The 72,089-nt window shown below is 33.5% G+C and overlaps 2 protein-coding genes across 2 annotated transcripts; one reads left to right on the forward strand and one right to left on the reverse strand.

Moving 5' to 3' along the window:
* The first annotated feature begins 1,247 nt into the window (after positions 1-1,247).
* On the forward strand, positions 1,248-51,085 carry LOC124359109 (26S proteasome non-ATPase regulatory subunit 2). The gene is made up of 15 exons (XM_046811563.1): positions 1,248-1,455; positions 7,618-7,674; positions 13,514-13,806; positions 16,022-16,243; positions 19,952-20,110; positions 20,507-20,651; positions 24,237-24,456; positions 28,094-28,200; positions 31,161-31,287; positions 35,499-35,756; positions 41,022-41,362; positions 42,812-42,996; positions 45,081-45,286; positions 46,128-46,246; positions 50,853-51,085. The coding sequence occupies exons 1-15, from the start codon at positions 1,420-1,422 to the stop codon at positions 51,033-51,035; spliced, it is 2,658 nt and encodes an 885-aa protein (XP_046667519.1). The 5' UTR covers positions 1,248-1,419; the 3' UTR covers positions 51,036-51,085.
* A 3,798-nt stretch (positions 51,086-54,883) lies between these two features.
* Positions 54,884-55,840, reverse strand: LOC124360982. Its single transcript, XM_046815017.1, has one exon. It carries the CDS (start codon positions 55,838-55,840, stop codon positions 54,884-54,886), a length of 957 nt encoding a protein of 318 aa, XP_046670973.1.
* Between the last annotated feature and the right edge of the window lie 16,249 nt (positions 55,841-72,089).

A 72,089-nucleotide genomic window follows, 5' to 3' on the forward strand; every position in this document is an offset into this window, starting at 1 on the left:
CACTTTTGCCTGCCAATGTCTGAGGTCCATAACTATGCAACTAGAAACAAAAAAATAAACTTATAAGTGAAACGATGCAGATACTCTGCAACTCAGAAGAGTTTTCTATACCAAGGCATAAAAATGTTTAATGTTTTGCCGGAAGGTATTAAAGAGCTGCCACTCACTAGATTTAGACAAAAACTAAAGAACTTTCTAGTTGCAACCTGCTTATTACGATGTAACAGAAATTTTTACGAAGTTGTTAACTCTTTTAAGTTAGGTTAAGTAACCTTTTAAGTTGACTTTGATATACATGGTGAACATGTTTACAACAAATAAATATTTGATTTGATTTGTCAATAGCAATATAAAAGAACCGGGTTCGCTTACTGTACTCAGTTTTAACCGAGCCTGTTATAACCAGTTTATACAAGGCGATCCAAACAGGATGTCTAACAGGGTTGGTAAGTAGGATCCGTCTACAGAATTTGATAGTGCTTGGCTATGTTCCGCCAATGTTACTTTCTCGATATGGCCATTGGATGACGTTGGGAACAGTGTTGTAATAAGATTCATATGTTCTATGTTTGATGTGGTAACATGGCTCCTGTAATAAGATTATATATAGCAGCTTCGTTTTGTCCCATGTTCAGAAACATGAAATATTTCTTTCTAGATTTCTAGATAACAATTTTTCTTATGGCCCCCTACAACGATATGGTTCATCTTAATATAAATTACCCAGATGAATTAAGCAGAAATACGAGCTTTGAAGCTGTTTTATATTCAATTTACATAAGCCCTTAGAGTACTGTAGACTTATAGAAACCTTATAATGCCTTCTTGCTAACCTCTGTTTAGAGAAAAGAATATTTTAAGTTTTCCCTCTATATCGATCCTAAAATTTATATGATTTGTCCTCAGGAACCTTAGTCTTTGCCAGAAACAGAGAAATCCACACTTATCTCCGACAAACAACTACAATAAATCCGTCTCTCCGTAATACAGACCCTCTGAGAGGCCATCGAGTTCTACAAAATCAACAGTTCCCACCTTGCTTGAAAACATTTTGTATAAATTTTATATTTATGTACAACTACATAATTATTTATAACTATTTTATTTATTAATAATTATTATACTTATTTATAAATACTATATTTAAGTATAACTATAATACCAAGTGTATAGGAAAAAGTCAAGCTTGTTTCAGTTACACCGTCTTTGACTATTATGTGTATTTTATTCAGTGATTCATTCGGTTTAGATAGACTTCAGACTTAGAGGCAGAGCACTATCGTAGCGTTACTGGTTACTGGTGTTTGAGTAGTTGAATTTTCATACATTAAAAATTAGAACAATCGTAAGAATCCGAAAGTTATATAATTTCAGTCCATTATTGTTCGGCAGTGTTATTTTATCATTTTAGTCTAAAATATGTCGAAACCAGCAGAAAATCAACCTGAAGAATTGGTAACTAATTTTATCTTGTACTCAATTTTCTTTGAGGTTATGATTATTTCTGGCAGTACTTTTGTAATGCTAGTTTTCCTGTTTCTTTTGTGGTTTACTTTGTTTCATTTGAATTGTCAATCTAAGCATAGTTCTTGTATAAAGTCGTTATTATTGTATTCTTATCTACATAAATTAGGATACACAAGTTGTATAATTTGATCTTTTTAAAATTTGCTGTGTCATCTTTATTTGTTTTATTCCCATTGGTTGAATAAAGCTGTAATTATGTAGCCTACTAACCATAGAAATGAAATTTCAATTATTCTGTACTATCAGGTTTCTTGTAGGAGTTTCACTGTACATTCCTTAATATAAGTTTTGGTAATTGTTCAAACTTATGTACTTCTTCTGTTGTCTAGGCCTATATTTAACTGTACAATAATAAACGTACAAATAGAGCTAATCCATTTTTATATCTAACTTAATACAAGGCCTATAATGGTTTAGAAATTCGGTTTGTGTTATTTCTTATATTAAAATAATAGTTTTTGTCATCTCTTAGTACAAAACATGTTTTGGGTCAGTCAAAAGTCGTTAGAGGTACCCTACAATATTTACTTTAGCTACTTCACGGGGGAGACTTTAATAAGCGGCCTACACTCTTTACTCAATTGCTATTATCGAAAAATCTATATATTATCCAACCTTGATATATAAAAATCGTAAACAATAATTTATAATAAATTAACATAACAAGAAGAATCTTGTACATTACAATTTTAAAAACATAAATTCAATAATAACATTACAAAATAACAAAACCAATCAAGGCCTAGAATTATATATCAAAGAAACCTTACAATATTTATAACTTGCCCAGCTTGATATCAACGAGTAACCGCTTTTGTGAAATGGAGGAAAGAATTCTTCCCATAGTTTACCAGGAGCCTAACCCACATGTTGAAGCCACTTAAACAAATTTCACTTGTAAAAAATATCTCATATAACTTATTTCCTCATATTCATTGCCATTTTCAAAGTCTTAAAATGTTAGTTACTTCTTCTGTTTATTATTTGCATTAAAATTGCTATAACTAATAAGTTGAAAATCATATGCTAAGTTAAATAAAGGGTAGGGTACGATAAGCGGACCCGGTTTTTTATATCAAAATTGGCAAACGATATTACTTAATCATAACCATTGATATAATCAATCGATACTGATTAATTATTTTGAATTATTAACTTAAATAGTCTATATCAACAGCTGTAAACACTTCAAAATAATACACGTAGGGTAATATTTCAATTTTACCTAAGTAATTTTAATTATTAAAAATGGCAGTCAATTTTAGAAAACTACACAACATTGCTTTGAAAGATGATAAAACATAAATAAAATATATTGTTTTTGTGGCTTCAACATGTTGGACTCGTACCGAAAACCCCAATATGTGAAATTTGTGGGAAAGAAACAACTGTAACTGTGAGACGAGCAAATATGGTAGTCTTCAGTTTTCCTAATTTTTGTTATAATAACTTGTTTTATCACTGTAAATATTAAATTCATATTTTAATTTAAAACATATGATTGTTATTGAGGACTATAGATACTTTTATATCAAATAATAGTCTAGGATTTGAGATGCGAATATTAGGTATCGAAGACTACATTCTTTGATATAAAAAATCTGGTCCACTTATCGTACCCTACCCTAAATAAATTGTAATGTTGAATTTTTCTTAGGATAAAAACAATGGAAACATTTGATAAAAAATATCCAAATAACGAGTGTAGGCCGCTTATTAAAGTCTACCCACTTTAGTATCTAAAATAAATTTGTATAATATCTAAAAGTATTTTAATATAAAAATAAAATTTAGTAATTGTTTAATTTAACCACTTCACACTAGTCAAAATTTCAACTTTAAATCAGAATAATAAAGGTATAAGAGAGTAGCACAAAAGGGAAGAAAGCCCAAGTTATACCGCTGGCCATCATTATGGGCCAAGGTGGCACCTCACTTCTCTATCAAATCCTCGAGATAGTACGTAAATTCAAGCTCAATTTAAATTAAAAACAAATATAATGATCAACTTCCTGAATATCTAGTGAAGATGAGGATATAGTGGACAATGACTGCCACATTTTTTACACAAAGAAAAGAATGTAAAATTCCATGTTGTGTTGAAACAACACAATATCTGAACTTTTCATTCTAACATATCAAACAAAGTGATAGAGCACTCACTACACATATTGTCTGTAGGTAAAACTAATTCACTTGTATAACTCCATTGTTATAACCAAACTCAACAAAACTTGATTCCGAAATGGCTAATGGCAACAACAAAACACAAAGAACAACGTCTTTATTTTAAATCTTAATACGCAGCAAAATATGACTACTCTATAGAGGTAGAAACTGTTGCAGAAATTACGATAAATACTACTTGAATAACTTAAATTATCCTCTTATGCACTTGGTAGCTTTGCATGAATGTTGGTATTCTGATTATCCCCTCCACCTAGGAACCCCGATTCCCTCAGTCCCCTAGATTGACAAAATTCATGAGCTATAACCTAAAATTTCAAACATATTATCAGTTGTGTAATTATGGATCGCGACCATCTAAAATTTCTGTATGGGAATTAAAACATACTATTTTAAGAAATTGATAAAAGTGGTTTTGTATCGTTATAACTACCATGGCTAATGTAAAAATTAAGTTATCCAAAAATTGTTATATGCACAGTTTTATTTCCAGGTGAATTTTAGGGGGTCACAAACCATGAACTTCATAATAACTTATAACAGTACTTTAGTATTATCCGGAGGCCACTATTTTTGGAATAGTTTTCCTTACAGGGGACCTTAAAACATTTGAAAGAACAGAATATAGGCTATAATACATATTTATGCATAGCCTATAACAAATGTTAGATGGGGATATAGTGGCCGCCTTCTTGCTGACATCGCTTCCTTTCAGTAGACAGAAAACAAGAACCAGTCATCATAATAACATGCAATTTTCATAGAAAGTCAAATAAAGTCTGTTTGTTCCAATAATGCAGTTTTTGTAGGTTCCTGGTAAGAAAAACTGTACCAAAAATAGTGGGCTCTGGATAATACCAAATTACTTTAATAACATACCTTTTGAAAATTAGGTTATTAAATATCACAAATATTTCATTGATCTAGAGAACTGGGAAGAATCAAGGTTTTTAGAGATGGGAAGGGGCTGTGAATATACATGTTTTGTACAAATTTAAAAATATTTTGGGGTACTTTGGGATTATAGCGACCACACTAGTATGAAGAACACAAAAATATAAATTTATAGAAACAAACATGATAGAACGAAAAAGCAACTCTTTAATTACAAACTTACAACGATTATCAATTGTTAATGAGGTCAGATTCCGTTATACGACGCACCAGCTGAACGGGCGGCGAGACTCTGCAATCACGTTATCTACTAGACCACTCGACTTTGACCTCTGTCTGAGGATGGGGAGGGGTTTGCAATAAGACAATTCCTGTTTTATATTGACGAAATATTGTTCTATGCTAACCTAGTAATCAGTAGAAGCAAAATGCAAATAACGATTCATGTCGGTGTGGTCGGTATAATCCCAAAGTACCTATTTTGGTTTTATATATCAGTATATACAATTGTTATAGTTATTTTTTAATATTCTTGTTTAACATATTTTTGTAAACTCCATTTAGTAAGAAATATTTTTTTAATTAGTTTGATAACTTCATAAATAGCTCAGCTATGAGTATTTTACAAAACTTATACATTTGGTCAAATATTGGCCTGAAACCTTAGTTTGAGAAAATGGCAGGGTTAAAAGTGTTAACTAGTAAAGCTTTTGGAAGCTAAGTAAAATTTTTGAAAATGGCTTGGTGCAAGTGATTTAATTGGCATCTGGAGGGTTAAATAACAAAAAAATCTCAGATTCTTGCCATTTCAAACTATTTTTCTGACAAAAAGTTAGATTATAATACAGTTTTAAAATTTGTTTCTGAGACAGATATATTTGAATAGTCAGTTTTTTGGCAGGGGGAGGATATACAATGTTTTTACTATTGACTCAATAATAACTGGATCAATGAATGCAGTAAGAAGGCCGATTCTGCTTTTTTTCTTTGAAAAAAGTATCTGGTTAATTTTTTAAAGTTTTTATTGTATTTCAACTTTTTTCATTTTTAGACTATAACTACTATCATAATGACATTACCAACATTATGACAGAACTAAGCATTTTAAAACCAGATAGCAATACACAGCAGCAATACTGAGCGATAGCAATGATGATAAGGTTTAGAATTAGACAGCTTTTTCCTTCAACTCAAGTTTCAAGTCTCAGCAGTCTTGCAATCTGGGTCATCCAATTTCAAATCATCCAATAGAAAAATCAAATGTCATGTAACATTTAGGACAATCATTCGAGATATAGACTACAAGTAATAAAAAAACCACTTATGCTGTTTATGAGAGCTAGTAGAATGGGGTGAGCCTTAAGTTACGGGCCAGCGTTTGGTCCTTGTCTTTTGGTTAAGCACTATGTAATCGATTTTGAGAATGTCAGGAATTTTGCCCAGACTCAACGAATTGTTTAAAGTGGTGATCCAGGGAACAAGTAAGTCAACAAAGTTGTAAAACTAAAGGAGGTATTCCATCATGGCCACAACTCTATGAGCTATCGAGGCGGGTTAGTCTCTTAAGAACGTTTTCTCTGGTGATTACACATGTGGAAATAGCTAGACAATTGTCAAATAAGTATTGTTGGTAATCAGCCTGGCAAAGGGACACCTTATATGCCTTGTAGGTGATTTTCTTTTAAAGAGTGAGATCCTTTAGTTTTCTTGTGATCCAGGCAGGGAAATGGTTGCTATTTACTCTCTAACAGCGTGTGTCATTGACATAGACATTTAACATCATAGTTAACCGTTCCAAAGACTTACAAGATAATCATTCCAGTGGACTTGAATAAATACATTGAAACATTTCAAATAAAACTATATAGTTACTCGGATATTTCAACTGTGTACTATATTAAATATTGTCCAAATACGGATTGTCAATCTAATCAACACCAGCAATTTACGAGGTTTTAACAATGTCGGATATGGCAAAGCCGTGGCACTCAAAGGGTTAAATATAGTGACTTTTGTGAACGTTGTATAAAACAACTTTTTTTTATCTTAATATTATTTTTAAGTTATGGGTTTATAATTAAATTGTGTTCTAAGCTAAAAGCCTCGGTCATGACATCTTTTGTTCCTTTTATTATATTTGAACATCATGTAACTCACGAAGTATCAAAGATTAAAATTTTAAATTAGTCTAATTTATTAATCAATAAACTAATTTTCATTTTACATTATTTATTATGCAGTTGCATAGGCCTAAATAAAGATATTTGTTGTGAAATGAAAATATTTCATTGACGTTTTTATGTATTGTTAATAAATTCTACAATTTGTAATAATTTTAAATGTTAAAAAATCTATTATTTCAGTGGTTATAATTCTATTTTGATGACTAGAAAGAAGAATTTTACTTTCTATTGTTGGTATGGTCAGTTACGGAGATATTACTGCTTGGCACATCAAACGATTAACCCATGTAAGCTAATTCCTTCCTACAAATTGACAGCACAGACTACTAGCTTGTCGAGCTGACTGTTCCCTAAAGTATGCAGTGGGCACAAATTAAGTAATGTAAACTTTTATTATTGTGTGGTTATTATTAGTTGCACTGAACCTTAAAGTTGTTTGCAACACATTTCCCAACTAAAGAATAAGGATTTGTAGTGAAAATTTGAGATGCTGGACCTCCTTTTTTTCCTGCAAAACCAATTTGGTATGAAGAATGAGATTTAATTATTTTGTCAAACAATAGGGACTGTGTTTTAGACAAACATAAGTTTACAATCTTAGTCTTCCATATTTCTCATCCAAAAGTAAGTTGTTCTATGTTATGAATTAGCATTTGTGTGATTGAATTAGCACAAGCAAATTAATTACTGTCAACTGTTGTATTTTGATTGTAAGGTTCTCAGACCAGATCTTCATGGTTTATAAATATGTGCAGAATGAATATTTGATTACTTATTTAGGTAAATAGAAAATAACCATCATTCATATATTTCTTTTGTTTTCTAGTCCGAAGATGATAAACGTTTGCAAGAGGAACTCAACATGCTTGTTGAGAAGATTACTGTAAGTATGCTAGTTTTTAACAATAATTTCGACGATTGAATCTATTTAATAATTAAATTTTAAGCAACATATATGAGGTACAATATTGTATTAAAAATAAGATGAATTCAAATAAAGTTTCTATGTGAATGATTATCAGGTAGCAAACTACCAAGTTATTCTATGTATCTCATGGACATTGAAAATTTACAAGGGTAACGAAATAAGTCAAAAGTCAAAACTTTCCCAAACAAATGTGTTATCACAAAAGCAATAAAAAATGGAAACTTATTGCAGTAAAATAAATAGACAGTTGTCCAGTGATTATAAATTTACTGCACAAGATTAACCCAGAAGTGGCAATCAAATTTACCTGAGTGGCAGGCATATTTTTATTTTGTGCAAAGGTTCACTAATTTTTTATAAATTGCACACGGTATAATGAGACCCTATTTTATTATGTATTTTTGCAATCTATATTATTAATACAGATTACAAATATAACACAAAAAATTATCTAACTATAAATATTTAATAGTTACAATTTAAATCAAGACAAAAATGTATGTTTTTGAAATGCCAAAATCAGATAGATAACTAAAAAATATTTTTTTAATTACCAAAAATATCTCTTTTATTTTATTATCTTGTCTACATCTTAAATCGTGTGGGCTTTATTGCTTATATAACTTATTTTTATGTAGAAAACAAAGATGATAACAAGTTAATATAATTTGTTCAAACTGTTACTAATTGTGAAACCTAAACAAATTTGAGATTAAAAACACAAATTATGTTTTAGCTCAAAAAGTGCTGAAAAAGTTGTAACTTGAACAGATGATTAGAGTTTTCAAAATAACCGTATTATAATTTGAAGATATACACTTTTTAGCAAATTTCCTGTAAATATAAAACAAAATATAATTGTTAAATATTTGTTCAATAGTATAAAGTAGCATAAAGTATAAAATCGGAAAAGTAGCTATTAATCAATGTTTTATAAACATCAAGAAAGCCAATTGATTTACTTATTCTGAAATCATGGAAATTAGAAAATTAGTACTTTACGGGTAATGCTAGAGAGCTACAAATAATTGTTTCTGTGTATTTATCACAGCTTATGTGTATATAAAAATCAAACTTTACTGTTCATAAAATTCAATAAAAATGTAAATGTATATTGAACAATATGGTTTTACATTTAAAATACTCCAGGTACCATCCATCAAAATGACAATGTTGCCAATACATGCAAACACAACTAAAAGAGAGTTACAAAGATCTGAAAAAATTGTATTGAGTGAAAGTCCTACTCAAAATTGCATGTTTAGGCTATGTGAAAAAATGTTCATCAAAACACAATCTGATGAAATATTCTTACAAGCAAAGTTTGAAACTATGAAGTTATAATCAATTACAAGAAGTGGTGTACTACAAATCAGGCGCAGATGGTAACACAAATGTTGACTTTTTATGAACTGACAACAAAAATAGAAAAATTCATTCTTCATTCCTACATTACCAAGAACAGGTCAAGCTATTTTAAAAATCATAAAGATCCTTGTGCTTTAAATGTAACTACGATATCAGTAGACTTTAATGAAAACTACTCCTTTATGATACAAGATGAGGTCCAAAGTTTACCACTCACCCCCTTATATAATTTCCCATGACTTAATTTATGCTGTGAGTATAAAATTCAAGAAACCCTGATACAATTTGTTAACAAAAATTTCCTAACATCACAGATGTTCATTACTACAGTGATGGTTATGCAGGACAGTATAAAAATAAATACAACTTTATGAATCTTTCACTTTATGAAAAATACTTTAAAATTGAAGACCAATCGTAATTCTTCACAAGTCATAGAAAAATAGAATGCGACGGTATTGGAGAAACTGTTAAACGGTTGGTGTGATAACCAAGTCTTCAAAGGCCTCTTAAAGATCAAAATACTGAATGCAACTACATTTTTTCAGTCTTGTGAATCCAACATTGCAAAAATTAATTTCCACTTTATTTCAAATCAGATTCGTTGCAACCTCGAAAAACACTTTGAAGATCTCAATATCCATCCAGGTACTAGAAATTTTCACAATTACAGACCCTTGGACTGTGTTGGGACATTAGAAGCAAGGTGAGTCACTTCTGATGAAAAATCAAGTCTAACACACAATTTAAGAAATGGGTTGACTTTAAGTTTGAAGATTTGTACCCCTCTCGCTTCATTGCTTGTACATATGACAATCTCTGATACTTAGGAATCAAAGAAGATGTTATTAAAGAAGATGGAGATGTAACAGTAAAATTTCTTCACCCAACAGGACCATCCGCTTCTTTTTACTGGCCAAAACGAGATGATATATGCTACATGCTGATTCCACACATCCTTGTAGGTCTAGTTGAATCTTCTCACATCTCAATGGGAAGAGCATATCAATTTTCAACAGAGTGCACCAGATTCATCAATATTCTAGTTAAAACAAAGTATTTATTCATTAGTTTGTGACTCTTATAAGTACTGTGAAATGGATCTAAATTGATACGTTTTGTGAGTGTAAGTATATAATTGTCAAGTATACTTCATTTGTGTGTACCTAAATATTAGTCAAGTTTATATATTTTAATACTAAACCTAGAAATCATATGTGACATATTATTATTATAAATTTTAATATAAATTATAAATATATTATAATCACATTGTATATTATTATACAGGGTGTATATTATGTCTGGAAACACCCAAATATATCCTTTAATAATTTAAATATAAATTTGAAACCTCTTACAATCGTGATAGAGATTGGGCATCTACTTTTTGGAACAATGTTTTGTTTATGTCACACCAACGGGGGACGTCCTGCCGAGGGTATTCGTGAATATTCTTAATGGAAGCCTATACCTTGTGATACATAATTTTAAAGGTAATAGCTTACTGAATTGAATGCCACAAACCGCATCTCAAAGGAATTATTCTATCAGAAAATAGAGCATTTTTAGTATTGAAAATTTACTGATGTTCAGCAATGTAATTTTAACATGGTTCTTGCCTCAAAATGTGTTACACTAATTTTTTATCATTTTTTTAAATGTTCAATTAAATAAAACAAAAATTTCATTTTAAGCTGGTTCTATTAGCACAAATTTGCCAGTTTTTATTACAGTACAAATTATGGAAATACTTTATGTTTTATTGATTTCTTATTACAAATAAAAAATAATGTATGCTGTTAGAAAAGTCTTACAAACAAACGTTTTACCTGCATTTGGTGTCAAAGCAAGCAATTGTTCGAACTGTGTTCCTTCTACGGTTTGACAATGAGCCAATCTTGTGGAAAATGATTCGACAGAGTTGCCTAACATTTCTTCAGTTATCAAAGCAATCTCCTCTATAATCTGTTTTCTTAGGTCTTCCAAATTATGAGCTTTCTTCTATAAAACATTGGATTTTAAATGACCCCATAGGAAATAATCGATTGGTGACAAATCCGGAGATCTTGGAGGCATTCGATTTCTCCTCTTCGGCCAATCCATTTATGAGGAAACCTTAAATCCAAATACTCTCTTACCTGTCTCCATAATGGGGTGGAGCACCATCCTGCTGAAAAACCATACATTATCAAAGTATTCTCCTGATGCAATTTTGAATAGCTGGGATTATTTCATTTTGGGAGCATATTGTAGTAAAGTTCGGCATTTAAATTTCCATTGATGAAAAAGGGTCCAACAATTTTGTTACCTAAAATTCCACACCATACGTTCAGTTTTTGTGGTTGGGACTCAGTAATCCAATGTGGATTTTCACTAGCCCAGTAACGGCAATTGTGCCTGTTATCATTGCCATTTAGGAAAAAAGTTGCCTCATCAGAAAATAGTATGTTGGTCAGAAAATTCTCTATTGTCATCACATTTGCGCATCACAAGTTCACAAAACTCAACTCTTCTGTCGTAATCATCCTCACTTAACTGTTGGACTAAATGAACTTTAAATGGTTTGTATTTATTTAATTTTCAAAATCTTACTCACAGACATAGGGTGCATATCATGTTGCTGTGCAGCTTTTCTGAGCGATGTATGTGGGTCTTCAATAAATGTTTGCAAAACATCTAGTGGCATGTTCTTCATCTGTTGCAGATTGTATCCTACCCGACTTTGGCCGATTACGTACACTCCCTGTCATTTTCAAAACGCTCAATAGTTTTTGATATTGTTGAAACACTTATGGGATTCCTTTTGGAAAGTGTCATTACAAAACAAATTACAAACTTCCCGATAAGATCTTTGACGATCGCCATATCCTCGCATCATCAACAGAGTAATTCGTTCTCTTTCAGACAATTCCATTTAAAATGCCAAATAAAAACTGAACTACTGTAATTAGATAACTTGTTGACAGCAATGCTTCAGAGACACTGATTAACTCGACAGGAATGATATGACCTTTGTCCATTTGTAATTCCCAAGCTTAGACCTGTCTAGTGAAAGCTCCATGCTCAACAAACCTGAAACCTGTAGACCAGATGATTAATAACACAATAATGTTTCTCATAGGCTAGTGACCTTTGTCTCTTTAAAACCTTCCTGCTGACTGGAAAACACACAAGTTACAGATTCATTAAGTAATTCAGAGAAAGTGACTCATAAGTTTTATTCATTGTAATAAAAAACTGGTAAATTTGTACTAATGATAACCAGCTTAAAAATAAATTGTTTATTTTATTTTAATTGAACATTTAAAAAATGCTTTAAAAAATTAGTGTAACACATTTTTGTGGCAAGAACCATGTTAAAATTACATTGTTGAACATCAGTAAATTTTTCAATACTAAAAATGCTCTATTTTCTGATAGAATAATTCCTTTGAGATGCGGGTTTGTGGCATTCAAATTCAGTAAGCTATTACCTTTAAAAATTATGTATCACAAGGTATAGGCTTCCATTAAGAATATTCACGATACCCTCGGCAGGACGTCCACCGTTGGTGTGACATAACAAAAACATTGTTCCAAAAAGTAGATGCACCAATCTCTATCACGATTATAAAAGGTTTCAAATTTATATTTAAATTATAAAGGATATATTTGGGTTGTTTCCAGACATAATATACACCCTGTATATGGTTTTCCAAGTATTAAAATGTAGTTTATACTTTTCTTTAAATAACTGAAGCCACCCATTGGAATTTAGCAAACCCCACATCGTTTGTAAATAATGCATTGAAACTTGCAATGCATTTAAGAAATAAGAAAGAACAAAATACATATAATGTTAATTTTACTAAATTAAAGTCCATACCATGCAGAAAGATTTCTTGATTTTCTCATTTCTTTTTTAGATTTAGCATTAAACCATGTTGGAGTTTTTAAACCTAAAAGAGAAACATAAAAAGTGTGTACAATCAGATTACAGTTTCTAGACAGTCTGGTGACTGTAAGGATCCATCAGATGTCTGGTCAACGATTTAGCAAGCCAACTTTCCTTTATGTACGAGTATGAATGCTGTTGGATCTGTTCAGGCCAATCTGGCCAGCCTATCATTAAGTATAACAAAGGTCTACAATGACCCAAATATAAAAGATAATTACTACTAGTTGTTTCTTTTCAAACCTTAGTTAAAATTGTTTTTGATAGCTACAAAAAAGGTATTAACTCCAAAATGAATTACTTGAGTTATAATAAGTTTGTTCTCATTTTTACTGCTTTTGGCAATAAGTAGATTTTCAATTAATTTACTCCTCCTGAATAAATATGCTTGATTTTTCTATTGTTTCAACTTTTATTCTGTTGTTTTTCATGCTCATAAGTTCGTTGAAATATTATTCAGATTTATGTAATACTTAATCATTGTTCCAGGGTTCAGAGGAAAATCTGTATAAGCCAGCCTTAGAAAGTATGAGGGATCTGATCCGAAGTTCCACAACGTCTATGACAAGTGTGCCGATGCCTTTGAAGTTCCTCCGATCCCACTATGGTGTCCTGAAAGAAGCTTATGATCGGATGACTGAGAAGGAAGCTAAAGAGTTGTGTGCAAGTATAGTCTCTGTGCTAGCCATGAGTCAGGATCTCCCAGGAGCACGCGAGTGTTTGAAGTATTGTCTTCTCAGCTCCAAATATGATGTGGGTGATTGGGGCCATGAATATGTCAGGTATGCTGATTTAGAAGTGTGTAAAATACTTGCACTTATTTTTACTGTTTTCGCTCAATTGCTTCACCCCTGGAAATCAGAAGTTTTGACTGTTATGGGAGTAACTAAGGCCCAAATCTGGCTTCAGTCCTGAAGCTGGTATTTATTCTTTTGGAATATATCACTATGGTCCATTCTGTCAAAGACTCACCTTAAATAGTATTTTGTTTCTATGTATACAATGTTTATAACAAAATCTGTCTAAGTCCATTAGCTACTGAATGATGGAAGCTTCAGCAATTTTCTAGAAATTTCCTACTGTCCCTTTAAACTTCAATATAACTACAGGTAGCATGACAGAGTACCTTGCAATTTGAGAATGCCCTTTTTTGTGTAGCAATTATTCATATATCTTGTATTGTTTCCTTTTTAACTTATTCTGGACTGATTCTTGAACTGACTCTATTTTATGCTGTAATCTGGAAGAAAGATGTTAAATATCTTGTGTCTAGCTGCAACGACAAAAATGTGTTAAGTTTGTATTAATCACATGAGTACTGGCCATATTACAGAAGTACATGTGAGAAATGCCAGGATTTGTTTTGCAATAATGCATGCTTTTATTTAAAACACTAACATTTTTATTTTTCAGGATATTATGTTAATTGTGTATGTAATTTATTCCAAATTAACTATTCATTCAGGGGTACACTCAAAACTATATTTTGCTTTGCAAAAATAAATAACTAAATACCTATATTACACAAAATTTATGGTAACCTAACTTCTGCGTAACAATTTTGTGTAACAAACTCCTTGAAATTAGAGGAAAACTAAAAAAAATCATAGCGGTGAACTAGTTTTGAAATTCTAAAGTTAAAAATTCTGCCACCTCAGACTTCAACCAGGTAGTCACATCCTCCTGCAGCTCCACGTCGTCATCAAAGCATTGCATCGCAAACCAAGTATTCATTGCTGGAAACCGGTGATAGTCACTCGCTGCAAGGTCTGAACTGTTAGGCAGATGTGGAAACATCCCACTTAAAGGCATCCAGGACTTTTTTTGTACTTAACTTTCCTCTGTGTTTGTTTTGAATTGATCTTTTTAACTTTTGCAAGGTTACACAATACCTCGCAGAATTTATGGTTGTGGCACGTTCTAAGAAATCAAAAAGAAGAACTCCTTTCCTACCCAGAAAACAGTTTGCCATAATCTTCTGTGCCGACAATGTTTGCATACATTTCCTTAACTTTGTGCTGTGTGTGCTCCCATTCCATAGACTGTAATTTGGTTTTTCAAATCACTTGTTTTACCCAAGTCTCGTCTCCTGTAATGATTCAATCGAGCAGTGAGTCACCATCTTTTTGGTAAGTGTCCAAAAATGTAAATGAAGCAACCATACACTGATTTTTATGGGTTTCTGTTAAGATTTTCGGTACCTATATTACATAAAATTTATGGTAACCTAACTTATGCGTAACAATTTTGTGTAACAAACTCCTTGAAATTAGAGGAAAACTAAGTGAGAGTTCTGTTTTTGTGAATCGGCTTTCTTCTTTAATCTTCTCATCGACTTTAGAATCAATTTTATCAGTCATAATGCTTGGTTGTCCATTTCGTTCGTCATCATACATATTAGTTCGGCCATTTTTAAACCCTATGCACCACGGAAGCACTCCACCCTCAGTAATCATATCGTTCCCATAAACTTCAAAGAGTTTGTGATAAATCTCAATTGGTTTATTGTACTTAGCCAACACTACTGGCCGCACTTCTCAACTCATGGGATTTTCAGTTGTGTCATACATTTTAAACTGCTATTTTAATACAACAAGGAGCGACAGTAACCTCTCACTAGCACGGCTGGATAATCACGGAGTGGAGAAATACCCTGGCATCAAAATGGCTGCGATAGTTCCGCCTATAGCGGCTAGAGAGCAAAACACAATCTACTTTTTTGATAGCCCTCATATTATCTAATAACAACAAAGTTTTACTACAAAGTACAACAGTTCATATGGGCTTGTTAAAACTATGCTACACAAATAATAATTCTTCCACAGCAGGACATTAGGAATTTGTTATTGTGATTCTATTGGGGGAGGGAAAATGGAGCAGTAGCAAATATGAGTTTCTTAAACATTGCATCAGTAATGACTACAAGCCTATATTATTACGTAATTTCTATTCTGAGACTATTGGAATTGATGAGTTTCCTTGTCTGTTTATGTTTAGACAACTCGAAGGAGAGATAGCAGAAGAGTGTGGCCAAGCAGCTGACGTGGAGGAGGTGAAAGCAAAACTGTTGCCACTCATTGAGAGTATCATCAAGTTCGACATGAAACACAATGCAGAGATACAAGCATGTGACTTGCTAATGGAAATAGATCGGCTGGACATTATCGACAGGCACATGGACGCATCAAATTATCTAAGAGTGTGTCTCTATATATCAAGGTAGGTGCCATAGTAATTGTTAGTACTTATCTGGAGGCCACTACTTTTTAGCAGGTATTGTTACCGAGAACTTACAAAAACTACATTATTAGAAAGAATACATTTTGTTTGACTTACTGAGAAAATTGCATGTTATTAGGACTATTGGTTCTTGTTTTCTGCCTACCAAAAGGAAACAATTTCGGCGTGAAGGTGGCCACTCTATCCCTCTCTACTATTAACCCTTTGAGTGCCACAGCTCTAAAAATTTTTCACATTGTAAGAGTTTAAGAGTGGTGAAATTATGGGGTATATGCAAGAAGTGCCAGGAATTTTTCAGCAAAAACGTGAGACTTTGGTAAAAACACTGTATAAAATTGGTTTATCAACATATTTTCATGAATTTTTATTTAATTTGTTGGTAAAAGACTGTTGTAATTTACCTATCATAAAAGAGTACACAAAGAACTCTACAAATTTTAAATTTTATAAAAAATTGATAGGCTTTAAAAAATGTTTAAACACTTTTTTAAGTTTGAGATAAAAAAAACATAAACCAATTATTGTTTTATCTAGTTAGAAATATTTTTTTATACAGCATTAAAAAACAATCAAAATTCATATGTATAACATAATTCTGAATTAAAATGACAAATTGTTGGTTATGCCATATTTGGTTACAATGCTGTAAAAAATTGGTTTACCAACATATTTTAATGATTTTTTTTGTGAAAGAACAAACAGAACTTATATAATATATAACATTATATTTGAACTAAAACTACCTGAAAATAATATCTAACAATTACACATTTTTTGTAAGGATTAATTAGATTTTCTTCTCTAAGCAACAATGTTTCTAACAATAATATTACATTTTTTTACTTCAATTCCTAATATATCCTGTAAGAAGTGTAAAACAAGTAGCTTCCAAAAATTTTCTAATATCACTATCTTCCATTTTTCGGGTTGAAACTACAAATGCAGCACTAAAAACTTGAAAACTCTCAAGCAAGATAAACAACAACGAAACAACACACAACGGCCACTGTGATCGTCGTTACATCAAAACAGCTGAAAACAAAACAAAAACGGTACTTTGGGATTATACCGACCACACCAGTACGAAGAACACAAAAATATAAATTTATAGAAACAAGCATGATAGAACGAAAAAACAACTCTTTAATTACAAAATTACAAACTTACAAGCATTTCCAGGTATTGCGATCGGTATTGTTGTCGCTGTTATCTTATCTTTCTCGAGAATCCCGATTACGGCAGGCCGCGCGGCATCACATGATTATTTAAGTTTTTTGCACGGTACATAATTGCCTTTCAATTACAATTCAATTTATATTTCAGATCAGCCCCTCTAGAATTTGATATTTTACTGATAGATGCTATCTCGAGGGATGCTTTTCTTTCGTTGTCAACAGCGGGGGCTTCGGCAGCACCTTCGGAGGCACTCGCATTTTGAATGGCGGAGTGTGATCAAGAATAAAAACAAGTTTTGAGTGTTTTTTTCAATAAAGAGTTTAGTTTTTGTTTGGTAATGTTTGTTTTTGTTGAATTGTTGTGTTTGGAGAAATGTAGGGGTAAAACAAGGAAGTACAACAAAGCGACGCACCAGCTGAACGGGCGGCGAGACTCTGCAATCACGTTATCTACTAGACCGCTCGACTTTGACCTCTGTCTGAGAATGGGGAGGGGTTTGCGATAAGACAATTCCTGTTTTATATTGACGAAATATTGTTCTACGCTAACTAGTAATCAGTAGAAGCAAAATGTTGAAATATAACGATTCATGTCTGGGTGTGGTCGATATAATCCCAAAGTACCACAAAAACAAGCACGTCATCTGCCCGCAGTACAAAGGAAAATATTTTTTTTGTACGCTTTGGATATCCATGAAGCTTTTGTATGTAGTGTAAACCAGTAAATATATGACACTATTGTATAATAAATTAAATACGAAGTCTCCCGTTACGGGAGACCCGGCACTTCTTGCGCTACTACGGGGTCTTCCGGTACGGGAGACTCGGCACTTTTCGGAAGTATATAAGGTCTCCCGTTACGGGAGACCCTGGTACTATAAGGGTTAATATAAGCTATACCCTTGATTATGAATCCTTCTGAGCTCATATTTAAGAGTATAGCCTTGATACTAGAAGGATTAATTAAGGGCTATACATACAACGTAAGGACATTTCCGACCGGTACTTTCCTGGCCTTAGATCATGTGCCAGATTGCCTAAAGTGATCTGCCATCGGAAAAGTTGAATGATCTGAGGTCAGGAAATTACCAATGATCGGAAATGCCCTTGGCCATCAATTTGGGCTTTGGTGGCGCCTTGCCACTCCGCTCTTCTGGTAAAAACATCCCTCATGATTGTACTGAAATTCAAATTCAGATCACTTGAGCACTCGTAAAGGTTATCTTTAACTTTGGTACTACTAGTAACATATTTATGATAACCTAAACCTGCTTATATCGGCAAATAATACAAAGTAGATAGGGACAGAGTGGCCTACTTCTTGCCAATATTGCTTCCTTTTGGGAGGCAGAAAACAAGAACCGATCATCATAATGACATGTAATTTTCACATAAGTCTAATAAAGTCTCTGCTTTCTGATATTGTAATTTTTTGAAGGTCCCAGTAAGAAAAGAAATGTTCCAAAAATAGTGGCCTCCGGATAATACCAAAGTTCCTAATTGTTTAGTCTTCTGATGTTGTTTAGAAAATCCCAAAGATGAACAGAATATTAACAGATTTTTGCTATTAAAAACAAACTAAGATAAGCCATATAAAAAAGCAGATAATTTTTAATGTAAATGTTGTAACTAGTAGAAATTGTTTGTTTTGGGTCTATATAAGACAGTGTAAGTACACTTTTTCATATCTCTTTAAATGCAATTTGCATAAGTGGAATTGTAAAACATTTCAAGTATAAGTAAATGTAGGCAAGAGAACATATGTTAGATTAAACCAAACAACCGATAATGTGATACTTTGCAACTTATGGTGGGTTTAGAATGTCGGATTCGTTTTTGTAGGCTCTTAAAAAAATCGATTACATTTTCATATTTATAGATTCTATGTTTCATCCGAAACAGCTATGGTATTTAAAAAGTATGAAAGTCTACTACCCACAACTCGTTATAAACAAATAATGTTATACAGGCAATATATGAAATAGTTCAATGCTTTGACTATGAAACAGGCAGTGTTTAGAATTAGAAGTGTAAAATCAGATAGTAATCATTTAATCCTTCCTCTTGAGCTCGATTTAAATCTTAAAGCTGTCATGAGATCATCTTTAAAACTTTGATCACCCTTCCCACCAAAGAGTAACCATGCATATAGGTTGCTTTGTATATATGTATTTAATTGATATGGTTGATATAGTGTAAGAAAGGGCCATGGGGCCCTAACTTTGCCTTTTTGTATATTATAAAATTGTTAATAAAGAAATTTCTATTCTATTTCCACAAAAAAATAATCATGCATATAGGTTGATGGCCACTGGCTCAGTCCTGAGACTTTCGTTCTGGTCTTTGCCACAGTGGTGCTCATCCTGCGTATCTTGGCAGACAGTTAAACCGTTTGTCAGCTGTGGTAGTGAACATATTAATATTTACTTATATCAGTGTTATTTATAATCATAATTTTGTATTATAATTAATTAAAATAAGCAAATTGTCCTACTTCAATTAATTGTTTTAGTTCTGCCGGTTACGTTGATGACACTGAGAGGGAGGTGATTCTGCGGTCGGTCATTGAACATTATCTCCGGTTCAAGGAGTACCCAAGGGCTCTCTGTATTGCTATGGAGCTAAATGACAATGATGCCATGCAACGTATCTTCAAGGAATGTACTGATCCGTGAGTGGGATTTCTAATGAACAGTAAACTGTCAAAAATTTACTTTTTAATAGTTATAAAAATCTTATTGTTTATAACAACCATGAATAAGATTAATTTGCTGTTTTAGCTATAATCTTATAACTATTCAATAGGTTTGATATTTCCATGAACAGAAGATATATTTTTATAAGCTCTTTTTAAAAATAGTTTTTGTTTAATAATTTGTTCACTATAAATTATTTAGAAAATATGGTACCCACAAAGTCCTATGTTGGTGTAATTAGTATTTACTTTTAAAGTTGCATCTCTGACAAAGGTTCTGCCATATTTTTGTAGATATTAATCTGTAAAATATTTAGTTTTTTGTTTTGGAATGTTCCAAGTTAATTTCATGATAAAATGTGTTTGTGATAGATCGGTAAGAAAGCAGTTGGCTTACACAGTAGGCAGACAACAGCTCTGTCTAGAACTCAGTGACGATCTTGTGGACAAATCAGACCTTTCCACCATCATGTCCAACTCGCATGTCAATGATCATTTCCATGGGCTGGCCAGAGAGGTAATTTTGTCTTCAGTTTTCCTTTCAGTACTTTTATGATTGAAATTAACCACAAACTTTTACTTCGTACCCACTGACTTTTTACATCACTGTTCTCGTACTACCAGACAGTTATATAAAGATGAGACGTTCAGTTCCTCATAATTTAACACTTTCACTGTGACTAAATATAGAGTGATCTTGAGTACGCTTGTTAGCAACCACTAAGGCATGTGCTGCAGTCAATGTGTTAAACTACTGTGCAATAATTGTCTAGCTATGATACATGAAATCAACACCTTACGATAAAGTGTCAAAGTCAAAATCTCTTTATTTACAATTTTTGTAGAGAAATGTATTGGCGTCAAAATACACAATGTTAAAGTTACACATTTACAGAATATAAGTTAGAGTTGAGCAGCCTTGATGTCTAAGATGGTCATGTTTCATGTAGATATTCTTCCAGCGTGTAATACAACATGGTCACCAGCCATCTACACAGAAATCACTCCATCTGATCAGGGAAATCACTTCACAGTCACATTTGATGTGTATAGCAGACTCTCTGCAGAACTTAAACACGTCTATAATTACGGAATATAATCACTTTCATGAAGATAAAATGTGGACACGTGTCACACTGACCAAACTTTAGTTTGCGTTGAAACTTTTGGTATAATACATACAGGTGTGTATTGTTCATTGCTAAGTAATATCATTTTTGTTCATGAAATGTTACATAAAAAGTACTATGATGCCACCGTGGCGTCGTCGGTACTAATGTTGACATGCAACATACCAAATAATAATAATGAAATGTGAGAAAATAGTCCGAGTCAGCTAATAGAGACTGGGCAGGAATAGTCAACTAATCAGAACAGTTGAAACTCAAGTTGTAAACATTAAAAAATAATCAATAACTTGAAGACTGATTTCCGGAAACCAAGTCACTTTAATTGGGACTCTATACTTAGTGTTTGAGTACCCCCATTACGTAGCATTCACTAAGGCATCTGTTGCAATCAATAATTTTAAATTTTCTCGGGAGATTTACAAAAGAAAGCTTACTGAAGAATTTTATTCAAATTAGCCAATCCATTATTACAGTTTCATTTGCATTTAACCTAAAATAAAGATTGAATCTTTAAATAAAACTTTAGAAAAATATAGTTTGTGCTATTTTGATAAGTTTCAATAGGGTGTAAATAGTAAAAATGGAATAAAATATCATACAAAATTTAATATTTTTAAACTTATTTAGTATTACTAAATACATTATATATTAAATTAATTTGTATAAATGGCAATAGCCTTATTTAATTTCAATAAACATTGAAATTAATATTTATTTTTATTAATAGATTAATAGAAATTAATATATCTCACACCCGGCAAGTGAGAGATCTGGGTTCGAGTCCCGGCGGAGCAAGTACTTTTTGTGATTCAATGTTTATTGAAATTAAATACATTATATATAAATATATAATAAAGAGACATATACACATGCCACATGTACAAATTTACATTGTAAATGCTGTTTGCTCCTTTGGTTATTGCTGATAAAGACACAAAAAGGGTTTTTTTTATTCATAACCTATTGTTTTCATTTATCTAAATAGATCGGGAAGTCTGGGTTTAAAATATAACTGACATCATGGTGACAGGTTGTTATATTGTTTCTTAGATTTCAAATTCTAGAAATTGTTCAGGGCTGTTTGCAATTGAATATTAAAATATGTTTGAGTATAACTACAAAATCTTGATCATTATAAAAAAGTATTATTCTTAATGTTTTGAGAGTCACAACAGAATAAACCAGACTAACGTTTTAGTTCAAGGATTAGTTGAAAATTGTATTTACTACTATATTAAATTTGATTTTATTTAAAATGCTACATTAAGACTGCAATTAAAATAAATTGGTCATAGGTCAAGATTTCAAAGTAACTAACACATTTTCTCTTTGAAATAATGTTTTCAGTTTTAGGTTTTTTAAGGAATGTTGATCGAAGAACCTGTTGTATATCTTAGAAAAATAAATAAAAGCCCTAGAATATTATAATCTATTATTACAATAAAATCTTGATTATAGAACATGATTGTTAGTATTACATGAACTTATTTTGTATTAGTATCACAATTCGCATAAGATAGCATAGTGGTCAATATGCAGTTTTAAAGTGTATGCAGATGAATACAGACTAGTAGAAGTATAAACAGCTATTAATGTTTTGTGTCCAAATCCTTCATAAAAGTGTGTAATGATCAAAACACCATTATTACGTAGGTCATTCAATAAGTCCTTAGAAAATCTTAGAGATGGGGTACGCAGCATTATTTTGACAGCTGTCAAAATTTCGTTTCTATTGACAATTGAAGTGAGCAACTTTTGTTTGTTTATAATAATTAAGAAAAGTGAGTTTCGAATGGTGCGAAAACATTTTTATTTGAAAGGCTTAACACCAAAATAAAATCAAATCTGAGTTAGTTGAAGTTCATGGCACATTTGCTCCTGTGTTTGCAACAGTTTACAATTGGGTATTTAAACGTGGCCGTTCATCTATAAATAATGAACATTGATTGGGATGATCAGTGGAAGTTTCTGCTCCCGAAATTAAATTATTGAAAAAATCCGGGAAATGATTTCAAATGATCGAAGAATTAAAGCAAAATACGAGTAGTTGAGGGTACAGGGATATCACGAGGTACAGTCGATTCACCAGTAATCACCAGATTTGGCCTGCTTCCTAATTTGAAAATATGGCTTGGAAGACGACGACACTTTACTTCAAACAAGGAGGTTATCAAGCAAACAAATGCTCATTTTGAAGAACCTCCAAAATCGTATTTTTTTGGATGGCTTAAACAATTTGGAAAAAAGATTGGAAGAATGTATAGAGCTGTATAAATGAAATTGTGTTGAGAAATACAAAAAAGTTGGCCGATAAAACTAGGTATTCTATCTCCCAATCTTTGACCAGAGCTTTAATGTTGGAGAAGGCTATCCCACAACCTGGCTCAGGCCCCACCAATGTGGATTCTGCTCCCTTTTTGGCGAGGATGTCCGCTTTTTCATTCCCATGAATTCCTTCATGACCCGGCACCCAACCGAGTGTTACTCTGTTATTTGTTGCTAGCTCTGCTAGAGCATTCCTGCATTCCCAGACCGCTTTTGAATCAATCGAACAGGTATCCAGTGCCTTCAGTGCAGCCTGACAACTAAGGACTTATTGGACGACCTACGTATTATAGACCTGATTAGTAAAGAAAAGCTTGAATAAGCAATTGCTAATATCTAAATAAAAAACTGCTAAAAACAAAGATTACTCCTCTAAGGTACATTATCTGTGAACATCTTAAGACGTGATTACTATTTAAGCATAACATTATGTACAATTAGGAAAGGTTAATGGGCCAGGAAACTGATATTTTGTAATTTTTTTAAGACTTTCTAAAGCACTATTGTTTAGCAAGCTCAGTTAAAATATTGTTTTACAAAGATCCATCATAATATTTAGTTTTACGTTTTTGTATCCAAGAGTTGAAGAATATTTGCAGTGGACATGTTACATCTCTACCTACAAGTAAATTCTATGTCGGTTATAGTTGGACATTATGGAGCCCAAGACACCAGAGGAGGTCTACAAGACCTGGCTGGAGGGTCTGGTGCTGCGGCCAACCTATAATTTGGATGTGCCTGTAGATTCTGCCCGTCACAACCTCGCATCCACCTTTGTCAACGCTTTTGTCAATGCTGGCTTCTCCCGTGACAAACTAGTCTCCGTGGAGGACGGCAACAAATGGATGTACAAGAACAAGCAGCACGGTCAGTGGCACTATGGTCACACCATTGTTTTATTTACATGGTCCCCAACAGCCAAGCTGGCCTAGTCAGCTGGTCAGATGTAGCAAGGGACCAGTTGTGTGGTGTACTGTTAGTAGAGTGTTAAGTTGGTGCTATAGTCTGTGTGTCATTGATGTTAAAATGTCAAGTGGAGATGAGATATCAAAGTAACTCGTCATTAAGGCTGAGATTGAGCGGTAATATGTCTTCCCATCGTGCATGATTAAATCTTTGTGTAAGTTCATCATTTGCATAAATTATTTGAAAGATAACAGGTATTCTGACATTTCCCATTATTATATTTGACAAAATTAGGACATCAGAGCGTGTTTAAAGGATTGGAATATACACTATTCTTCAGGTGTCGAAAACCTTAAGGCCATTTACCCAACAAAATTTAACTTTTATTTTTATTTTCTAGGTTAGTTAGGAATACTTTTCAGGTAGTTTATAACTATTTAAATGTTCCAAGTGTTTCTATTTATAGTCAACTATAAATACACTTGGCACACCTGTTGAAAGTAACAGCTGACTACTCACATAAACAAAAACAAATAAACGACTGTTATGATTGGCTTATGTCAGTGCTTTGTGTACATGTATTGTTACATTGTGAATGTTTTTGACATTTGAGTGATTTACTCATAAAAAAAGTCATCAAGAAAGCACAATAAAAATAAAAAATCTAAGTAAAGAAAAATAGCACAATGTATGAAGGTGGCCTATTTTAAGTGTTATTTAGATAATAAAATCTGAAAAAATGAAAAACTTGTTCAGTTGTATGAAAATAATTATGTTTTGCTATATGAATAAAGAGAGTGTTTTTATAACAATTTCCTGACACTTATTGTCCATGTTTTCTGTCATTATAAACAATTTTACTCTAAAAACTTGAATTCTTTTAGATAGGTGTTTCAAATGTTGTACTTATTCTTAAATATATATTCTTCACAAACTGTAGTATTCAATAAAATTATTTTCTTACAAAGAGGAGAATAATATTTTTCTGAAGAATTATAAAAAATGTTTTTTGAAAAAAACAATATTCACATTTGTATTGTAAAACAAGTTTTGCTACATTAAGCTACCACACGAGCGAAATTACTGAAAATCCTCAGAAAGATATACTGAAACTACTATCAAAGACATTTTTCCTAAGGTTTAGGTGGGTACGGGAGTAGGAAATAAGGAGAATAGAGGTTTTAGAAATGATATATTTTCTAGGTGAACAATAGAACTCAAAGCATTATGCTCCAAATATAGTTATCATGATGGAAATACAGTAGAGTCCCGGTAATCCGAGGTGAATGGGACCGAATATACCTCGAATTGTGAAGAACTCGAATTATTCGGAACACTTTGAGAAAAATTGGTTATAATTAGAAACTGAAGGCAAACAAAAGAAATATGCTTTTTATTACAAATACCAGCATTAAGAAATTACTTACAGAGGTCCAAAGATGCAATCTTTACTTTAAAAAACTGTCTAGAGTTTTTTGTTTCACCACACTGCAGCGTTTGTTTGCGGGCAGCAATGTCTCTCCACCGCCGAAGCAATAACGTGTCTGCCGCTGTCGCCTTTGCTTGCTGCTCTACGTAGCGCAGGGCCCGCATCCAGTGCCCGCGTAGCCGTCGCTGTGAGTCATTGCCGGGTCTGTCTCCTGCACACCTTCTTCTTTTTCACACCCCGTCAGCTGTCATGCCCTGTGACCATCTCAACTATGGTGTCGTCTGTTGTCTCTAAACTGTTCGTCCCTACTCATCCACTCTCCAATATCAGTTTTGATTTGTCCCATTGCAACCAGGAAGTCTGTTTATTAAAATTTATTAACGGTAGATCGTCATCTTCATCATCATTTTCAATTTTACACACTCCGATTTTCTTCCATGATTTCTGGATTGTTTCTGGTTTTAATTTCGCTCCAAGCTTCAGCGATCCAATAAATTTGATTGTGACTCTTTCAGGAAATCTTTTATGGTTGCCTCTCCTTCAATTGTTTGAAACATTGATTGTAACAAACGGCGTCTGTACTTTTTTTTTTCAAAGTTTCAAGTACGCCTAGGTCCATAGGCTGAATGAGGCTGGTCACGTTTGGTGGCAAAAACATCGTGCGTATGCCATCGCATTGCAGTTCCCCTTCATCTGGGTGTGATCCTGCGTTATCAAGTGTTAAGATGGCTTTAGAGGGTAGGTTTGCTTTCTTCAACAACTTTTTGGTTTCAGGAACAAATTCACTAAAAAACAAGTTTTTTAAAAATTTATTTGTCCATCCATGCGTTTTTTTGGTTTGTATAAGTTGCTGGAAGCGGGTGAAATAGACATTAAACGCACGAGCCTTAGCAGACTTGCCAATGACAGTTAGTTTTTTAATTTATGGCTTCCCGACGCGTTTGAAGCGGCTAGCACAGTCAGAGTCTCTCTTTGCTTTTTTTGTGACCCGGAGCAACTTTTCCTCCCGTGAAGCTAGAGATTTTGATGGCAAAGTTTTAAAATTCAAACCAGTTTCATCACAGTTGTAAATCTGATCAGGTGTTAAATTTTCACTTTAATAATATTTTTTAACTTTTCACAGAACTGAACAACTGCCTCAGAATCCGCCGAGAGTTTCTCCCAACAAATTTCTAACTGCCTCACACCATAACCTTTTTTCCAATGGTCAAGCCATCCTACACTTGCCGTAAAATCTTCCTCACCTTCATTGATTTTCATTGCGAAAGTACAATGCCTTTTCCTGTAAAATAGGTCCGGAAATAGGACAACCTTTGTTTCTTTGTTGACAAAACCATAAAAATAGGGGCTCACTCGCTAGTTTTTTTCATACTCTGCTTTCTTCATAGACTTCCGCTCATTAGTACACTTTTCCGAGCACTTTTCTGATGCAAACTTTTTCAATTTTATCGCGATTCCTTCGCCAGTCACCAACTGTCACTTCACCAACTCCGTACTCGGTAGCTAATTTGTTTAAACGTTTTCACCTTTATCAAGTCTTTTAAGAGCTTCTAGTTTTGTTTTTATCGGTACAAATTTTCTTTTACTTTTTGAACTCATAGTTCACTGTACAATGAACACATAAACACTTCAGAAAATACTTTTTTACTAAAACTTAATATTTAGACAAGTACTGTACGTTGCAAATAACAGACGGGTAAGCGCACTGCGATCGTAATCTAGAACAACCGTACCGCAGTCGAACGTGATGAGCAACGGACTGATTTACGTATTTTTTAGACAATACGGGGCGCGATGTTCCGTGGCCTTGATAATAGGGTGGGGGTGGGGCGTTGCAAATTAAGTGGCACTGATGAGCCAGGCTGCCGGCTTCTCCAAGTAGCCTAGCACTCAGTTTTTACAGACATGCGCTCGGGTGTGTGTTGTACAAATATGTCAATATCACATTTGATTTTTTTTTACATGTGTTGGCTCGGATTTAACGGAACCTCGGACTATCGAGACTCGAACTATCGGGACTCTACTGTATATGTAATATCAGAAATCTCTTATTACTGGTTTAACTGAAATATAAAGGTAGCAATTGACTGACAATTCCTTTTGACATAATCTCATTTATAATTGTTGTAATCCTGATGTATACATGTATGTTATCAATGTGTGTGACAGGAATGCTCAGTGCTGCCGCTTCCCTAGGCCTCATTCACTTGTGGGATGTAGACGGTGGACTTACTCCCATCGATAAATATCTCTACACATCTGAAGAGAACATCAAGGTAGGACACAACAGTCCTCAATGACCTAGTCTGTGGTTCCATGTTATCATTGTCCATTGCTGTATTGCTGACCCTATTTTTGATCTGATACATAAAAATATACAAAAACTTTACACCATTGTATTCGTTAAAGCGTTATCTGGGGAATGCAGGGATTAATTTTCCAAAAAATCCTCGAAATAAGTTACCCTTTTGAGTACTGTGACCATTCCTGGAAGTCATAAGCATAAAGTGCCAGCCTAGTATTTGTAGACTATTGAGAAAAAACTGTTGTAAAAAAATGTATATAATTGATTTACATTATTTATTTATTTTTTTTTTAATTAAATCAATAACAATATACTTATCTTTACATGTTCGTTTGGAAATTACAAAAATAAGCACATGAATAACAAAGAAAATTTTTTTGCTTTTTTAAATTTCAAGTTTGACGCAAATTTTGTCCTATATATTTGTTTATTTTAATATGACTAATAAATGAAAAAAATAATACTTATATGCATGAAATACTTATTTTTAGTATTATTTTATAATTTAAACTATTATTAGAAGTAAAAAAGGATACTCACAATGTTTGTTGAGGAAGGGCTTATCCAATGTTCATAGTATTGAAGTTTGTTGTTCATGATGTTTTTAATTTGGACACAACCCAATCACATTACTACATTCATACAATAAGTACTTTAACACTATTATACAGTAAACTATTTCTGTTTGTTTTTACTCGAAATCATAAATAGTGGCAAACAACAGCAATATAACTCAACATGCAATGCTACTCGTTGACTACGTCAGATGCTGAGACTACAAACTCGTCATAAACAACACACAGTTTACAGGTTAAAGCTTCCAGCTATTTGGCTAAAATAACTTTGTACTATATAAAATATTATCGAAATAGGAAATGCCAAAATTAGCAATGTTGCTGCAATCAAAATGTGCTGCAGTGTTGTAATTAAAAAAAATTATTCACACAAAATAATAAAATCAAAATTTTGTGTACTTCAATCTCTTATTATGTAAATTTACTTCAAAATAGTTTTTTTTATGCAATTGTCTTCTTTTGTTATGTCAGAGAAACTGTTTGGAGCCATGTTTAATTTTCATTGATCAGTGCAGTTCCTGTAGCCAAGTTTGGGCCTACATGGGAACTCATCAGTTTATTCCTTGCTCTTTTCACATCATTCCGATACTAATATTTTCAAAGTATTTTATTGCAAAATAATAAATAAAATTCAATAGAAGTGCTCAGAAAGTCATGCTTTCACAATATCAAACTTAGTGGTCGAAGCTGAATCTTGAATCTATCAAATCTTCAAATAAGTCTGTTCGTAGATGACAGCTGATCAGCAGTAAGCAAATTACTAAAAACATGTTTCTGTCGTATGTTTTGTATGAAAACCCAACAATTTAGCTTGCAGTTTTTGTCTATCGCCATGTGTCTAAGTGCGAACTTCCGTTTCTCATTGGTAAACAAGCAGACATTCACTAATTGATTGGTTTTAAATTTTTGGCTTGTTACTCGTGATGGCTAGATTTGTTTTAACAGTAACAAAATAAAATATTTAGCATATTATATTCCTAGTTACTATTTATTATTAAAAAGGTAAAAAAAACCCGGTTTTGACGTGATAATTTAGAAAGGATTGGAAGAGCAAGCTTATTTTACCAGATTAGAAGGATATTATGCTTGTTCTTCAAAGAGTATGTTTTTTGTTACGTCTCTATGATGAAGAAAGGGGATATTCTTCTAGTTTGATGAAGCCTTCTCCTTGTATCCTGTTTAAATTCTGTAGTTACTATTTTTAGAGGAATCTGAATCAAATTCTGAATGGAGAATAAATTTTGGTATTAGAATCTATACAATTTTTACTTATCAATAACTAATCAGGCTGTATTCTTATTTATTAGTAGCAAATAACACTGGAATTATAAATTGAGTATCAGGACCACAATTTTTTTACTGGAACCATTTTTTTCATTCGGTTATCACTAGATAATAAATATATATATATATAAAAAAACTATCATAGTTTTCCAAATAATATTTGCTTGCAGTTCTGTATTTATGCATCGGCACGAGCTTGCTGTGTATATTTATGGACGTCAGTTAATTGACAGCAAACAGATGATCTCTAATTTTGGTTTACATTACAATTTTTGCAATTGTTTAAATATTTTCTCTATATAATATATAACGTTATACCCATATATTTATATTTGTTATACTTTTTATAATGTATGCCCATATTTTTTGCCGATTAAGGATATATATTCGGGAAGCCCATATTATAATGTATCAAATTAAAGTATAAGGTAGGGCATATGACTTTGTTGTTAGAATATAGTTCCTGAATACATGATAATCCCATTAAAATAGACTAGTATTCTTGGTATTTTTATATTATTGGGCGACCTTCAAAAGTTAAAGAATGGCAGAAATTGGATTTGTGATGTATTTAAACCATATTTAAGCTAAATAAAGCTATTAGAATTCAATTGAATTTTTAATGGTTTGGAATCATAAATTTCTGGATTTTTTGTCCATCACTAATATATATATATATATATATATATATATATATATATATATATATATATATATATATATAATAACAATCATGAAATAGTTGGAAAAATGTAATTATATTATAATTATATACAAGTTAAAGAAACCACGAATTAATGATTTTAACTGTATTGTAACAGAATTTGGGGCATAGAATTATGTACTTTGCACATAGCTTCTTTGTAAACGAGGAAAGCAAAGGGGGTATTTTTCACAAATGTACTGTTTATCATCTAAGAGACATGGCGTCAAACCAACCATGGTCTATGCTACCATGGCAGCAGTATTATACTTATAGTTAACAAGAATTTATGACCTCCATATATGCCCTTCGAAACTAAAAAAGGGTGTGTTTTTGTATATATTATAATACAAACACTGTTGATTACAGTCTGGAGCATTGTTGGCACTGGGGATAGTCAACTGTGGAGTACGCAATGAGTGTGATCCAGCCCTTGCCCTGTTGTCAGACTACGTTCTTCACGATAGTGTTACCCTGCGTACAGGAGCAGTCCTCGGTTAGTTGTTGTGTGGTGATAAACATAGATGACATACAGATAATGAAATAGTATGATTTTGGAACAGATTTAGATTACATTCTACAAATTACTTCAACACAAGTCATATTTGATTCAAGTCATATTCTTTCTAACCTAATATCTTTCACAGTGTAGAGTTCTTTGTTGTGTTGTTATTTTTATTTGAATTTGTTTTTTATATAATTTAGTTCAAATCTTGAACTCTATTACATCTTTATTTTGTTTAATTATAGGTCTATGTTACATTATGAACATTTTACTGTTTTTAGGTTAGCCTTATAGGTAAAGTGGGTGGAACAATACTACACAAAATGATATATTATACAAATAATAAAGTTCTGGTTATTTTTACATAATTTAACTTTTAAACATGTCAAATTTTGGCAAAAACCATTCATTTGTGAAGTTGCCCGACAATGGAATCTTTGGTTCTGAAAGACCTCACAAAAATAAAATTAATTTTGGAAAATATGTGGTGTTGAATAAACCTTAACTTATAAATTTAATAGAAGCTATACAAATCTTTATTTCAATGCTGTTTAAAAACTAAATTATTCGTTTGAAAAATATAAAATGTGTATGTTATAATGATGGAAACATAAATTCAATTTGTGATTCTTGCTACTAAAATATAGATTCTATTTTACAGTAATTACTTATGTATCTTACACTTTTCTGGTGAGGATGAGATAGTGACCAATGATTTTCTGAGTTTTGACTGGATCTCAATTTCTCACCTCCTTGGTAGTAGCAAAAAATAATTCTCTTTTATCCCAAAGTCCCTAACACAACCTAGGAGTAGCATTAATGAGGGTTTTAATCTTTTCACTGATATTCCTATTAACCTTTTCGCCGCGTAAATCGAGAATAATCGACTCACCATTTTTTCCGTTCGCCGCGTAAATCGACTTCAGTCCACGGCAGCGGAAAAAACTTCTCCGTTGGCTGTGTAAGTCGACTATAGTCCCAAGTGAGTAAACGCCATATTCACTGCCTTCTGTAAAGTGCTACAGCCGCGCGCCAAATATTTGAAACTCGACTAGTCACATGACGATGACGGCAGTTGTTCAGGATCGCGTCTGCTGCTTTTGCCGTGTTTACTAACATTCAACATTGGTTATGTTTGGTTATTTGTTATGAGTTATTGTATTCATATTGTTTAGTTTTTATTGCTTAATATTTTAATGCAAGTAAGTGTTTTAACATTAAACATTAAAAAGTGTTGTGTTACTGTTAGTGAATATCTTACAACAAAAAGGCTGTGATTGTTAGGTATGTAGGCTAGTCCAGGGACAATAGTTTTTTACAAATTTCTTGCCTGTTGAGGTTATCCTGTTTAATAATGGAACAAATAACCGATGATGAGATTAATGAATATTTTGAATCATGGTAATGAGGACTCAGATTTTGAAATAGGTGATAAACAATGTAGACTATTTCTTCTGAAAGTGATATAGATGATCCATTAGATGGAAATAGCCCTAGAGCATCTAGGCCTAAATCGCAACAAAACAATGCCTTGTGGGATGAAATTCAAAATAGGTTCTAACATAGTATTAGACAAAATACCTAAATTTACACTTTGTGATACACCTAAGGTCAAATTTGAAAACCTAACTCCAACTGAATCATTTCATAAATTCTTTCCTGAAGCAATCTATAAATATGTAGCTGAACAGACAAATATTTATTCTTTACAATGTTGTGATGTCACAAACTGACATTCCCAAACGTTCTAGACTACATCAACTAAAAAGAAATTGATGAAAGGGACATGAAAGCTTTTGTAGCAACGCAAATTTCAATGGGACTCATTTCATAAAGCCAAACGAAGAATCATATTTTCAAGACGGCTTTTGGCTGACAAAAACTCCGGCATTTTCCAAAATATTTTCTAGAGGACCAATATCAACTAATCAAGTCTTTTTTGCATTTTCAATGATAATAGCAATCAAGTGTCAAAGGGTAATCCTGGGTATGATCCTCTGTTCAAACTAAGGCCCTTGATAGATTTTGTTTCTAAAACATATCTAGACAACTATGAGCCTGGAGAAGCACTTTCTATAGATGAAAGTATGATTAAATTTAAAGGTAGGCTATCCTTCAAACAATATCTCCCAAGCAAGCCATCAACAAAGTGGGGAATTAAGGTATGGTCGCTCTGTGACTCTTCAAATGGATTTCTGTTGAGATTCAAGGTGTATACTGGGAAAGAAAACCGATAGTAAAGATGAGGGCCTGGGTAGTAGAGTTGTAAAAGATTTGTTACTAGGTTTTGAATCTACTAACAGAATCATATACATGGACAATTTCTACTCTAGTGTTGATTTATTCAACGACCTGAGGTTGAGTGGGTTGGGGAGCATGTGGTACAGTGAGAGCAAACCGAAAAAATTTGCCTGTACAAATGAAAAAATTTGAAGAAAAAAGAAAGGTGACTTCCCAACAACATGGATTAGAGAATCTAAGGATATGATAGCATGTTCCTGGCAAGATACAGGAAAAGTAAACATGCTCTCTACTGTAGGTGACACTGGAGTAAAAATTAATTGAAGTCAGATCAAAGACAGGCAGACGAGAAGTCACAAAGCCCAATATTCAAGTACTGTACAACAAAAATATGGGTGGAGTAGACTTATTTGACAAGTTTTGTTCTACGTATCCTTACGGCCATAAATCAATGAAATGGTATCACCCCTATGAACATTTTGTCATTGAAATTGGATTGATAAATGGCTCTGCATTAGCTTATAATATGCAAAAATGGTGTAAGATTTCTAACCCACAAAAAGTTTCGAGAACAGGTTATTGACGGGTTACTAAGCGCATGGCAACCTAGAACTGCAATCCGACGGGGGTCGAAAATTGAGCAAACCCTCTTGATGACAGACTATCAGGGAAAATCCATTTTATCAGCCAATATGGAGATAAAAACCACAAACCTAACTGTGCTGTCTGTAGTATCCTACCATCAAGCTGCACCAAAAAAGGGAAAGGCACGTGTAAAAGAAAGCAAACATCATATTTTTGTAAAACTTGCCAGGATGAGCCACCCCTGTGCGTAGTTCCTTGTTTTGAAGTTTATCACTCTATAAAGATTTATAAGAAAACTTGCAATTGCTAAAAACCAAGAGAATCTTGTAAGGCTATAAGAGAATGTTTGCATATTGGACAAAAGTTTTGCATTTTTATTTTTTATGTTTAGGCCTACTAACTTGTATTTTATTGTGACTTATTACTTGAAATGATTAAAAAAGTAAATTGAAGAATGAGAAGTTTTAACTTTGTGTAAATAACTCTAAATGTATAAAAGTGAGTGTTGTGAAACATGGACTCCCTGCTACTTCTGCGCCTCGTGCGAATCACCACATTTTCAGCTTTACTGGTAAATTTATATTATTATGTACAAATTACTTGTTACACAATATCATATATGAGTATATGTACAATTAAACTATGATATAAAGTTCATTCAGACTACACATCAACGTATAAAATTTAATTTTTTTTTTTACAAATTTTTTGATAAATTAACTAAAAAACATTTATTATTCATCATAAAAAATTTTAATTTTGCATTTTTCTTACTAAACTAATGTGTATAACATCTCAAGGAACCAAAATAATAATGTTTAATAATTGTTAGAAAAAAAATTTTTTTTTTGTCAAAAAATGTTAAATCTTGGAAACAGTGTTGGTATATTAATTCGCGGCGAAAAGGTTAATATGGCACTATAATTATTAATAATGGATCACCAATCAGAGGACGATTGTTCAAGATCAACCGTTGATTCAATTATAAAAGCTGTGCCCAAAACTATACTAAGTTGGCATCTCCTCATGCTTAACTAACATTTTGTTTCACAGTTTTGCTGTGGATGAACCATTCTCCAAGTTTCAAGCTGTTTTTGTGTCTAATACTACTAATGTAAATCACTTACTTTACTTTATTTAAATAAATAATTTAATATGGTATTTAATATTTGAATCACATTAAATTTATCAACCAATTGAGATATGATATTATGTAACCTATGTTTACATTTAGTGATGATTATTTATCCGTGCCTGAAAATTTATACTTAAATTATAATTGATTGATGGACCCAGTTCAGCAGTTGACAGTCAGATACAATGAACACTAGCCAGAATATAGGGCATAATCTAATATATTTGGTATATACTATCAGGGTTGGGGCTGGCGTATGCTGGCACCCGACGACGACAGGACGTGGTATCACTGCTACTGCCGGTATTGTCAGACAAAAAGTCATCTCCAGAGGTGGTGGCGTTGGCAGCCCTGGCTTGTGGTCTCATCACTGTTGGCGCCAGTGACCCTGAGGTGCTCTCTACTTTACTTCAGACACTGCTTGATCTTCCCGTCTCAGAGCTGCAGGAGGGACAGTACTCCCGTTTCTTGCCTCTTGCCATCGGTCTCTGCTACTTAGGTAGGTCTTGCTACTCCAACATATTGTCATGTGAACATTGGATTTTTGTTAGATTCATGTGTTTTAAATTACTTATGAATGCCATGCCTGTTCAAACACATTTCCAATGTCTGCCTATTTCCGTATTGTCAGTAAACTAGAAACCATAGCATAGTTTGCTTGAACTAAAAGAGCTTAACAATAGCACTGATGATTGCTACTGCTCTCAATTGACTAACTGCGAAACTGTTACTAAAGCGTAGGCTATGGTGAGTGCTCATATTGCACAATCAACACAGAACTTTGTTTGATGTGAATTTTACAAATTTCTTTTGCTATTTTCACTTTATTGCGTATTGTTTTGTTGTGGATATAGAAATATACCTGGGAGAGAGTTGGTACAGCACGGCTGAAAGCCCGGCAGTTATGAAGTCAAGAAGTTGATAAATCTGTTATTTTTTTTTGTTAATAACTTAATTTATAATACCTCTTAAGCATCAAACTTAACAATTCTACTCATGTTAGCATCCTCGTTCACATTGTTAGCGTCTAATAGAGAACTAATCAATCTTCTTGTAATTGTATTATCAGTCAGTCAATTGCTATGTCAATCATCCCCTGTTCTTTCATGTAGGACTTAATTTCTTGACATGGTTACAACCTTTTTCCAACTATCACAATTTAGGGAATTCATCCTTTTTATAGTCAATTCTTTGACACCACCAAATCAATTCACACCAAATTTGGGCTACCAGAAAACAAATAAAATTTGTGTACTCAATAATTACTTCTTACAGCAAATAAGCTTTAAGAAGGAGAGCCTCTGAGGATTTTTCACAAACAGTATTGAGCAATATATCCAACATCTAAAACATCCTCACAGCTCAGCTAAAACCTCTCCTGAACCTATTATAACAGAAATTCCTGAAACAAGCAATGGCTTATACTCCATCAATAAAGAAGTTTCATTTAGAAATGAAATCACTTTTTTAAAAGGAATTCTCAACCAAAACAAAAAAGACATAAAACATACAAAACTACAGGATTTACAGAAACTCCACTCTGAAAAAAGGCCTCAGTGTTTGAAGATTCAATTTTTCATCAAAACATAGGCGGGCTGTCTAAAAAGTTGAGAGGTTAAACCATTTTCTGAAGCAGTTGGGCCCAACAGTACTAATACTAACTGAACATGGACATATAATTTAACGCCTTATCTATAACAGTAATTACACGTCATGCATTTCTATTATAATTGAATTGTTGTAAATTAGCATTAAATAATATTGTATGAATATTAAAATGTACCTGGGGAAGAGGTACTACAGCAACTCAAGCTAATGTAAGATCCCAATCAATGGATACAAATTAATTACAGATTTGAGCAGAGGCAATCATAAACTTTTAGGAGTTGCGATATATGTTGTAACAAAACATCAGAGATCGAAGAAGAAGCAGTAATAATGCAAGTGTGTGAAGCAGCTTTGATAAAAATTAATATTAACGAACAAAGCAAACAAGCAATCGAGATGGATAGCTCATATCCTTGAAAGAATTCCGAGACAAAGCCAATACTTTTAATGGGTAACATTAATTTTTACAGACTAACTGACAATTCAGATAATAAAAATTTCATAGGAAAGCAGCTCCAAGTCATGGAATAACATGTTCCCTTTTCCCAGTAACGCACAAAACTTAACAGTAGCAAATCATCTATAGACTGAATGTTTCTCTAACATGGCCATTTCAACTGAGGCCAAAGAGGCTTATCAATATTAATCAAAGAGGTTTATCAGATCATACAGGCCAACAATGTCTTTTACACCTAGAAAGTAAAATATCACAATCACCAGTTAGTGAACTCAGAAGCAATTTCAATAAACAAAACCTTCAACATTGTAGAACCGAACTAATGAAAGAGGGTTGGAGTTGTGTGTACAGTGAGCCTGATTATGTAGAAGTAAAATGCCTTTTACAGAGTTGTAAAAGTTGCCTGAATAAGAAAACAAGGATTTAAAAAAAGATCCAAGCAAAATGGCAAGTTCGATGAAGAAGCCAGGAGATTGAATGAAGATTTTCTGAAAGCCTTTCGGAAATATAAAATAACTGACAATGCTGTAGATAAGGCTGAAATGAACACCAAGAAAAAAGACTATGACCTTAAAGCTCAGGCACCTTAAACATGCTGCAGCAACAGCATACATAAATCAATCCAATAATAAATCAAAAGCATGGTAGATCATAATAGACGTAGAGAAGCAGGCTAAAAATACAAGGATTTTACCAACAAGTAAGTTTTAAATACTTTGTTTAGTCCTATTAATTTTTATCAATATATGTAGTTCTAAAAACCAGCGAATTATTTGAGTTTCCAGAACTGTTGTTGTCGGTGCTGGATTAATGTGAACATTTTGAAGTCTGCTTTGATTACCACTTTTAAGTCTGAATTTGAACATGAGAAGTGCATTCGGCTAAATCCTCCCTACTTGTGTGTATAACAGACATCTGATTATCTTTGATTACTGATCATCTTCTGTGTATCTAGAAGCCCAAATTTTCTATGCTGAAGTACTAACATAAAAATACAGTAGCAATAATTCACAAAATTTAACATAGGTCGATTAGATTAGGTGGATCAGATTATCAAATCGCTGATGTTTTACATGACAAATTACTTCTTCTTAGCAGGGGAGAGAAGAGGGTGTTGACAGCACTGTCGCCAATAACTTGACCTTCACCATAGCCTAGATTCTGGCTATCTATCTGAGAAGATATGTGTTTGATTCTTGAGGAGGTCATCAAGATATGAAAATTGTTTTGAGCCATTTTTCCCTTAAAATTTTCAGAACAATCAATTAAAATTTCCATTGGTGTAGCAAAAATTTCCTAAAACAAACAAGTTCTATTGTCAATAAGTTAAAAGTAGAAGAGCTCATTTTCCATTCGTGCACTAGGCTGGTAACAATCAGAAAGAGAAGTAACCCACTCCCTCTAAGTAGAGGCGTCCCTCAAGGATCTGTCTTGGGACCGGTACTTTTTACTTTTTATTCTGCTAACCAACGATCTCCCAAACTATCTCCAAGAGCTTAGCCAGGTACTCATGTATGCTGATGATACTGTCCTCCTCATAGCAAATAAACAAGTACAAGAACTAGAAATAGCATCCTTTATCGCTCTAAATACAGCAAAACAATATTGTAATCAGAATGACTTAGTATTAAACGACCATAAGACTCAACAACTAAACTTTGGAAGAAGAACAATTGAATTTACAGGACTCCCAGAAGTTGACCTAGATAATAAAGCGAAATACTTGGGAGTAACTATTGATGACAAACTCACCTGGACACCACATATTGATAAAATTTGTTCAAAACTTAACTCCTGCATCTATGTCCTTAAAAGACTAAAGGCTACCAATACTCAGGAGATAACTAGAATTGCCTATTTTGCACTTTTTGAGGCTCATCTTCGATATGGCATAACAGTCTGGGGCAACTCCTCAGCAAAAAAATGTGCAACGTATCCTGGTAATTCAAAAAAAAGCGATTAGGATCTTAGCCAACCTCAATCCACTTGACTCCTGCAGAAGTACATTTAAAGAACTAAAGATACTAACATCAGTATCCCTCTACATCCAGGAAGTTATTCTTTACACTACTAATCAAAATCTAACAAGAACAGGACAGCTCCATTATTACAACACCAGGCATGGAAACAATTTCATTTTGCCGAACCACCGTCTCAGCCTATATGAAGAGAAGCCAAGCTACGTGGGACCAAAATTGTTTAACTGCCTTCCTGACTACCTGAAGAAGATCTCCAGACAAAAACATTTTAAGAGGAAACTTCAAGAATGGCTCCTGGAGTGGTCTTTTTACTCGATCAAAGAATTCACTGACTTAAAACAACAACATCAAAATTTTTACAATTAAAAACCACTTTTGTATATAAAATATGACTTTACTACCATGACGCCATTGTATTTCTCCATGAAATTACAAATAAAGAATTTTTGATTTGATTTTGATTGATTGATTTGATTTCTTCTATGCCTCGTTAGTGGTAAAATGTCACTGAAATATGTGTGTTTCTTTTTAACTTTGAGTATCACCAGTGCCTTATTATTTAGACAAGACTTGTTACATTTTCATTCTTTATTGAATAACTAATATAAATTTCAGTATATACCAGGACTATTCAGAAAGTAATGAACATTTTGCAATAAAATAAAAAAAACCAGTACAAGAAAAAATTTTATAATATACATAAAAAAGAGGGACTAAAATACTACTTGTCTACATAATCACCATACAAATTCAAGCACATTTCATTGCGGTGTAGAAGCTTTGAAATTCTTGTGTCATAGAACTCTGCCACCTGTGATCTCAGCCACTCAGTGACACGTACCTGGAGCTTCTCATTCTCAAAACACTGTGTTGCTAGCAAGATCAAGACTGTAGGGGGGGGGATAAAAAAACTTCCCAGCCGAACGAGTTCAAGAGTTATTGCGTACAGTTTTCAGTGTGAGGTCAGGCATTGTCATGCAAAAGTAAAATTTTGGATGACAATTTTCCTGCCCGCACTTGTTGTTTCTTTATGGTAATCTGTAAGCATTTTTATCATCCGTCTTGCACAAATTTTGTAATAGCCTAGCTTCTGTGAAAAAAATTTTAAACAATAAAGGTTGTAAAACTTGTGGGAAACATAGAGAAAGCTCAGTTATTGTGAAACAGCAATTTTCTTTGGCGACCAAATCGTGAGTCTTAATGCTCGTAAGTCCACTCTTCTCTTGATCATGAATGTTTTTTCTGCCATTTTTAAACTGAATTCACTATTTCCTGACAGAGAACTTTCAATCATTACGCTGTTTCTGTACACTTCACACAGTTCCCGATGAATTTCTATTGGTTTTAAGTTTTTTTTGCTGACAAAATTAATCACACTGCACTTGATAACTGGTGGGATTTTTTAGTGCAGCGTACATGTCAAATTTGAATATAAAAAAAGGGCAGCATATTCCTGTTGTCACGGCTGGACGCTGACTTGAGGTGCCGAACATCAGTACACCTATATACTTGTGATTGGCATGCGCCTGGTAGCGTCGTGTGGAAACGTTCCTTACTTTCTGAATAACCCTCGTATTGTGTGCTGTAGAAATTAGTAACAATAATTTTCTTGCTACGGGAAGGTATTGTATTTATTAATTATAAAAATGTTATTGGGCTTGTTTTAACTGAAGATTTAATTAAATATTGTGGTAAGCTAAACTTTATTTTGATTGTTCAGGGCAAAAAGAAGCTACAGAAGCAACCAAGGCTGCTCTGGAAGTGTTGCCTGAGCCATTCAGGTCTATGTCACAGCAGATGTTGAAAATGTGTGCGTACGCCGGAACAGGCAATGTGCTGATAGTGCAGCAACAACTACAGATCTGCAGTGAGCACTACACTACCGTGAAAGAAGACACTAAGAAAGAAGACAAGGACAAAAAAGAGGACAAGAAGGACAAAGAAAAGGAGAAAGCCAAGGATTTGACCTCAATGCAAGCTGTTGCTGCTCTGTCAGTGGCCGTGATCGCAATGGGAGAGGAAATTGGGTCAGAAATGTCCACCAGAATATTTGCACAACTGGTATCATTTTATGACTAGAGATGGGTCGATTCTGATTTTCAATTATAAAATCACTGAATTGTAATGTTACAAAGATTTACGATACCTTGGTGTGCAGCTCTGCTATATCTTATTAATAAAGTTTGCTGCTGTCTGATAGTGATGGTTAAATCCAAAATCCACAAATTTTGAGTCTTAAACATTTATATCTGATTCTCAAAATTCAAATCTTATAACATTTTTTTGCCTGTTTGATTTAAATAAAAACCTGATAACACAAAGTGTAATCCAAGAGAAATATTATATTATGAATTTGCAGAGATTGGAAAATTGCTACATTTTAAGTCATATCCTCCATCTTCTTTTCTCTATTTGTTATATTATATAATATGGGCTTCAAGAAGGTACGTCTTTACTTGTTAAAAATGTAGACTTACGTTTTTGTGTGTATTTTAAAATATTAGAACACTTTACAAATGATCCCTACCCATGACAAGAAATATTAAGATGTACATATACATAATTATATGCTGTATTGAGGACACATTTACTAGTACACAAATCACAAGGTACACAAAATTAGTGATCATCTGTTTGTTTAGACCCCACACATAGACACAGCAGACAAGCGATGAACATAAACAAAAGAAATAGAAACTGAAAGCAAACTATTATTTAATAGATCACAATACTTTGTTTCTGTGGTATCTATATACAGTTTTCTGCATACAAAGAATGAAAAACACATTGTAGCAATCATCTGTTAAATTCCCAAGCAGCTTTTGCTTGTGTATAGAAGCAGCATAGTCATAACGATGCATAAACATAAATACAGAATATAGAAAATTACAAAATGCAAATTAAATATTTACAACACCACAATAATTTGTATTAATTTTCATAAATAAAGTACAACTAACCAAATTTGTGTGATTGGTAATTTGTTTTGTTCCGATCAGTTGTGCTCCAATTCACAACCATAAACAATTATTTGAATGTCAAATCAAATGTTTGAAAAATCACACAATATTTCCTTACCTTTGTTGTCTACAAACAGTTTCTTACAAACTTTTGATTAAACTATATTGAGGAATAAAACTTAAACAATTTTTGCATAACTTCTGATATATCGAAGGTTTGTTACTAAAGAGTTCAAATAATTGCGAAAATGTTATGTCAATCTACATATCAATATGTGTTTTGTGGAATTTTATTAGTCTGGTTTATTAAAGAAAAATTTTCTTTATTTTCTTTGAGAACACATTTCTGATATTAAATCTATTTTGGTATTACTAACCGTTATGACAGCACCCCAACAGACCACTAGCAGATTTATGTGCTAGACGTGCTTGTATGTCCATAGGACTCTAAGGTTTAAAGTTTAAATAATTATAAAAAGAATTATTATGATATTTCCAGTTAATTACTTTTGCAGTACAATAAAATATATAATTTGGACTTGTGCAATAGGGAAGGTATGGAGAGCCAGCAGTGAGACGGGCAGTGCCTCTAGGTATTGCTCTCACGTACATCTCTAACCCACAGCTCAGTATTATCGATGTGCTCAACAAGTACTCTCACGACGCAGATGAGGAGGTAGCTCACAATGCCATCTTCGCCATGGGCTTAGTTGGTGCTGGTACTAACAACGCAAGGTGAGGCTTTCATTAGTTTTTAGACCTTTACAGAAATTTCAACAGTGCTTTAGAATGGATCATTTTTAGGTCTGCTGGACATTTTGTACAAGTTTACGTTTTATAATTTACAACATACAAATGCTTATTACAAACCTTTGTATAGTTCAAATCTGCACAAATACCATTAATAAAATTTACCTAACCTTTAATCTGATGGAGTAGTGTAATACATGTATTAAAAATATTATAAACACACCATTTGGTTTTATTGTAGTGACACTATTCTTTGTACCTTGTACATATTATGGAATAAAGTGGTTTGACTGTTGACTATTGACCGCCAAGCTCAGTGCTACCATCTCTCAAACAAAACTGGCTTGGCATTATTGAATATAAGTATTCTCATTCTGTACTCATAACACTTCAACGTGAGGACGTTATTTTAACCCTTTGCACGCCACAAGCGATTTAATCCGCAAGCATAGAATTCCGTTTAACGCCCATAGCGATATATATCGCAAACTACGTGTTACGAATCTAAAGGCCCTAATAGTTGTCGAATTATCCACTAGATGGCAGGACAAGTCACTTTTGTTGTCAGCTGCCGTCTGGCAACGTGCAAACTGAACATCTGGGGATTATCGATAAATAACAGCTGTTCCTTTGTTCTCATCCGTCTTTGCCATACTTCTTCAAACGCCCATAGCGAGTATTTCTGCCGCCTTAGTATTATAGGAGGCTAGTTTGGTGCTCTATTTTTGTCGTTTTTGCTTACTGATAACTTTCTTTTGAGTTTTAGTATAGTATTATTATAGTTTAGTTTATATTGTGTTCAGTGTTTTGAAAGTTTTGAAATCTTGACATACTATATGAAAATATTTCCATTATCATGCTAATGCAGACGACCCGGACTTTGACAGTTTCGTTCTTGGGGTTATAAACGCTACGTTTTCGAGTGCAGTTGTACCAAAATCTGTACTTCTTTACATCTTACATAATGTTTTGTCCACGTATGTTTTAGTAAAAAATATACGTTTTATCAAAATAATATTGTTCAATTATTTCATACCTACTGGTACTTATAATATAAAAAATGCATTAAACTATATGAAAATAACCGAAAACGCATTCAACAGGTGTTTTTACTATTCAAATTAACTATTTAACCAAATAAAAAAATGGTTTTAAGTTAAAAAAAAAATCAAAATATTCTGTAATTTGGCGCTAGGGCAAAATACTTATACAAGAATTTGGCCTGCAGGAAATAATTTAAATTACAATAAGTTTGGTGTTAAGTAAATTATTTAAAATTAAGCCAAGTTTACATTACTATTATTAAAAAAAATTAAACAATTTCAATTGTACTATTATAAATTAAACAACATAACATTTACCAAACAAAAGCTTTGATGAGATTATTGCTAACTAATAATTAGGTATGGTTCTGAAAGTTTCCTAACTAAAAACTTAAGCCTAGTGATCTACGTACCCTAACACACAAACTACTCTACACGATAGCTGCACAACAACTCTGATACAACCTCAGCTTGCCTATCGTTAGCGGGAATGAGCCTACCAGAACCTGTCCAGGAGTATTCCAGATAGTAGGAGGCCCCCATTGTTAAAGCTATGACTAATTGGTCGGCCCAGCTGACTATCGTGTTCGCGGCCACTGGTAGATTACGCGTCAAGTTCAAATCTATAGTGGTACTCACCGCAATGTTTGTGCTATTTCAGTTGTATTGTTCCATATCAGAATAGTTTTAAAACTGTAGACTACATTCATTACTTATCAGATAATAGTCAGTCAAATATCAAATCATTCTTCAAATGTGACTCCCAATGTCTCCGTGTTGAGGTCCTAAACGTCTATTCCTCTATATTTTCAGCATTTCTGGTCCATTACATTTACTATGATTTCTAAAAACAGCTTTTGATATACTTTCTTGTTATTTCCAGTGGTTTCTGTTATGTAATTGGTGGTTAAGTTTGAGGTGGTTGAAAAATCTTTGAACCACCACATACTATGAAATGAGAGTTGTATGAAAAACTAGAATTTGCCCAAATTTAAATACTGTGTTGTGAAAGTGTTGTTTTTTCAGGTTGGCAACAATGCTGAGACAGCTGGCACAGTACCATGCCAAGAACACTGGCCACCTGTTTATGGTGAGGATAGCGCAGGGCCTGACTCACCTTGGTAAGGGGACCTTGTCTCTGTCGCCATTCCACACTGATCGTCAGATCATGAATCCTGTTGCAGTGGCTGGCCTCCTCATTACTCTCACCGCTTTTCTTGATACCAAGAATAGTAAGTCACCAGTTCTATTGTCAGATATTGTATGATAAAATTGTTATTATAAAATTTTCCTCACTGAATACCAAAGTTTGGGAAAGAGTGTTTGATAAAGTTACTAAAATTATCATTGTTAATAATGAAGCAAGCAGGCTATTGCTTAAAGTATTTTCATATATGTATCATCTGCATATTGAGTAAATAACAATATAGGTATATACAAAATAATAATAATTACAACAGTATATGAAAAAAATTAGTAATTTTTATGTAAACTATTTAGTAAGACTTCAAGTCACATTTTATCATAATAGGTATATAATAATCTTTGTAATAAAATGACAGCACCGTTTAGAGAGCAGAGGCTTAGCCGCCGGGGTATAATATTAATGTGTCTGATAGTGAAAAAATTTATCTTGATTTTTGTTTTATTTAAAATAATCGTAAAACAATTTTGTAGTTAAAAGTTTATAAATATTTTAGTAAGTATTAATTTTATGTTAGTAGTTCTTAAAGTTTCATGTGTAGAATTTCATTCTAAACACAACAGTACCAAAAACTCAAAAATCTTCTAAATACAAGTCAAGAGAGATATTAAAAGATAAAAAATTATTAAATTTTTCAAGAGAGATACAAACTGAATTCTGTGCAGTTTGGTACAAAGTAATTGAAAAACATTATGCAGTTTGCACTAATTTTCATGGCTGTAGTCCTCAAAGGGTTAATATATATGAAAATCAAGACTTCTTTAAAACTAATAAGTTATCATTTTAAGATAAATAAAAAGTTTAGTCTCTGCATCATTGTAATTTATAATTATATGTTACATTAAAAAAAAAATGTTATTATGTTTTAGTAATCCTTGGCAAATCACACTATCTGCTGTATACTTTGGCAACGGCCATGTACCCTCGATGGTTGGTCACTCTGGATGAAGAAGGAGAACCTCTGCCTGTTCCAGTTCGTGTTGGACAGGTGATTTCAATAGTGAAAATCAGTAGTAATAATTTATAAAAATGAAATAAGTTGCACCATACAGAAACTGCTTCACTTCCATGTGGTGTTTCGCTACAGCAGCGCACATAATTACGCTCTGTGTTCAAAAAGTAATAGGAATTTGTATGTTTTTCGAGTCTGAAGAGATCAATTGTGAAGATATTTTGTATTAAGTTGGTACTCATGCTCTTAACCCTTTAAGGAGTGCATGTAAACTCTACATAATGTGTAAGGACGTCATATGACGTATATTCTTATAGTGGCCCAAAGGAGTATGGACGTCATATGACGTTTAGCTTCTGTATTTTTGTATTATCGTAAATGCATTGCTATTACTGATTGCCTTTACATATATTTGTCTGTAAAGTGGTTCCATCTATCGGCAACATACTTAACTTCCATGATTGTGCTCGCATTCACTTGTAAGATCATGGTAGAAGCTACTTACTCAAGGTCGCATCGCTTTGCTGCCAGAATATGCCTCCACATTATACTAGATATTCCTTGTATACTGCATACTGTGGCCATAGTAATCTTGTGAGAGTGACATATTTGTTAAGCAACCATAGTTTGTTACTGTTTTCCAAATGGCAGACAATATTGATTGAGTCTGCCGTAGTGAGGAAATAAGACATTTGATTTTCAAAAAGTACTGAAATATTGACTTGTAAAACACGTAGTCCTTTTTTATTAAGCTTTCAAATGTAAAGAAACATGTTTTAAGAGATTTTAAGTTTTTACTCCTTTTGGTAATTTTTTGGATTTCATCCATTACTAATTTTAGCCTACCAAAAGAAGACTGTCATATGACGTCCATACTCCTTAAAGGGTTAAAGTATAATAAAATTTGAAGCTTGATTTGTTGTTATTTTCTCAGTGGCAGCTTTCTAAGGTTATACATGTTTTATGAACTCAGCAATTTTCATTTGTTAAAAAAATGGATCAAAGAATTTGTATTAAATTTGTGTGAAAAATTAATACAGTGTGGGAAATGTTAGCAAAGGCCTATGGTGAGTTCTTAAAACAAGGGTTTACAAGTGGTATAAACATTTCAAAGATGGCTGTGAAGACGCTTAAGATGACGGACCCCAACACATCAACAACCGATGAAAACATGACAAAAAGTGGAAGAAATGTTTATAAATTATCACCGTATTATGATCAGAAAAGTCTGTGACAATTGGCTCATTCGATGAAATGTTTTCAAACAATAAAAAACAGTGGCGAATGGAGGTTGCTCAGCAGTTACTTGTATTCTCTGAAGTCAATGACGATGCAGAATTATTGATTGTGCTATAACAGGCGACGAAACATGGCTTTATGTATATGACATCGAAAATTAGGCTCAAACATCCCAGTGGAGGCTTTCTGGATCACCTAGACCATAAAAGGCTTGATAAGTGCAGTTGAACGTGAAGATTGTGCTCACTGTGTTCTTAAATTTTAATGGCATAGTGCATCATGAATTTTTGTCAAAAGGTCAAATGGTCAATAAGGAGTATCACCTTTAAGTTCAGCGCCAATTGCTTCAAGCATTAAAAAAAAACACCTGGATTTGTAGCAAAATAATACATGGCTTTTGTACCATGGCAATGCACCTGCTCACACTTCATTGCTTGTTCGTGAATTTTTGACCAAAAACTACTGTAACGATGCCTCAACCCCCATATTCTCCAGACATGGCTCCGTGTTACTCTTTATTTCCAAAAGAAAGGAGAACCTTAAAGGAGTGTCGTTTTACAAGCATAGATGATATTAAAAATGTATCACTGAAAGAGCTAAAGGACAACCCAAAAAGAAGCCACTTATACATTTACTTGAATTTAGGCCATTGTATACATTTTTGGTAAAATTAAATAGAGCGCTTTCGGTATTCATATTTTCTCTGAAGCCAAATTGATTTTTACTAAAAAAATCGGTCTTATTTAAAAAATTTACAATTTTCTTTTTCATGAGTTTTTCATAGATTTTTGAGAAACAAGAAAGCAATGAGATTGGGCGATAGCTATTACACGTACTGCTTAGTCCACCTTTATATATAGGAATTACAACGGCTGTTTTTAATTGTGTTGGAAAAATCCCTTTTTGAAAACTAAAATTGATCAAATATGAGAGAATAGTGACTATTTCTGGTGCGACAGTTTTTATAATATACGATATGAACTAATTTCATCTATACCTGGAGAAGTATTATTTTTTAATGAATTAATTATACCAAGGATTTCTTTCTCGCATACAGTTTCTAAAAATATAGTTCTTTGTTGGTGTTTATCTATAAAGTATTTTCTTATGTTTAATTTAGAAAAATCAGATGGAACATTATCGGACAATTTTAATCCACTAACTACATTAAGAAAATACTGATTAAATTCATTTGCTACATACTCTGAATCATATTCAAGTTTGCCAAATAGCAAGCCTATGGTTTTGCTATTTTTTATTCTTTGGTTTGTAATGTCATTCAAAACTTTCCAAGTGTTTTTAGTATTGCCTTCACACCTTTCTAATTTATTTTTATAATAATCATTTTTCAATATCCTAATTTCCTCTAGTAGCTTATTTCTAAAACGTATATAATTATTTTTCAATTGAATGTTTTGAGGATGATTTTTGACTAATTTGAATAATAAATTCCTTCTTTTAATCTTGTAACAGATTGTATCATTAATCCAAGGTTTTAGTTTCTTGAATTTATTTTTTTGTAATATTGATCTTTGCTACAACTTATACAATTTTTAAATGTTTTAATAAACGAATCAAAAGCTGACGACGGATCAAGTTTATTGTAAATACAAGACCAATCCTCAGCGGCTAACAGCTGCTTTATATTCACATAATTGATACGCTGGCCGTCCCGGTGGGGCGGAGGAGGGGGCCGGGTCTCCCCCTCCGCCACCCCACCAAGAGCAATGCATACCAAAGAGTGGTCTGTGATACCAGCGTGTATTGTTGTAACATCGATTGTTACCGAGCGCTTATCATATAAACGCGCATAGACATGATCAATGCATGTTGCTGAATCTACTGTAATTCTTGTAGGTTCATTAACAAGACTTTCTAAACCATTTACTGCCATTAACCTTTGATAATTATCTACAAGATAATGATTTTCCAAAATATTTATGTTTGTCGCCTCAACTAAAAAACTTTTTTCCTTCTTAAAACCATCTAAAATATTAGTAAACTCTTTAGTAAAAGAATCTATTGTATATGAATATATCTAATGGGGACATTTTGAAGGCGACGACGTTAATCAAAATGCCCACAAAAATAAAATAAAAAAAGCCAGGAAACGCCAGGAATAAACAGGAAAAATTTATGAGAATTCCCGTTACATTTTGAACATACCTTGTATGTCAGATAAAAGCTGGATGACCATGTAATTTTTGAATGAACTTAGCTCACATGCAAATCACAATGTTAAAATATACAAGAGTATATCGCAATTAGTATATGTTCTACTAAATGTGTCTTAGTTGTAATATGACTGAAATTAAATAGGTACTTGAGGTAAATTAAGGTAATATGTCCGTTTCTTTATGCTGTTTTAGTATAGTATCTATTATAGTACAAACCACAATAGCTGAGATTTATTCTTGAAATTTTCAAGTAATACTCAATTGTATTTTACAATTATATGATTGGCTATTATTCTATGAGTATATTTTAGTCTGACCATCAATTAGATTATAATTAAGAAGCTTGTTAAAGTTACCTTGACTATCCCTGCCCTTATTTAATATTTTGTATTCATTATTAATGACTATGTGTTATATAGCTGAAAGAAACTCAGACAATCTATTAGATAACTCTTGTACAATAAATTTTTCCCAAACACTTAAAAATTTACAGAATATTGCCTGGCACTTCTGCATATGATTTTGGAAAGAGTTGAACTCATATTGCTATGACAAAATATCTAGAATATTTGATATATAATGGATTTTTCTTGTATTTCAGAATACGCTTGTATCTTACGGGATTTGAACACGTTAAGCTTGCGTAAATATCGATCGCTCTTCCATTGTAAAGTATATTGAATTGTAACATAATTTTAAATTGTGCTATTTTCAAAATACATTATTTATTTTTTCAGTCAACAAAAGGGAAAGATCTTTATTACAAACTCTTAAATTAACGTAGGCTAGTATCCATCATAATATCAAAAGAACTCGGGTAAATTCTAAAATAAATAAATGTTGTGTTTAAACTGGAGCTAAACTCAGCATTCATATAGCCCTATTGTACTTTCTAATTTTCTCTAATAATCCTGGTATATAAAGGATTGACAGACAAAATGGATACTTTCAGCCTGTATTAAATAAGTTTAAACAAAACAGAAAAATCATTCCTGAGTTAATAAATCAGGCTAGAGATAAAATCACTTGTTTACAGTATAAAAAAAAGTCAGGGTTAATAGTTAAAGAATTAACTACTGTAAAATAAAGACATGCCCATTTTAAGCTGTATTTCAATTTACTGCTGGTTAGATCATTGTACATTTTACTGTATTTGATTCTATTAAATATATTTGAGTTTGAATATAAAAATCAATATTTTGGTATTAACTATAATTATTTAACAGGCAGTAGATGTGATCGGCAAGGCTGGTACTCCCAAGACTATTGCAGGAGTACACACCCACACCACTCCAGTGTTGCTTGCCGTAGGCGAGAGAGCAGAACTGGCCACTGATGACTTCACACCTCTCACTCCTGTTATGGAAGGATTCGTCATACTGCGGAAAAAAGCAGTTGCAACTAATTAATTAATTTTTGTATTCAGTTAATAAATGTTCATAATACTTTTTGTAGTTAATTTGACATTGTACTATCTCCTTACTATCACATATTTAAGGGTGTAGTAAATATGCTTTCGTCATATGGATAGTATTAAATTCGTCTGTTGAAATAACTATAACCATTTTGTATCCAACATTACAGAATTTAAAATATTGTTTGATATTTTCTATTATTTTACAAAATAAAACTCACAATTCTCCAATAATTTGTGTATTTTTCACGAGGCCTTTCGACACGTGAAAAATACGTGTATATTTCACGTATTTGTGAAAAATACACAAATTATTGGAGAATTGTGAGTTTTCTTTTGTAAAATAATACAAAAATTTATATTCCAATAAGAAGAGCTCCTCCTCCTTCATTGTATGATATGTTTTTACTTATCTATTTTTAGTTCTTACCTTCAAAATTAATAGGTTGAAATACGTTGAAATAGAGCATGTTTCAAACAGTGCTCACTGCTCAGTATTGTTTTAAAAACAAATTTTATTCAAAACTAAAAACAGTTGAGCATGGAGTCCCACAAGAATCAATATTAGGTCCACTTATTTTTCCTTGTTATATAAATCAGTTGCCTGTCATGGTGGGAAAAAGATCTGCTGTCTGTTTCTATGCTGACACAAATGTGGTTATCTCGGGTAAAAGTGTTGAGATGTCCACTCACTGATTGTTTCCACAAAACAAGCTCTAAACAGGGTTCAATCCAACATTTTCATTGAGGAAGAACAATTGCTGAATGCTTATAGCACAAAACTTTTAGGATTGGTTATAGATAAAAACTTAAGTTGGAATGAACATGTGGACTATGTTTTAAATAAAATTTCCAGTGGTCTATATGCACAGAGACGATTGGCTAAGGTTTGCAGTATAGAATTGCTAACAATAAATGTTAAAAAATACTTGGTAGTTCCAACAAATTCCAATGTTAAGTAATCATTCCTTCGCTAATCACATTTTTATTAGTACCTACAATCTTTAAGGAAATAGTCTAATCCTATAAGCTTCACATCTGTAGCTCTTATCTATCTAGTATATCTTGTTACTTTTCAAAATTAATTTGTATCACATTAAATTAAACTCCAGTCAAAGCAATAATAGTTTACTCTCAATGCCTAATCTAAAATGTTTATAATTTAAACATGAAAATTAAAATAGTCTAGTACTAGTTAGCAGGATGAAACATTATATTTACATACAAATTAATATATATTGAAACTTTTAATTTTGAAGATTACTCATCTCAGGCCATGAACTCTTTACAAAAACTACAAGGGAATTTTTAACGGAATCCGCTAGTCGGTCTCCCGTCCGTGTTGTGAACACACACCCGTCACTCGGAGTTTCATTTCATCTCTGATCTCAGCCATGACAAGTGCCAGGTCTGCGGTGTGTGCAGTAGTTGATCGCGCATCTTCCGCACAACATTTGCCACTGAATGCAAGTAGCCAATTTGTGCTGAGCTGCAGTCACATGAACATGGCCGCCTCTATTGATCCTTCCACCAAATATGAATTGAGGAGTGTTATCATTTTCCTGCAAGAAGGGAATAGTGCAGCTCAAATCCATTGTAGAATGTGCTGTGTTTACAGAGAAAACATGAGTGATGGTGTGCATGAATGGTGTCGAAAGTTTAAAGATGACCGAACTGACGTGCATAATAAAGGAGGTCAAGGATGCAAGTCTGTCGCTACAAACGGCCTTGTTGAAAGAGTTGACAAAGTGCTTAGAATCCTAATTTAGCCTAAATTTTCTGTGACAATAGAGTTAGGAGAAAATCTGGAAATTTCAAAGACAAAGCACTTCACAGTTTTTTTTATCTACAAATTCCAGGAATCAAGTCTGTGACAACGTCGGTTTTCAGATGTTTGCACTAAGCAGAAGTTGAAATGGAGATGATTTAATATTCATATTACCTGATTTATTGTTCCAACATGTAAACATTGAATATAATCTAACTGACCAAGAAACTAGTGATGATTCAATGTGCGAGCATGATATTGTAGAACAGCGATTCTTGAACTTTTTACTTCGAGCCCCCCTGTATAATCCAGCTGGTAGCTGGGCCCCCCTATATGTAAGCGTACTATACAAGTGAGTCGCTTTTGAAATTTTACAGTAAACTTTTATTTGCTTAGTTTTGTACATTTTATGCTTAGGTACTACATTAGAGCCTAATGGAGCAATAGGTTTAATCGTAATCAAACAACAAATTCTATACAAGCAATTGCAATTTATTATTTATTTATTTCAGTTACTATAGTATATAAATGTTATTTATGACTCAAAGTAATAATAATAAAAAGAGCTTCAATTTGAAGTATGCGCTTGTTTTCTCTTTAAGCATAGTTTGTAAAAACGCGTTGTCAGTTCATCAGAAGTTGTCGTTTATCAAACAGTACTCAGTTCCGTGGTCAAATCCAGTCTTAAGCAACATTTACTCTTTATGGCAGCTAGAGCAGAAAACCCAGTTTCACAAGAATAAGTGGTGGTGAATGGATTGAGTTTTTCAATGCCTTTTCACTCAAATTTGGTTGTTCCTTTCGTTTGTACACCAATCCAGAAGGGTATGAGAGAAGATTCTTTAAACTTACTTTCAAGCTCGGTGTCACCATGGAGGTCAATGAGGTTTGTTTCTATCATCTTGAGGGAGCACTCGTCTACGGATGGTTTGAGCGGGTTTTGAATCTGTGCCAAATCATCATAGTCCTCATCAACATATGTTTTAAAACGAGATCTGAGGATTTATAAGTATTTAAGAAAGCATTTCTTTAGATTCGTTGGAATAATTTTTATATCCATTTCTTTAATCACAATTTTAAAATTATGAAATAGCTCAATATTGTCACTTTTCAGTCCGCCCTTGTATAAACTTAGCTTATTTACTAAGCTGTTCACCTTTTCAATCCATTTCAAAAAGTTTACATCTTTTTTCTGTAAAGACTTGTTTAGTACATTAATTTTCTCGAATATATATATGCCATGTACGCTAATCGCAGAAAAAAAATCTGTCAGTGAAAAATGTTGATTTTTGGTGCTTTTTGTCAAGCAAAAATGCAAGGACTTCATGTCTAAGCTCAAACATTCTGGTCAAAGCCGTTCCTCTCAATAACCAGCGAGCTTCAGTATGAAACAGTAAAGCTGTATGTACTGAGCCCATATCTTCACAGAGAATCTTAAAAACTTGAGACTTTAAAGAGGCTGCCCTTTAATGATATTGACTGTTTTAACGACCACGTGTCTTACCTTTTGCTCCTAAATCCTCTCTATGAATTATGCGGTGTGTCCATCTAGCTTCTGAAGCTACAGGTAGTGTCACCGTGCTCGACGCGTAGGGGAGGGTGGCCTGAGAGACAACGCCAATGCTCCCACTCCACCTCCCCTACTTTACTCTGTACAGTCAACTCTAGCAGGTCCCTCTGGCCCTCGTGTCTTCCACAACAAATTAAAATATCTTCGTTATTTTATCAATGGAGGAAACACATTCATATTAAACAGTATGAACCAAAATATTTCTTTAAATTGATTTCATAGAAATGTTTAAATAATATTTCTTTAAATCCATGACATAATTATTGTGATAAGGTATTTCCCTCTGATGGTTACAAATAACTTTCTCTCTGCGTTCAGAGTTTGAGATTGCAGGCTTGAGACTGCCGTAGGCCGCATTAAAAGTTATTTACATATTTTACATACTCACAAAACAATATTTATTATATACAATAATTACAACATTGTGGGATTAAAGATTCCAAAGTGATATATTGTCCTCCTCGTTGTCCATAAACAATAATGGGTGTAGATTGGAAATAAATATTTAAATCAACTCTTCGATCCCTGACAAATTCCCGTCTTCAATGTCATCTTCAGAAAAGTCACTGTTGTCCTCTTCACTGGACTCTGCACCAAGATCGATAACAAAAGATTCAATGGTATCTTCCAGTTGACTTTGAACTCCTATGAACTTCTCTTCCATTTTCTTCACATTTTCACATATTTTTTTCCAGTCCGTTTCAGTTATGGTTTCAAACTTCTGGTTCACAAGGCGCTCAACATCATGTATGTTAAAAGTCACATTGTGAGCTGCAACCCAGTTTTTTACATCAGCCCAGATTAGCTCTATGGCATTGAGTTCGGGATGATATGGAGGGAGCCTAAGGATGTCATGTCCATGTTCTCTCATAATCTCGTCAATTTGATAGCGAATGTGCGCCGGTTTGTGTTGCCTAATCAACTCGTAGAGCTCCACCTTGAGTGATGACGATGAGAATGCAATATTCTTCTGTATTAGCCAATCTTGCATTTCTGATTTAGTGTTCTTCGAAGTTGGGCACTTATCTACTTGGACATTGTGATAAGATGCATTGTCAATAACCACAACAGTCCGAGGAGGTACATTTGGAATTAATTTTTCCGTCAGCCATTTAAAATACATCTTGCCGTTCACATTGTCGTGATAATCTCCTGTTTTTATGTTGGCTCTCCACATTGTCAAGCAGTTTTTCACGAAGCCCATTTCTCCTCCTGCGTGTAGAAAAATAAGTCGCTCGCCTTTGGACAATGGGGCCGCCACTCCTGCATTTGAGTCATCGGACCAACCTTTTCCGGAAACATGAGCTGAATCGATGTAAGATTCGTCCGTAAAAACTATGGGGCGTTTCTCCTTCCGGTATTCTTGAATTTTTCTCAAATATACAAATCGTTTGTAAGCAACATCCTGGGTTTCCATGAGAATATGTTTGTTTGATTTGGTCTTTCTCCATCTGTAGCCCATTTTCCTAACAATTCTTCTCAAACTCGAGATAGACCCGGTAAAATGTATTTCACTTTCGAGTTTTGAACAAATTTTCTTCAGTGTTGGTAGACATTTCTCGGTCAAATAAAAATTGTTGATTGTCCGTCTTATAACACCAAGATCAAAATCATCGAGTCCAGTCACCTTTTTTGGCACCTTTCTCACTTTGTTTGGAGTTTCAAAGGAAGTCGTTGTTTCAGCTAATTTTCTTTTTTCGGCACTTATACGGGTTAGAGTTCGCCGTGAAACACCGACAGCTGTTGCCACTCTTTCTCTCACTTTCTTAGGGTCAATAACAAATGTTCCCTCTTTACCCTCTCTACTCATAAAATCCATCACATTAGAAATAACTTCACGTGTCTGACTTTTCAGAACCTTGCCATCCAGCTTCGACTTAAATACAGTCGGTGTTGTCATGCCAGCAGCTCCAAAACTTCCATAAGTATCACAACACAAACACAGGGTGTTGACCGCACACAGGGAGCAAGAAAACAATAATGAGCGTTGTGAGCCTAGCTGGAGTGGTCGCTTTCCAGTGAGACTGTACCGTGACTGCTAGTGGGGGGAAGAACAGTAGTGCGCGTGCTCAAACGAGGCGCCGAGCACGGTGACACGGCCTGTACATTTTTGATCAACCCTCGGAAGTCCAGTGTACTATCCTTACATAGCTCCATCTATGCAAATTCCCGTACATTTTATTCAAGATATGTCAATACCCTGCAAAAATTTATCAACCATTCGGAAAATGGTTTCACCAGTGGTATTGGCTGAAAACGTCCCACAAAAAAGCTCTTCCCGCATCGCATCTCCATCGACGAATATTAAATAAGCAACTCTATGAAGATCGGTAGTTTCATCAACTTGTATGACAAAATGTAAATTTTTCACCTTCTCCATCGATTGTACGTGAAGATCTTCCGAAATCCCATACATCTATACGGCTATACTTCTTGATACCATATCATTTGACATCGGTATAGCCTTCAACTGTTTACCCATGGATTCTCCAAATATAGTTGAAACCATATCAATTGCTGCTGGTAATATCAGGTCTTATACAATAGTGTGCGGCTTGTTTCTTCTGAGCGATTCTGTTAGAAATCTGATAAGATGCCAATAAAGCCTTTGAAGAAACACTTTAAATTTTGGAAAAAGCATTTTTTGTAGATTTGACACTTTTAAGTTTTTGTTCACAAATTTCTCTACATTTGTTTGCAATATTTCCATGTTTAGTGTCAGGATGTATTTTTAGTTTGTTAGGTTTCATGCTGTCAGAGGCCAGGACGGCTAGATAGATTGCACAATGGGGCCGTTCTTGGCCATTTATGATTGTTTCTGTAAAATCTAGTGATAAATAACTGTTGTCATACTTGTGCATTTTGGCTACGCTGGTTCACTTGGACTGGAGAACGATTGGTTACACTTGCCGTGTCGCCCGGGCCCTCATTTTGACCTTAACTTATGATTTGATCTGCCTTCACTGATGCCTCTCCACTTCCATCACTTGTTACAGTTACAAGAAATCTTTTCATTTCGATGTAAATACATATACACTTGTACTCAAAAAGCTTATGCAAAACCAAAGTATCTATGAAAATAACCACAAAACATGGAACTGCACTAGACGTTTCGCATTGGCGGTAGGGGTAGTAGGAGTAATGAGGGTTCCAGGAAAGTGTGGGGGCCGGTCGGTCACGGTGGTACTTCACTTGTCATTAGGAAACCACAACTTACAGGCTACCGCGAGTCATATCGAGCACTTTACTGAAAACATGTCTGTTACTGCCGAAAAAACTAAGAAAAATAAAATATTCAGCACTATTACAACGATGACTAAAAGTTATAGGTAAACTTTTTGTAATTTTAAAAATAAAAATTTTGCTTTATTATTTTGTAAATGAATTAAATTAATTTTTCAGGCAAGCATGGGCCCCCCTTGAATCTTCATTACGCCCCACTTGGGGGTCGCGCCCCACACTTTGAGAACCTATGCTGTAGAACATTTACATGCATAGTCTTGATAGAATTAATTTTTTTAATTATCTGCCACAAAAATAGTTTTACCTAAGTATTCAAATATTACAATTTAGAATAATTTTCATCTGAGTTATTTCAAACCTATTCTATGCCTGGTATCCTCATGCACAAACTATTTTTAAAATAATATAAAACTGTTAACTTATGACAGAGATATGTAATTTTATCCTGGTTCAAGTAATTATAAAATTAATTTGTTATTATAAATTTATTTGGGGGTTTGAAGGGGGAAAGTTGGGGACATCAATAGAGAGAAAATTGGGGAAAAAAATATTTTGTATACATATTGTTCCTAATATAATATATCTGGGAACACAGGTTGTTATGGCACTCCAGTGAAATGGCTATTACATGTGGTTGACCTGAATGGGATCCTAAGAAGCTTTTGTAATAAACATAAATGGAATAAATACAATTAATTGTATCAGTATTATTGATTATATATATACAATCAATACTCGTGTCACATAGTATTACAATATTGTGATGCATTTATAACATAAATAGAAATCTATCAGTTACAGCTTAACCCTTTTAGCTCGGTGATTTTGTTGTTGTATATGCATGTAGAACTAGCCCTCTGTTACTAGGTTATGTAAGAAACTCCAGGAGAATTGTATTTTTCCTGATTGCAAATTTAAATCTGATTTTTTATTTACTATGTTAGAGACAATTTTTGTTTCTTTTATCTATTTTTAAAAATTACTATTTTTTATTTGATTTGGTAAAACTAATTAAAAAAACATGTTTAGCAACTTAAACTAAAGGTTAAAAAAACTATTATTTATAAACCATGTAAAAAATTTCAATGTCCTACCTTAAACAGTATTGAAGTTACAGCCAAATAAGTATTGGGATAAGTTCACATTTTAAGTTTTTACAAGCTTATGGGTAAGAGTTACCACCGAATCGCATTGCTGGAGGAGTGTCATTTCTTTTTTCTTATTGCAAACAATACAGAAAAAACAAATTGAATATAATGAATCATATTTTTATTTCTAGGCCTGTATTTTTAGACAAATATTCATATACAGTATCTGAGCTTTATGGAAATTTTATAATTTTGATAAACAAGTTCCATGTAAATCTCTTTTGCACTTCATACAAGCAGTTCTGGCCCTTTCCTCCTCCCCCCTTCAGCATTGCTTACAGGGCTACACACCACATTATCTTCCTTTTTTCCAGGTAAGGGTTCAACCCAAACTGGTTATTAAAGCCTACATTAATACCATGAACATCCCCACATGCCAAGTTATTAGCATTTTTCTGCTGTAACCATTCCTGGGCCAGTTCCTCAATAATAGCCATTGTAAACTGAAGCCTGGTCAACTGCCTACCAGAACAGTTTTCCTTATACAGAATGTATACATTCTTGAAAATATATTTGGTACAACTTTCTTCCAGTAACAAAGATTTTGGCGCTCATCCAAAATAGCAATACAACATCTAATCAGATGTATTGATACCTCCCATGTACCGTTATAGAGTGAATCATCTTGGGCTTTAATTTTGTTGAAAAAAGGGGAACAAGACTGCTGTTTTTGCAGTCTTTTTTGTCTGTAGCCTAAAAAAGCAAGCTATCACTCGTTAATATTAAGTTTTTGTGCGATGTGTTTTCTATTTTTTTACATTGTTCCTGTGATGTGGGTTTTTTCTGAGTACAGAGTCAGCTAAGTGAACGCTCAAAAAAATAATTGTCACAAGAAACGTGGTAGGTAGCCTTTGTTCAAGTAAGGACTTAAATATAAAAGTTTTTTCACAACAATGAATGCCAAACAGTATCTTTTTTGCTTATTATCCCCGTTTCCTCTGTAGCAATAAAAACTGAATCACGCAACATCCACATTTTGACTCCCTACTTGTGGTGATACTTATTTGTTAGATTATGAGATCGACTTTCAGTCCCTACTAGGCTCTCATCAACATGTAGTTCTCTGTTTGTTGTATAATGAGGTCTGAAAATGTTGGTTCATAACAGGGAGACATTTCCCACAAGGGTCATAATCAGTTTCTGCCAAGTTTTTTAAGTCTGCAATAAATTGTCAAAAACATGAAAGAATTGTAAAAAACTTTCAAAACGGCTATGACTAAACATTTGTCTAAACTATGAAGTAATCAGTAAACCAGCAGTTTTCCAATAACTCTGAATAGTGGGGTTTTCTTACAATGCACATGTTGAGAACACCAGCCAACAATGCTTTTATTTCACTTATACTTTATTTTTTCTACATGTGAGCTCTTAAGTTGGGTTTTAGATGATTTTGGTGTTCTCGCAAGTATTCATCTGCATACAAATTAGTTTGATGTACAAATAAGTTTGCAGAAGAAAATAAATTAAAATGAAACGGGCTTTGCATTAGGAGGGGGATGTTTTGGGCCAGGTTCTTCGTGAAACGAAAAATTGTGGTTAAAGCCATTGTCCTTAGTTTAATTGACAATTTCCACAGTTTTTCTGGATCCTCCCTGATTAGCTTGAGAAGCACTAGGCCTGAGAGTAGAACTTACATTATGAGAAGATCCAGTAAGACTACTTGGCACAGGACCAAGAGAGTCTAGATTAGGGTCATTGTTGGGCCTAGGCCAGTCATTATGTGTGATCAAAGTATTCCTACTTACTATTCCAATATCCTCGTTGCATTCATCTTTTCTACCTGGGATGAAATCGGGATCTTCATCAGTGTCATCCACAAATTCTTCACCTAAATCACTGTCACTTTCAGATTCACAGATATTTTCTAGGAAATTGTTCTATGTCTTGTTTACAAACACAACTGTCATCATTACGTAATCATCACAACTATGGAAACTGAGAGGAGACTGACACTGTTTTAAAAGGAATCGCAGTCAAAAAAATCAGACATAGAGTAAGCAACTACATAACAGTTTACTTGTCATTTCACATAGAAAGTCACAGTTCTGAATATTTAAGCATTTGGTTTGTTACTATCCCAGTAACATAACATAGAAAGTTACAGTCCTGAATATTTAAGCATTTGGTTTGTTACTATCCCAGTAACATAATAAAAAACCAACATCTGATTTAGTCAGATTCTGGGTTTTGGCCAGGGTAGCTCAATCCGATCTCATCGGCTGTTGGAGTTGAAGATGTATTCAATAAAATTCTATACATAGGATTTTGGACTTAAAAGGGATCTTTCATTCATACATACATAAATTCTTTATTCAGGTGAACTGGAGCTAAACTCGACAATTAATTACATACAACAGTTCTCTTCCAACATTATTCACCAGTGTAAATGTAACTAAAGGAAATCCTATTGAATAAATGGTGGTCTGACATTGCATCGTTAATGTCCAATGTTTCAATATCAGTTATTCCACACATTAATCATTAAAGACAAAATTCTGTGATATGTCCTAATAATTCTAGTTCACTAGTTGCATAAAGTTCCATCAGAATGCAGTACATGTGAAAAAGTTATGAAAATAGCTACCAGCTATCACCACAGCTATCAGGCAGGTCGCTAACCTGTGTGGCAGCTTATGTGTTCATAAAAGTAAAATTCATTGTTTAGTTTTCTTTGGTTTAAACTAAAATAGCAATATGTGGTTTTTTTTTAATTAGACCCCTCACTAAAGGATTCATATTAATTAAGAATCATATTGTGTAAATATTGTTTTATTACAAAAAAAGGAAAATACAACAAAACGACACTAAAGATACCAAAAATTATATATTATCTATAACCATGTTACTGTATTTACAAATTCAGTTATTCATTATGTACATAATTTTGAGTATGACCAACAATCAACTTTTATCACAAGATTCATTTCAAATTACCTAGCTATACTAGAAACAATCTTTTGTTTTACTTTGAATACATAACCCTAACCTATTTTATTGGTAGGCCTTTATATAAATAACAGAGTTGTCATTAACTTATTACAGCATATGTATCAACGACCAGCATTATAGGATAGACATAAAGAAATAATTTGTTTTATAATACAAACTATTTTGTATTCATATAGCGATTCTAAAATATGTAGTCCAAGTATTGGTATGACTATATGTGTTTAACTTCCCCTCTGCAATGCGTTGCATATAAGACAGATAAGGTTGACAGTTGATAATCTGTAAAGCAGAAGTGTGAGATGGGTTATAAAGCAATATCAAGAGCTTTGATGCAGAAAGGTTGATATTAAATAAATTTTTCATTGACTTTGTGTTAATTTAAACTAAATATATTAGTAATTTGCTTGAAAGACTGATATACATTTTTATAAAATTAATTTTGTAGCCTAATTTTGAATGGTATATCAATCAGGATTATAGTAGGTAAACCACTAGTAAAAAAATGATAAGGTTTAAAATAAAATATTCCCTGTCTGAAAATCAATGAAACTGATAACTGAGGCTGAACTCTCTGGCATTAACTTAGATCCTTTTTTTTTTATATATTACTCACTTTATATTATACTTAGATTTTGTTACTGACTAGAGTTTTTAAAAAGTCCTGGGCTAGTTTGTTGATGTATTAACTGTGTAAATAATTAAAAGTGTCAACATAAGACATATACATGATATGTTATATTTTTGTTCCATTGTTAACTTCTTCACTAGGTAACTTCTCTTGAGGCAATCAAAACCAGTTAATGAAAATCTAAATATGTAAAATAATAAATAACGTTTGGGCAACTCTCAACAGTACCATTACAACTTTGCAGTATTACTTCGACACAAAGGGTTTGATACAATGTGTGGTATTGCGGCTGTAAATTTCAACTCAAATGGGTCATCTTCAGGCACCAATACAAAACTCTAAAAATATAGTTCTTTGTTGGTGTTTATCGGTATTTTCTATGTTTAATTTAGAAAAATCAGGATGGAACATTATCGGACAATTTAATCCACTTACTACATTAAGAAAATACTGATTAAATTCATTTGCTACATACTCTGAATCATATTCAAGTTTGCCATTTACATCTAAGCCTATGGTTTTACTATTTTTTATTCTTTGGTTTGTAATGTCATTCAAAACTTTCCAAGTGTTTTTAGTATTGCCTTCACACCTTTCTAATTTATTTTTATAATAATCATTTTTCAATATCCTAATTTCCTCTAGTAAGCGTATTTCTAAAACATATATAATGATTTTTAAATTGAATGTTTTTGAGGATGATTTTTGACTAATTTGAATAATGAATTCCTTCTTTTAATCTTGTAACAGATTTAATCATTAATCCAAGGTTTTAGTTTCTTGAATTAATTTTTTTTGTAATATTGATTCTTTGCTACAACTTATACAATTTTTAAATGTTTTAATAAACGAATCAAAAGCTGACGACGGATCAAGTTTATTGTAAACACAAGACCAATCCTCAGCGGCTAACAGCTGCTTTAGATTCACATAATTGATACGCTGGCCGTCCCGGTGGGGCGGAGGAGGGGGCCGGGTCTCCCCCTCTGCCACTCCACCAAGAGCAATGCATACCAAAGAGTGGTCTGTGATACCAGCGTGTATTGTTGTAACATCGATTGTTACAGAGCGCTGAATTTTGAACAATTCTTGAAAAGAAACCAAATAAAAGACAGACCAGCTACGGGGCACTTGTCTGAACACCAAGCACGTAGGTGTTTGCTCGGTAACAGGTGACATTGTATTTGAGTCTACTGCGTCAGGTGAATTAGATACACCAGTTCAAGAACCATGCCACCAAGAGACTTCTTTTTTATGGGAAGAGCCCACTGAAGAAAAGCAGAGAGAAGTTTACTCAGAGAAGACGTCTTTTCATAAATTCAAGATGGACACGTCAAAAAATCTAACTGTGCTACACCAAAATGTTGATAGGATTGGCAATAAGATTGATAGATTCAATCATCTTCTGCATTCTTTATCACCAGACATTGTTGTGATTACTGAACATGGACAAAGCGACAACCTAATCACTAACACAAGATTACTTGGCTATAGTTTGATTTCTGCCTTCGGGAGAAGAAATAGGCAAAAGGGGGGTGTCGCAATATATATAAAAATGTACCCTAGAAAACGAAACTGCTAATTTAAACGTGGAATGTAAAAGTCTACCATTGATATGTGAGGTAGCAGGAGTATCCATCAAATTGAGTGGCAAAGAAATTCTATTACATTCTAGGAGTATATCACCCTCCTATAAAACGCCAAGAAAACTATCGTTCGAGCACTTGAGCTCCTGTCAGATATACTGGGCTCATTTCCATCTTCAGACAAGGGCAAGGTTCAGAAGTACCTATTAGAAAATAGGTGACATCAATATCGACAACTTGCAGCCATTGCCTGAAAGAACCCTTTTCAACGACCTTATGGCTTCACACAGCCTGACGAGGCTTCAACTCCCAGCAACTAGGATTACTGCATCTTCACAAACATCTATTGATTGCCGTATGTACAAACGTCAGTACAAATCTTATTAAGGTTGATATAATGCATACGGCGATCTCAGACCACACGTGTCAGCTTTGTCACCTCACTTTCCCAGCAAGACAACGAATAACAGAATCTTCTCTTCGTCGTCACCTCAATGCACAAAATTTGCACAACCTAAAACAAAATCTTGCAGCTGAGAACTGATTGGAGTTTTTGGTTCAGACAATGCAGATGGCGCATATGAGTCTCTGATTCACACTCTAACTTTTAATCTAGATATATACTGCCCCCTGAAGAAGTCTAGACAAAACCGCAACTACAAAATATCTGCATGCTACGACGAAGAAGCAAAGCTATTGAAAGAGGAATTTTTGGAGGCTCAAAGGAAGTACATCCTGAATAACTCAGACAATGATAAACAGACTGCTGTTCGACTAAAAAAAGCCTACGACTTAAAACTTAGGTCTCTAAGAAAAGAAAATAGCGCATCTGTCATTAGCCGATCTATGAATAAAAGCAAAGCCGTTTGGCAAATAATCAATGGTGAGAGGAAATCGTCCAAAGAGTCTTCTGTAAATGCCATAAACCTTGAAGTAAATGGAAGAGTGGTAGATAATGCTACAGACGTAGCTAATCACTTCAACAGATACTTTACAACAATAGCAGATGAAACAATTAGAGTAAATAATAGCAGCCCTTCTTATAACCAAGCTGAAACTACTCATGCAATCCCTGTGGAAACAAACTATACATATCCTGAAACCCGTATCAATTGAATAGCTTGCAATTACAATAGATTCATTGAAGCCTAAATCTTCAACGGGAGTGGATGGAATCTCAGCTAAAATACTGAAAGCAGCCAAACATGAACTTCTACCACCCTTGCTTCATGTCATCCAGACTGTCGTTGGCCCAGGGTGTGTTTCCACAAAAACTAAAAAACCGCCAAAGTTTTTTCCTCTTCTCAAAAAAGGCAGTAAACATGAAATAGGGAATTACAGGCCCATCTCATTAATACCCACTATCTCTAAGATCCTCGAGAGGATTGTTCTATCTAGAAATCCTTGAACACCTAAATATCAACAATCTTCTCACTGATAGACAACATGGTTTTGTAAAGGGTAGGTCCACTCTCACAGCCTTGGTGGGATTTGTTTGAATTTATTGTGGATGGCATAGAAAATGGAGATAGTGTTGTGGGCATTTTTGTTGACATGAGCAAGGCCTTTGATTGTTTAAGCCATGACATGATTGTGAAAAAAATTACACCATCTTGGTATCCGAGATTACGGCACTGTGTTGGTTTCGATCTTATCTTTCTAACAGAAACCAAGTGGTTGAAATAGCTCAATCCATCAAAGGCATCAGATCCACAACCAGATCAGACTTTCGGCCCATGGTGAGGGGGGTTCCTCAGGGCTCGGTCTTGGGCCACTCTTGTTTGTGCTGTCCACCAATGACCTGCCTGCAGTGACGGAGCCTTATTGTAGGGCCATCATGTACGCGGACGACACCGTCCTACTCACTTCTCAGAAGTCTGTTGAAAGCCTCGAAATAAACGCGTACATTGGCCTGAATTTGGCGATGGACTACTGTGCAAGGCATGATCTTGTGTTCAATGCTTCCAAGACCAAGCAGGTTACCTTTGGCACCAAGAGGGATGAAGTCTCAAACCTTGCTGACATCGATGCTGTCACTTCAATTAAACATCTTGGATTACACTTGGATGGAGATCTTAAGTGGAATGAGCACATAGATGTTCTCTGTCAAAGGCTGTCCACAGCTGTCTTCGCCATTAAAAGAACATTATCTGTCAGCACAGAGGAGGCAGCTTTAACAGCCTACCATGCCCTTTTTGAGAGCCTCATATACTATGGAGTTTCGGTATGGGGTGGAACCTCTGCACATAACTTACAACGAGTTCTAATTTTACAGAAGAGAGCCATCCGAACCATAAAAGGAATGAAAATACAAGATAGTTGCCGGCCAGTCTTTAAACATCTGAAGTTATTAACCGTTGTAAATATATATATCTTCCAATCTACAACACTAGCTTTGTCTCCTGGGAATAAATAAGCGACATCAGGATGTTCACACACACTGCACCAGACATGGAACTGACTTCAACCTGCCGGTCCATCGCTTGAAACTCTTTGAATCAAAACCTTCTTACGCAGGTGCAAAATTCTACAATGCCTTACCCGCATCCTTGAGGTTCTTGGAGCTCAAAGTTTTTAGGAGGAAATTAAAATCTTGGCTGGCAGATAGACCCTTCTTACAGTGTCAATGAATTTTTAACCTGGAGAGAGTGACCATGGCAATTGGCAAGCAAATAGACTCTTTTCTATATATAATGTAGCCTACATGACGCCTGTTTCTATCTTGATGATAGCAAATAAAGATTTCTGTTTCTGTTTCTGTTTCTTATCATGTAAAACGCGCATAGACATGATCAATGCATGTTGCTGAATCTACTGTAATTCTTGTAGGTTCATTAACAAGACTTCTAAACCATTTACTGCCATTAACCTTTGATAATTATCTACAAGATAATGATTTTCCAAAATATTTATGTTAATGTCGCCTACAACTAAAAAACTTTTTTCCTTCTTAAACCATCTAAAAATATTAGTAAACTCTTTAATAAAAGAAATCTATTGTGTATGAAATATATCTAATGGGGGACATTTTGAAGGCGACGACGTTAATCAAAATGCCACAAAAATAAAATTAAAAAAGCCAGGAAACGCCAGGAATAAACAGGAAAAATTTATGAGAATTCCCGTTACATTTTGAACATAACTTGTATGTCAGATAAAAGCTGGATGACCATGTAATTTTTAAATGAACTTAGCTCACATGCAAATCACAATGTTAAAATATACAAGAGTATATCGCAATTAGTATATGTTCTACTAAATGTGTCTTAGTTGTTAATATGACTGAAATTAAATAGGTACTTGAGGTAAATTAAGGTAATACGTCCGTTTCTTTATGCTGTTTTAGTATAGTATCTATTATAGTACAAACCACAATAGCTGAGATTTATTCTTGAAATTTTCAAGTAATACTCAATTGTATTTTACAATTATATGATTGGCTATTATTCTATGAGTATATTTTAGTCTGAACCCATCAATTAGATTATAATTAAGAAGCTTGTTAAAGTTACCCTTGACTATCCCTGCCCTTATTTAATATTTTGTATTCATTATTAATGACTATGTGTTATATAGCTGAAAGAAACTGAGACAATCTATTAGATAACTCTTGTACAATAAATTTTTCCCAAACACTTAAAAAATTTACAGAATATTGCCTGGCACTTCTGCATATGATTTTGGAAAGAGTTGAACTCATATTGCTATGACAAAATATCTAGAATATTTGATATATAATGGATTTTTCTTGTATTTCAGAAATACGCTTGTATCTTACGGATTTGAACACGTTAAGCTTGCGTAAATATCGATCGCATCTTCCATTGTAAAGTATATTGAATTGTAACATAATTTTAAATTGTGCTATTTTCAAAATACATTATTTATTTTTTCAGTCAAACAAAAGGGAAAGATCTTTATTACAAACTCTTAAATTAACGTAGGCTAGTATCCATCTTAATATCAAAAGAACTCGGGTAAATTCTATAAATAAATAAATGTTGTGTTTAAACTGGAGCTAAACTCAGCATTCGTATAGCCCTATTGTACTTTCTAATTTTCTCTAATAATCCTGGTATATAAAGGATTGACAGACAAAATGGATACTTTTCAGCCTGTATTAAATAAGTTTAAACAAAACAGAAAAATCATTCCTGAGTTAATAAATCAGGCTAGAGATAAAATCACTTGTTTACAGTATAAAAAAAGTCAGGGTTAATAGTTAAAGAATTAACTACTGTAAAAATAAAGGACATGCCCATTTTAAGTTGTATTTCAATTTACTGCTGGTTAGATCATTGTACATTTTACTGTATTTGATTTCTATTAAATATATTTGAGTTTGAATATAAAAATCAATATTTTGGTATATTAACTATAATTATTTAACAGGCAGTAGATGTGATCGGCAAGGCTGGTACTCCCAAGACTATTGCAGGAGTACACACCCACACCACTCCAGTGTTGCTTGCCGTAGGCGAGAGAGCAGAACTGGCCACTGATGACTTCACACCTCTCACTCCTGTTATGGAAGGATTCGTCATACTGCGGAAAAAAGCAGTTGCAACTAATTAATTAATTTTTGTATTCAGTTAATAAATGTTCATAATACTTTTTGTAGTTAATTTGACATTGTACTATCTCCTTACTATCACATATTTAAGGGTGTAGTAAATATGCTTTCGTCATATGGATAGTATTAAATTCGTCTGTTGAAATAACCTATAACCATTTTGTATCTAACATTACAGAATTTAAAATATTGTTTGATATTTTCTATTATTTTACAAAAGAAAACTCACAATTCTCCAATAATTTGTGTATTTTTCACGAGGCCTTTCGACACGTGAAAAATACGTGTAATTTTTCACGTATTTGTGAAAAATACGTGTATTTTCACGTATTTGTGAAAAATACACAAATTATTGGAGAATTGTGAGTTTTCTTTTGTAAAATAATACAACAATTTATATTCCAATAAGAAGAGCTCCTCCTCCTTCATTGTTGATATGTTTTTATTTATCTATTTTTAGTTCTTACCTTCAAAATAAATAGGTTGAAATACGTTTGAAATAGAGCATGTTTCCAAACAGTGCTCACTGCTCAGTATTGTTTTAAAAACAAATTTTTATTCAAAACTAAAAACAGTTGAGCATGGAGTCCCACAAGAATCAATATTAGGTCCACTTATTTTTCCTTGTTATATAAATCAGTTGCCTGTCATGGTGGGAAAAAGATCTGCTGTCTGTTTCTATGCTGACACAAATGTGGTTATCTCGGGTAAAAGTGTTGAGATGTCCACTCACTGATTGTTTCCACAAAACAAGCTCTAAACAGGGTTCAATCCAACATTTTCATTGAGGAAGAACAATTGCTGAATGCTTTATAGCACAAAACTTTTAGGATTGGTTATAGATTAAAAACTTAAGTTGGAATGAACATGTGGACTATGTTTTAAATAAAATTTCCAGTGGTCTATATTGCACAGAGACGATTGGCTAAGGTTTGCAGTATAGAATTGCTAACAATAAATGTTAAAAAATACTTGGTAGTTCCAACAAATTCCAATGTTAAGTAATCATTCCTTCGCTAATCACATTTTTATTAGTACCTACAATCTTTAAGGAAATAGTCTAATCCTATAAGCTTCACATCTGTAGCTCTTATCTATTTAGTATATCTTGTTACTTTTCAAAATTAATTTGTATCACATTAAATTAAACTCCAGTCAAAGCAATAATAGTTTACTCTCAATGCCTAATCTAAAATGTTTATTAATTTAAACATGAAAATTAAAATAGTCTAGTACTAGTTAGCAGGATGAAACATTATATTTACATTACAAATTTAATATATATTGAAACTTTTAATTTTGAAGATTACTCATCTCAGCCATGAACTCTTTACAAAAACTACAAGGGAATTTTTAACGGAATCCGCTAGTCGGTCTCCGTCCGTGTTGTGAACACACACCCGTCACTCGGAGTTTCATTTCATCTCTGATCTCAGCCAAGACAAGTGCCAGGTCTGCGGTGTGTGCAGTAGTTGATCGCGCATCTTCCGCGCGATCAACATTTGCCACTGAATGCAAGTAGCCAATTTGTGCTGAGCTGCAGTCACATGAACATGGCCGCCTCTATTGATCCTTCCACAAATATGAATTGAGGGAGTGTTATCATTTTCCTGCAAGAAGGGAATAGTGCAGCTCAAATCCATTGTAGAATGTGCTGTGTTTACAGAGAAAACATGAGTGATGGTGTGCATGAATGGTGTCGAAAGTTTAAAGATGTACGAACTGAACGTGCATAATAAAGGAGGTCAAGGATGCAAGTCTGTCGCTACAAACGGCCTTGTTGAAGGAGTTGACAAAGTGCTTAGAATCCTAATTTAGCCTAAATTTTCTGTGACAATAGAGTTAGGAGAAAATCTGGAAATTTCAAAGACAAAGCACTTCACAGTTTTTTTTATCTACAAAATTCCAGGAATCAAGTCTGTGACAACGTCGGTTTTTCAGATGTTTGCACTAAGCAGAAGTTGAAATGGAGATGATTTTAATATTCATATTACCTGATTTATTGTTCCAACATGTAAACATTGAATATAATCTAACTGACCAAGAAACTAGTGATGATTCAATGTGCGAGCATGATACTGTAGAAACAGCGATTCTCAAACTTTTTACTTCGAGCTCCCCTGTATAATCCAGCTGGTAGCTGGGCCCCCCTATATGTAAGCGTACTATACAAGTGAGTCGCTTTGAAATTTTACAGTAAACTTTTATTTGCTTAGTTTTGTACATTTTATGCTTAGGTACTACATTAGAGCCTAATGGAGCAATAGGTTTAATCGTAATCAAACAACAAATTCTATACAAGCAATTGCAATTTATTATTTATTTATTTCAGTTACTATAGTATATAAATGTTATTTATGACTCAAAGTAATAATAATAAAAAGAGCTTCAATTTGAAGTATGCGCTTGTTTTCTCTTTAAGCATAGTTTGTAAAAACGCGTTGTCAGTTAATCAGAAGTTGTCGTTTATCAAACAGTACTCAGTTCCTTGGTCAAATCCAGTCTTAAGCAACATTTACTCTTTATGGCAGCTAGAGCAGAAAACCCAGTTTAATAAGAATAATTGGTGGTGAATGGATTGAGTTTTTCAATGCCTTTTCACTCAAATTTGGTTGTATCTTTCGTTCGTACACCAATCCAGAAGGGTATGAGAGAAGATTCTTTAAACTTACTTTCAAGCTCGTGTCACCATGGAGGTCAATGAGGTTTGTTTCTATCATCTTGAGGGAGCACTCGTCTACGGATGGTTTGAGCGGGTTTTTGAATCTGTGCCAAATCATCATACTTCTCATCAACATATGTTTTTAAAAGGAGATCTGAGGATTTCTAAGTATTTAAGAAAGCATTTCTTGGGATTCGTTGGAATAATTTTGATATCCATTTCTTTAATCACAATTTTAAGATTATGAAATAGCTCAATATTGTCACTTTTCAGTCCGCCCTTGTATAAACTTAGCTTATTTGCAAAGCTGTTCACCTTTTCAGTCCATTGCAAAAAGTTTACATCTTTTTTCTGTAAAGACTTGTTTAGTACATTAGTTTTTTTCTCGAATATACATATGCCATGTACGCTAATCGCAGAAAAAATCTGTGTTGGTGAAAAATGTTGAGTTTTGGTGCTTTTTGTCAAGCAAAAATGCAAGGACTTCATGTCTAAGCTCAAACATTCTGGTCAAAGCTGTTCCTCTCAATAACCAGCGAGCTTCAGTATGAAACAGTAAAGCTGTATGTACTGAGCCATATCTTCACAGAGAATCTTCAAAACTCGAGACTTTAAAGAGGCTGCCCTTTAATGATATTGACTGTTTTTAACGACCACGTGTCATACCTTTTGCTCCTAAATCCTCTCTATGAATTATGCGGTGTGTCCATCTAGCTTCTGAAGCTACTTTTTTATCAACCCTTCCGAAGTCCAGTGTACTATTCTTACATAGCCCAAGCTCCATCTGTGCAAATTCCCGTACATTTTATTCAAGATATGTCAATACCTCACAAAAATGTATCAACCATTCGGAAAATGGTTTTTCACCAGTGGTATTGGCTGAAGACATCCCACAAAAAAGCAACTCTTCCTGCATTGCATC

Source organism: Homalodisca vitripennis, chromosome 4 (genome assembly GCF_021130785.1).
Source record: "Homalodisca vitripennis isolate AUS2020 chromosome 4, UT_GWSS_2.1, whole genome shotgun sequence".
Lineage (NCBI taxonomy): Eukaryota > Metazoa > Arthropoda > Insecta > Hemiptera > Cicadellidae > Homalodisca > Homalodisca vitripennis.

Excerpts from the sequence above, each read along its gene's own strand:
- LOC124359109 (XM_046811563.1), top strand. The coding sequence starts at position 1,420 with ATGTCGAAACCAGCAGAAAATCAACCTGAAGAATTG. Across the intron at positions 20,652-24,236 it reads TCCATGGGCTGGCCAGAGAG|TTGGACATTATGGAGCCCAA; the intron begins GTAATTTTGTCT and ends TGTCGGTTATAG. Across the intron at positions 41,363-42,811 it reads CCAGAATATTTGCACAACTG|GGAAGGTATGGAGAGCCAGC; the intron begins GTATCATTTTAT and ends CTTGTGCAATAG.
- LOC124360982 (XM_046815017.1), bottom strand. The coding sequence starts at position 55,840 with ATGGGCTACAGATGGAGAAAGACCAAATCAAACAAACATATTCTCATG.